This window comes from Oncorhynchus mykiss, chromosome 4 (genome assembly GCF_057628025.1).
Source record: "Oncorhynchus mykiss isolate SJ-2025 chromosome 4, ASM5762802v1, whole genome shotgun sequence".
NCBI classification, from domain to species: domain Eukaryota; kingdom Metazoa; phylum Chordata; class Actinopteri; order Salmoniformes; family Salmonidae; genus Oncorhynchus; species Oncorhynchus mykiss.
In genome coordinates, this window is record NC_143025.1 from 44,934,229 (window position 1) to 45,006,149 (window position 71,921).

Here is a 71,921-nt window from a genome sequence, read left to right on the forward strand (position 1 = left end):
AATAGGTTGTTCAAATGAGCCTATCCACACTCCTGCATCAATCTTCATTGGACCAATAGAAATTGATAATGGTTTGGTCTGTTTCACATATATCTCCCCCCCCCAGATATGTTTTGCATAAGATATGGGCAATACAGTGACTTCAGCACCCATATTTCCAAAATAATAGTTGTTAACCATCATGTTCACATATATTCCATCCAATTTCATATGTACACCAGCTGAGATGGGACGTAAAAGAGGAGTTCTATTACTTTCCCTCCACAGCATCCAGCAAACTCTGCTGCTGAGCCGGAGAGAACATTCTGCATCAGCATTGTTTCGTTGGGGCTGGTCTCCCGTTTAAATTTCCCTTAGACAGACCCTGCTTCTCCTGGCCATTCCTCATACGAACACGTTTTCTTATCCAACATTCTCATTGCCATTGACCAGAAATCCCGCAATAATGACATTCACCAGGTTTCTCTTGTGCTGAACGAACAATGTTGTGTTTCACTCGGAACCTGCACAACTCTGATAACAGCCGGTTAATTATGTTGATTGATGTCTCTGTCCGGTCGTGACAACCTGTTGATGATGTCGCCGTAGTTTTGTCTCTCCCAGTCATTACTGGTGGAAACAAACGTTTTTCGCAAATGTAATGGATTGCATCAGCTGATGAGTGATTGCCACATTTTTGGAGGAATTGAGTGCACCTTCATCTTCCGTGTCAGGTAACCCACCTCTGCTCTAAACCTTTCTTCAAATTCAACAAACAGTTATTTCGGTTTTTGAACACATTTGGTTCTCTCTCCCAGTTGGTGGTTGCATTGGTCAAACCCTTAAGGAAAACATGTATGGCTCTCCATCACCCACAAAGCTCTATAAACCTTTTCTTCAAGTACACCATGTTCACGGTTGTTCAAAACAAAGGCTATTAACTTTAACCCATCATACGGATGGAGATTGTAGAGTTTCTTATAATGCTTCAAATGATCCCATGTTACCATACTCACTTCTCGCGGATGTTTCACTGTTTTTGACTATTCATCCAACTGTTTTGGAGATGCCGATTTGTGTGTGATTACTATCAGAAGAGGTTTGTCTTTACTACCTTTTACAGCCTGTGTTCTGGTTGGCCTAAGACATTGTTCGTCACCGCATTCAGTTTCTGTTGACTCAAAGTCATGCAATGCTGACCAGATGCTTGAAACCTGATCTTCCTTGCGCAAATCAGTGTGAGGATATATTGTTCCCTCAAAGTGTCTACTTGTTGGAGCCAAGTCTGTTTTTATGACCCTTGCCTGTAATTGTTGAATTTCTTCTTTCAAGGTTTTAATCTGTTCACCAAGAGCTTTCAAACTATCATTACCTCTCTGCAATGTCCTGTCATGATTCTTCAGAAATAATTTCTCATCCTGTTTTCTTACTTCAGCTAAAACAGTTAAAGATCATTGTGTCTTTGTCTAGGAATTAGACATTCTGTATTTTTCTCCAAGCTTTTTGTACAGTAAAGGAATAACGTATTTGATCCCCTGCTGATTTTGTACATTTTCCCACTGACAAAGAAATTATCAGTCTGTAATTTTAATGGTAGGTTTATTTGAACAGTGAGCAACAGAATAACAACAAAAATATCCAGGAAAACGCATGTCAAAAATGTTATAAATTTATTTGCATTTTAAAGAGGGAAATAAGTATTTGACCCCCTGTCAATCAGAAAGATTTCTGGCTCCCAGGTGTCTTTTATAGAAACACAAAATAACTGTCAATCTCCCTCGGCCTGGGGCTCCATGCAAGATCTCACCTCGTGGAGTTGCAATGATCATGAGAACGGTGAGGAATCAGCCCAGAACTACACTGGAGGATCTTGTCAATGATCTCAAGGCAAGCTGGGACCATAGTCACCAAGAAAACAATTGGTAACACACTACGCCGTGAAGGACTGAAATCCTGCAGCACCCGCAAGGTCCCCCTGCTCAAGAACGCACATATACATGCCCGTCTGAAGTTTGCCAATGAACATATGAACGATTCAGAGGACAACTGGGTGAAAGTGTTGTGGTCAGATGAGACCAAAATGCAGCTCTTTGGCATCAACTCAACTCGCCGTGTTTGGAGGAGGAGGAATGCTGCCTATGACCTCAAGAACACCATCCCCACCATCAAACATGGAGGTGGAAACATTATGCTTTGGGCGTGTTTCTCTGCTAAGGGGACAGGACAACTTCCCCACATCAAAGGGACGATGGACGGGGTCATGTACCGTCAAATCTTGGGTGAGAACCTCCTTCCCTCAGACAGGGCATTGAAAATGGGTCGTGGATGGGTATTCCAGCATGACAATGACCCAAAACACAAGGACAAGGCAACAAATGAGTGGCTCAAGAAGGAGCACATTAAGGTCCTGGAGTGGCCTAGCCAGTCTCCAGACCTTAATCCCATAGAAAATCTGTGGAGGGAGCTGAAAGTTCGAGTTGCCAAACGTCACCCTCGAAACCTTAATGACTTGGAGAAGATCTGCAAAGAGGAGTGGGACAAAATTCCTCCTGAGATGTGTGCAAACCTGGTGCCCAACTACAAGAAACGTCTGACCTCTGTGATTGCCAACAAGGGTTTTGCCACCAAGTACTAAGTCAAGTTTTGCAGACGGGTCAAATACTTACTTCCCTCATTAAAATGCAAATTAATTTAACATTTTTGGACATGTTTTTCTGGATTTTTTTGTTGTTATTCTGTCTCTCACTGTTCGAATAAACCTACCATTAACATTATAGACGGATCATTGCTTTGTCAGCGGGCAAACGTACAAAATCAGCAGGGGATCAAATACTTTTTCCCCCTCACTGTATATCAGACAGATTCCATCTTTGTCAACAATGACGGAATATTTCTTCATCTCTTGCCTACACTTCTCTACTTAGAATTGGTTCCTCATATCACTAGACAATGAATTTAAAACCACCCTTTTCCAGAGTGGTTCTCACTTAAAAGTTGTATAATAGCTCTGTTTATATACTTATTTAACCACAAAATATATCCCCCTTTGAGGACTCAAACCTCTTCTAGAACACAAATAATTTCTGTAGTTGGTTACCCATAAAACATGTTGAAGGCTTACATTAACCACACGTGTAAAAATTGCTACTCACTTAGCATCTCACTTCTTTGCAACAAGATGGTTTCACAAAAAGAAAAACAGAGGCCTTAAACCTTTTAATAGAGGTCTTGAACCCCTATAATAGAGATTTAACAAACCTGTAACAGAGGACTCAAACCTCTAACCGAGCAAACAAAGGACGAAACTCGGTAACAGAACAAAGGACTTGAACCCTTATACATAGCAGATACGTATCACTCATTGCATGCACTAATCTTAACCTGATCTGGTCTTTTAAAATGATATTGGTCTAGACTCACCCAGCAATTATGCCATCAGTCAGGAGATTAAGAGTTGACTCTCCCAAAGTGGGTTGTTCTCAGCCTTCTCTCTTTCTTCTGGATCAGCACACAGTTGATAAGTTTTTCTTGTTGTTCAGACCAATTCATCCGGGTCACAGCACCACATTTTAGCAGTTGATGTTATTCTTTAATAACACAGACCCCAGAACAAATCAAGGGGAGAAAAATAGGTTAATTCAAAGAGGATAAACCGTGCGAGGAGGTAGATGGTAATCTATACAGAAATGGTTTGTGGAGATCGGTGTGGAAGAACTTGACTGGCCTGCACAGAGCCTTGACCTCAACCCCATCGAACACCTGTGGGAAGAATTGGATAGCCGACTGCGAGCCAGGCCTAATTGCCCAACATCAGTGCCCGACCTCACTAACGCTCATGGCTGAATGGAAGCAAGACCTCACAGCAATGTTCCAACATCTAGCGAAAAGCCTTCCCAGAAGAGTGTTGGCTGTTATAGCAGCAAAGAGGGGACCAACTCCATATTAATGCCCATGATTTTGGAATGAGATGTTCGACTAGCAGGTGTCCACATACAGCCTGGATGACCAAAAGTATCACATCCGGCCGTGATTGGGAGTCCCATTGGGCAGCGCACAATTGGCCCAGCGTCGTCCGGATTTGGCCAGGGTAGGCCGTCATCGTAAATAAGAATTTTTCTTAACAGACTTGCCTAGTTAAAAAAAGGTTTAATAATAAATGTAGTGTATGTGACCAACAGATGCATATTGTTATTCCCAGTCATGTGAAATCCATAGATTAGGGCCTAATGAATGTATTTCAATTGACTGAAATTGTTGCATGTTGCATTTATATATTTTTTGTTCAGTGTAGCCATCTCAGTCTCCGAACACCTTCGTGTAACGGAAGAAGGCCGCCACAAACGTGTTGTCACTGAAAAACACTGTCGGCTGCAACGGTTAAACCGTTTTCAACAGCGTATAGTAAGTGTGTATTTTGCATTTGCAAAATTATTTTGATGTGACATGAAAAAAGGGATTTGTTTCTAGAACTGTAACGCAATTGAGAGTCGATTCATGTTTAGATGGAGTATTTGGCTTCCAGAGTCAATTCGACTTTTAAACATAACATGTTTGGTCATTGGACGATAGGTTCCTTAAGTCCAATATTGGGCTAGGTCTTTCTCCACACACTCTTTCACCTTGAATCAACCAAGATGGTGGTATTAAAGTTATAACTCTTACATCGGAATTATACCACCATCTTTCACCCATTCCTAGGAGGTAAAAATCCTTGAAATGCAATATTCTTGACTTGCAAGAAACAGGTTTACGTTTGACTGGGAAAAAAGACAGCTTTTGCAACATGCTAACATTTGCTTAGGCCAAGATGTACTCTTAAAAGGAGCCTACCGTTACTCTTTATTTGTATAAACAGACCGTTAACATGGTTACAACGTGATAGCAGTCTGAAAGAAGTCGCTGTAAAAAAGACAAATAGTCTCTAGAAGCCAAAATGTTGAATACAGTGATATTTAAACATACTTTATCGGTTATCCATGCTGTTGGTCCTTTTGGCGGTAGGAAGTGGAGATAGGTTCACTGCGAGAATGTGTTGTTTACCTGACTTTTTGCAGAGCCTGTAGGTTCTGTTGCTTGTATTTTCCATCTCCTGACGCATTTCACTTGATGCACAAACAAAAGCCAAATGTAACATAACGTTGTCAACCAAAGCACGTTCCCTCGCGATCAGCTGGAAGTACTTGTAAAATATGCCAGCTGATTGTGTGGGACAGCGTTTGGTCAGCGTTTGGTCTGTGCTTAGCTTAAACTCAGACAGTTTAAGTCTTGAATTCTGTCAGTGTTGAAAATACAAACCAACATACAGACCAGCGTACTGAAATTCGGGTTAATTGCACTACTCTGTGGATAGTTTGTCACAGATTACCTCCTACATAAGGACAACATCAGCAGACAGCAGGTAAAGTATGTTCAAGTTAAGTTTATTCAACAATCTTACTTGTGATGGGACTGTTCACAAAAAGTGGCCCTACATGTTAGAGACGAGGAGTCATCCACACTCGTAGTGGCTAGGTTTGTAGAGGCTAGGATCTTGTTATTTTCAGAGGTAGAATGGCTCTGGCAGCCAACAGCCAAATACTCCTTTAAGACGTGAATTAATTCTCAATTTGCGATACAGTTCTAAAAATATAAGCACTTTACTTTCATGCCACATACATTTGTGAATTATTTTTAAAACAACACACAGTACATTTGTTTTAAAACTGCATTACCACAGTTTCAGCCAACAGTATTTTTCAGTGACAACACATGACAGCCTTTTTCCTTTTCAAATGACAAATCAACACTGCAGAGTTCTCCCTGTCCTCTGCCATGCCTTGATTGTATTACTGTCGATGATAACTGGAAATGTGCATGTACACCCTGGCCCATCTACTTGTTGCTAGCCCCAATTCTGACTTGTGCTCCGATATCCGTTTCACTGATTTCTGCTCTCGTAAAAGCCTGGGTTTTCTGCACATTAACACTAGAAGCTTATTACCTAAATTGGATCAATTGAAAGTGTGGGTTCACAGCTCCAATGCAGATGTGTTGGTCATTACTGAGACGTGGTTAAGAAAGAGTATTTTGAATACCTTTCTGGTTATAACCTTTTTCTTTAGGGAAAGACAGATCTTCCAAAAGCGGTGTAGTGGCAATCTTTACCAAGGATCACCTTCAGTGCTCGGTTGTCTCCACTGAGTCTGTCCCCCAAAAATTTGATTTGCTGGTTTTAAACTTTCAAATTGCTCTTCGTTGGGGGTACAGCACTAGCATGTACCCTACCTGCCCTAAGCTCTCTCCTGGCCCCTTACACTAAGTCTGAATTCATCCTACAAGGTGACCTAAACTGGGACATGCTTGAACCACCTGACCAAGTTCTAAAGCAACGGGACCCTCTAAATCTTTCTCAGATTATTACCAATCCCACAAGATGACTCCAAACATAGAAAAGGCTACTCTCCTCAACATTTCTCACAAATAATCCTGATCGGTATCAGTCGTGTTTTCTGTAATGACCTTCGTGATCACTGTTTTACAGCCTGTGTTCCCAATGCCTGCTCAGTGAAACGACCGGTCCTGATTTGTCATAGACGCTTGCAATTTTTTTTTTTAAATGAGCAAGCCTTCCTTCATGACCTGGCCTCTTTAAATTGGTATAGAATCAGCTTGAGCCCCTCTGTCGAAGACGCTTGGTCCCTATTTTAAAATTTTCTCTTGCAGTTACTCCATCTCAAGAATGGCGTTTGGCGAAAGGCTCGACCCGCGCATACTCAGGCTGACTGGCTCTCGTTCTGGCAAATGAGAAATAAGTGCACTCTGGCTATCCGGAAGGCCAAAGTTAGTTACTTTAAGGAGCCGTTCTTAAAGTTGTGGTTATTACTGACAAGAAGCAAATGGCTGAGCTTTTCAATTAAGTCAGGATTTGTATTTCACTCAGTCAATCCTCCTTGCCTGTCCAACATATCCTCATCTCCCACTCCTTCTAATGCGACTAGCACCAATGTTCCTCCCTCTTTTTTTCTCTGCCCCGCCCTGCAGGCGGTCACTGAGTCCGAAGTGCTAAAGGAGTTCCTTAAACTTGACCCTCAAAAAACATCTGGGTCAGATGGTTTAGACACTTTCTTCTTTAATGTTGCTGTCCCTATAAAAAAGTCACCAAGCCTCTCTCTGACCTTTTTAACCGGTCTCTCCTCTCTGGGGAGGTTCCCATTGCTTGGAAAGCAGCCACGGTTCTTTGTTTATTTAAAAGGGGGAGATCAAGCTGATCCTAACTGTTATAGGCTCATTTCTATTTTGCCCTGTTTATCAAAAGTGTTGGAAAAACTTGTCAATAATCAACTGACTGGCTTTCTTGACTATAGTATTCTCTCTGGTATGCAATCTGGTTTCCGCTCAGATTATGGATGTGTCCCTTTCAACCTCAAAGGGCCTCAATGATGTCACCATTGCCCTTGATTGTAAGCAATGTTGTGCTGCTATTTTTATTGACTCGGCCAAAGCTTTTGATACAGTAGCCCATTCCATTCTTGTGGGCCGGCTAAGGACTATTGGTGTCTCTGAAGGGTCTTTGGCCTGGTTTGCTAACTACCTCTCTCAAAGAGTGCAGTGTATAAAGTCAGAACATCTGCTGTCTCAGCCACTGCCTGTCACCAAGGGTGTACCCCAAGGCTTGATGGCTTGATCCTAGGCCCCACACTCTTCTCAGCTTCCCATTACAGTGCAGGCTTTATCTGTACTACGACGGTGGATATTGCTTATCAGCCTGCCTCTAACTCTAGCAGACTTGTAACTGCGTGTGCAGGTCGCACATGGCTAGTCGAACACCATACTCTTCATTGAGACAATTCTGAAACATCAATCCATGGGCAAGTCAGTGAGTCAAGTGATCCTTGACTAGTCTCTCAAAGCACTTCATGATGACAAAAGTGAGTGCTAAGGGGCGATAGTCAGTTACCTTTGCCTTCTTGGGAACAGGAACAATGGTGGCCATCTTGAAGCATGTGGGGATAGGGAGAGATTGAATATGTCTGTAAACACACCAGTCTGGTGTCGTGGTCAGATTTGCCGATCAAAGGGCAGGGGAGGGCCTTGAATGCGTCGCAGAAGTTAGAGTAGCAGTGATCCAGTGTTTTGCCAGCCCGGTTGCTATAATCAATATGCTTGTAGAAATTAGGAGAGCTCAAATTGTTCTCAAATTTCCTTTGTTAAAATCCCCAGCTACAATAAATGCAGCCTCAGGATGTATGGTTTCCAGTTTGCATATAGTCCAGTGAAGTTCCTTGATGGCCATCTCGGTGGCTGCTTGAGGGGGAATGTACACAGCTGTGATTATAACTGGTGAGAATTATCTTGGTAGGTAAAAATGGCCAGCATTTGATTGTAAGGAATTCTAAGTCGGGTGAGCAGGACGACTTGAGTTCCTGTATGTTATGATTACACCATGAGTCGTTAATCATGATGCATAACCCCGCCCTTCCTCTTCCCAGATAGGTGTTTCTCTGTCGGCGCGATGCATGGAGAAGCCCAATGGCTGAACTGATTCCAACAACATATCCCGAGAGAGCCATGTTTCCGTGAAACAGAGAATGTTACAATCTCCGATGTTTCTCGAAGGCAACCCTCGCTCAAATTTAATCTACCATGTCAAGAGAATGAACATTGGCTAGTAGAATACTCGGAAGCGGTGGGCAATGTGCAGGTCAACGGAGCTTGACCAGGCGGCCGCATCTCCCCCTCTTGCTGGGGTAACACTAAGAAATAATACATAAAACAACTAAATACTGCATAGTTTCCTAAGAACTCGAAGCGAGGCGATCATCTCTGTCAGCGCCATCTTAAGGTGGGGACACTGGGGAGCAAGGCCTATGCCCGTGCCAAGATCCAGTGGCCCATTGTCGTAAAATGTATCCGCCTCCATCACCTCATATATCAGCATGTTAATGCACGGCCCCATATTGCAAGGATCGGTACACAATTCCTGGAAGCTGGAAATGTCCCAGTTCTTCCATGGCCTGCATACTCAGACATGTCACCCATTGGGCCTGTTTGTGATGCTCTGGCTTGACATGTACGGCAGCGTGTTCCAGTTCCCAACAATATCCAGCAACTTTGCACAGCCATTGAAGAGGAGTGGGGCAACATTCCACAACCCACAATCAACTATACAAAGGAGATGTGTCATACTGCATGAGGCAAATGGGGGGGGGGGGGGGGGGGGTCACCCCATATACTGACTGGTTCTGATCCACACCCTCTATCTTTTTTTTAAAAAAGGTATCTGTGACCAACAGCAGCACCATTAAGGGCTTCCACCATTTTAAAGTAGTCAACTGGGTAGGAATTCCTATGGGTTGTAGCCTTAATGTTGCTGCCCATACTGTCACAGAAGCTATAATGGTACAGAGAGATAGGACTCATCATTATCTGGCCACACCCCCTCTTGAAATGCCATGCCAATTGGCCACATGGTGGCGCTACATAAAGCGATTGAAGATGCACATTTTGAAAAGGTCACATCCCCGTGTGACCAAGTCATGAAATTTGGTACATAGGTCCTTTTCATATGGAACACATTTGCCTCAAGGAGCCATAAGGTCCGCGATGATGGATATTCTGCCATTTAGAATTTTGTGAAACACTTAAAACGCTAGTCCTCTGGCACCAAATGACCAATCTGCACAAACCTGATATATGGCATCTATGGACCAAGGTCTGTAAACACACTATATTCCAGGCTAGTACGGCAAACAATACAATGACCAATAAGCATTCACGTGGGCGTGGTCTGTCACAAATGCATATAAAATAAAATAAGTCAAGGATATTCGTATTGTAACCAAATTTGGTACTCATGTTGCAAACAGTCACCACTCAACATATGCAAGCAGTTTCATGTCGACCACGCGGTGGCGCTATAAAGCACACTATTATATCTTGAGCTATTTGTCTCAGTTATTCAATTTGGCACACAGCTAACATATAAAGTATGGTTGAGTTTGGCCACATTGTGCAAGCTCAGATGCCATATTGTTTCAGCTCGTCTTGGAAAATATTGCATTTAAAGGTGTGTGTATATAGATGCTATATATCAAATTTGGTGCTGATCGGTCCAGCAGTTCTGGGGAAGACGTTTTAAAGTATTCAAGATTAGTGAAATTGATCCAATATACATCAAAAGCATATTTTATAGCACAATCAGTTTGATTTCAGTTCTGATATTTCGAAAGCATGGTAAACAGTACAGAAGTAATTTTTCCAGATGGTGGCACAGTGGGCCTATAGCTGAACCACAGCATTGCGGCTTGCAGCTATATTTGTATATGAATGTCTACAATTTATAGATGGTTTGAGGTTAAGTCATTGAAATTTAGAGCTATTGGAATTTTTACATATTGCCACAATTACATTTTGTAATTTGCCAATGGTCCCTATAGCACCATAGGGATATCCAAAGTGAACCCAAATTTACCTCAGGCATTACGATTGGGTCACGTGCAGCGGCACTCCAAATTAATGATTACTTGTGTGCGGCCAGCAGTGAGCAGGATTGAAACAAACCCAACCTTCATTTAGATGGTGACACAGTCACGACCACAAGTATCACAAACTCAAGTTTTGAACAAGACTGACTTAGACCAAAATTATCCTATTTACACTGTAGTCAATGTTGACAGTAGCATCAAATGTTTGACTCGTATCAATGCCACACAGGCTGTTCTCTAAATGAAGTCATTTTTTGGGGGATAATTGCTTTTAGAAAAGACCATGCCTAACATGCTATCAGATTGAATAACAGCCTGAGTATCATGGAATCACCACCCATAGGCTTATCTGTCAGAGAAACAGTTTCGTTACACTTCAAGTAACTTTACAAACCACCCCATCACCTCCCATAAGTTGATCATTAAACATCCTCACATGGGACACTGTTTGCTAAAGCAGTTAACATTAACAGAGATATTCATCCAGTCACCGATATGCTGAGTTGACAAAGTTCACAGTGCCAAGGTCCCAATAGTAGTACTACTTTCTTTACAGAATAAAACACAAAATGATAAGGCCTTCGGTCCAGATGGCTATCCTACAAACCAGGTTTGAGGAGTTAGCGGGGTAACTTGTCAACTCCTGATAACTAGTTAGAAGAATGTGGCTCACCTTTCAGTCAGGTACATTTCTATGGCAACAAATCCTTCAAAACTAACTTGCTCCAGGGCAGGCAAACTCCATTTATTCTGAATGAAGTGTCTGAGCAGCGAGTTGAGGACCAGTGAAATCAAATTCCCTCCCACGCGCAAAGATTGCATCATCCCCTTCATTTGCGAAAGACTGATTAAATATTTTATTAATCCATTTTTTTTGTTAAAAATAGTAACATTTTAAAATACCCATCAAATTATTTTGTATTTACAGAATGCATTTGAAACTATAAACAGTAAAAGTTTAGTATGATAAATAAAATTTATACAATTATTTTAGCAATAGGAGTGGGAAGGAAAAAGGTGCTTATGCATTGATAAGCACACCAAAGACAGCATTAACAATACAATTAAGCCAGCACTTCTAAAAAGCCTTTTTCACACCATTGGGATTGAGGCTATAGCTTGCTGAATTTGCAAGAATACATTTTGGCACAAATGAAAACGTGGCACGGACTGAACCATGAATTGATGTTTCAGTGTCTCAATGAAGAGTTCGGCATTCGACTAGCCCGCAGTTAGAAGCCTGCTAGAGTTAGTGGCAGGCGGACAAGCAATATCCACCGTCCTAATACAGAAAAAGCCAGACCTGGAATGTGAAGCTAACACAAGCTGGTTAGCTTTAGAAAACCCTGAGTAGATCTAGCTTGTGTCATAGGATACCCCTCTGTTCGGTGTGGCTGGGCCTCTGGGTTGTTGCATCCTCCTGATGCAACAACTCAGAGTAATCTCTCAAACATGAATTAAAACCAATGTAGAGAAAATGAATGCCTGAGTCATACAAGCTACATCATGGTGTTTGTATGAATGTATTCAGGAGTCAACTTAGAAAGGAAACTGTGCCACCGTTTATGATGAGACGCATACATTGGGAACTTCCATTAACATTAAATTTTGAGGACAGTTTTCACATCTAGAGAATCCCAATTTAACCCCTCTGGGTATCTATTTGTAAGTATAACCCTGTATTACATCAATAAATTGCAATACAATATTTCAGGTTCTACCACAGCAGCTTAAATCAAGAACAATATGAAATAAAAACCAGAAAGTCTCTCTCAACGAAGATTAAACAGATTTAACCCTAGTACAGAGAATGCTGTGAACATGATCTCTAATGGAACCTAGTGTTCTGGAATGAAATGGATGACAGTATAAATGGATTCATTCAGCATGTTCGACAGCAGCGTTTCCCCAACTACACCCAGTCTGTGGACCAGCTCCTCTGATGGGTAACTGACACCAACTGAGTCAGCTCAAGTGCTTGGTGGTCCTCCAAGGAGAACCATAGCTCGCCAGCCCCTCATACAAAAAAAAGGCATTACTTCTTCCTCAGTACACTATGTCAAGATATGCTGTTCAAAAACAATACAGTACAGTACAGTATTTGACAGAAGTAGAAAGAGCAGTGTTTATGAAGCCATTTTCAGTGGAGTAGCATGGCCAATTGTAACTAAATATCTCTCACTTAACTCCTGAAAGATCAATGTAATGGCGCAATGTAAATGTAATTTCTGATTGAGCCGACACGTGTAATATTTACCGAACGCGGAAACATTGAAATGTAAAAAAGGCAGTCTCCCTATAGTTCGGATCTTCCACATTGAATCTAAGCTCAACTGTCTCAACTGCTGTTTGATGCGAAGGAGTTTCACAAGAACTAAGAGCTGAATTCAATCCCTAGCGGGAAAGATCCACGTTATAGCTCGATTTACATTTCAAGACAATGTTCCCGCGTTCGCAGAGACTGCATTCACGTAAATGCTGCATGTCAGCGCAATTGGAAATTACCTTTAAATTTGTCAAATGTGGATCGTCCGTGATACAGATTGAATCTAGCCCAAGAGAGCGGAAGTAGTAACAAAACAGTACATTCAATTAAAAGCTAGCCTTTGAGTCTTATTACATGATATAAAACAAGAACCTTCAAATTTCACCCAATGTCCAAAAAATCTGCCATTTACAATTTCAAGAACTGAAGTTAGGAAACGGTATCAGCACATATAGGTCCGTCACTGGCATCTGAAACCTTATAGCAGCAGCTTTAGCTCCAGACCCAGGTCAGTCAGTCAACAATGGAAACTTTGTGGACGTCAACGCCCAAAGGAATTCAAAGTCTCAGGTCCCTCCCTCCCGTTAAAGATTATTTTTTTTAAATGGGGCCAGGATGTATCTCATGATGTTGTGCCCTCCTCTGAAGGAGAGAAAAGACTGTCACCAGCCAAATGTTGTGTCTCTACGGCAATTCCTTCAGTTTCTCCTTGGCTCCAGTAGTTAAAAAAAAAAAAAAAAAAGTGTTAAATGGCCCTTGTGCAATAACAGTTGTTAACCCACGGTTCACTGGAAAGGCAGGTGTACTTTCTCAGCTGTCAGTCACTCAGTTTACAGTCACAGAGCTCTTTGTAAATCCTCTTGCGGACTTTGGGCATGTCATCCTGTGTGAACTGCAGCGGTTCTTTTAAAGCCAGGCACTTGCAGTACTGTGAGAAGCAGAGAAAAAAATATATTTTAAAAAAAATCAATAAAAAGGCTCACCATAGCAGTGTGCGTGTGGGGAATTTGCAGTATGAGGGAAATTCCTCACTCACCTCCAATACAAAGACTCCACAGTCACTGTCGTTCTTCTGTTGAGGAATACTCTGAGGGTGAGAATCAGACAGTAGTCAAAAGAGCCAATTGGAAATTGTGAGAGAACAGTCACATGGTGCCATCTGAAAGAATACCTTGTTTATAATCATCTTCCAGCCATTCTGATAGGTAGCTTGTTTCTTCTCCTTCGCCTCGGCCAGGATGTATCTCATGATGTTCTGTCGGGCCGATAACAAGAGGAAAACAAGGGTTTAGTTCACAAAAAAAGGTTGAGTTACACACGGACTCCTTCGAGGTTCCCAAAATGTGGATTAGGTAGACCAGGAATGAGCAACTGATGGGGGCCACAAAAAAAAGGGAACTCATGAGGCCGCAGTGGCTGATGGGTCTGTACCCACAGCAATACAGCCCCCCACCACCACCTTCTGAGCAAAACATTTTTAGCAGCCAAGAGAAAAATACATGTTTTGTTAATTTCCTACAATTTTAAACATTTTGCCATGGGGCAGAGAGAAAATGTGTCGTTTTACAGCAAATATTATGCAATTCTACACAAATGCAGTTTTTTATGAACTCAGCAAAAAAAATCCTCACTCTCAACTGCATTTATTTTCAGCAAACTTAACATGTAAATATTTGTATGAACAAAAGATTCAACAGACAAACTGAACAAGTTCCACAGACATGTGACTAACAAAATCAAACATAAGTCAGTATCTAGTGTGGCCACCAGCTGCATTAAGTACTGCAGTGCATCTCCTCATGGACTGCACCAGATTAGTCAGTTCTTGCTGTGAAACGTTACCCCACTCTTCCACTGAGGTACCTGCAAGAGAATGCCCTAGCAATCGGATCCAACAGGTCCCAGGCGTGCTCAATGGGATTGAGATCCGGGCTCTTCGCTGGCCATGGCAGAACACTGACATTCCTGTCTTGCAGGGAATCATGCACAGAACGAGCCGTATGGCTGGTGGCATTGCCATGCTGGAGGGTCATGTCAGGATGAGCCTGCAGGAAGGGTACCACATGAGGGAGGAGGATGTCTTCCCTGTAACGCACAGCGTTGAGATTGTCTGCAATGACAACAAGCTCAGTCCTATGATGCTGTGACACACCGCCCCACACCATGACGGACCCTCCACCTCCAAATAAACGCAAATCCGACCAACCCTGGTGAGACAAAACTGCGACTCCTCAGTGAAGAGCACTTTCAGCCCTCAGTCCAGCCGCTCTCAGGCTATTGCGGACAGTCTTGTGCACTGGAGGGAGGGATTGTGCGTTCCTGGTGTAACTCGGGCAGTGGTTGTTGTCATCCTGTACCTGTCCCACAGATGTGATGTTTGGATGTCTGCCACTGCGAGGACAATCAGCTGTCCATCCTGTCTTAGGCGTCTCACGGTATGGACATTGCAATTTATTGCCCTGGCCACATCTGCACTCCTCATGCCTCATTGCAGCAGGGACCTTGGGCGTCTTTCTTTTGGTGTCAGTAGAAAGGCCTCTTTAGTGTCCTAAGTTTCCATAACTGTGACCTTAATTGCCTACTGTCTGTAAGTGGTTAGTGTCTTAACGACCGTTCCACAGGTCATTACTTGTTTGTTTCATTGAACAAGCATGAGAAACAGTGTTTAAACCCTTTACAAAGAAGATCTGAAGTTAATTGGATTTTTACTAATTTTCTTTGAAAGACAGGGTCCTGAAAAAGGGACTCTTTGTTTTGCTGAGTTTGTGTTAACTGATGATCAATTGGCCCCACCCTGGTTGTAATTCAACCATGCTTACCACAAGTTTATATCGCTGGCCACTAGACTAATTTACCAATCCCCCCCAAACAAAATTGGCTGTCATGGGCTAATTGATTGACATTGATGCACAACCAAATGTCTAAATTGTACTCAACAGTAAGTTGAGACCCCGACTGAGCCCCCCCCCCAAAAAAAAAGCAATCAGCGTCCTATGTAGACCAATGTTAATATTTTCCATGCTTATCAAATCAATGTTCCTCAAGTCTAGGATGAAACTCAGAGAAGCAAGAGTTTCATTGAGCAGCAGAGGACTGTAAAGTGTGTGTGTGAGATCGTACCTCTATGGTGTATTTGAAGACAATGCCCTGTGAGTCATAGTAGTGGATGTGGTGGTTGGCCATGTCTACTGTGATCAGGGACCAGTGGATCTCCAGGTGGATAGGAATCAGCAGCAGACTCTTGGAAAACAGATCCACCTGCCAAACGGAGAGAGAGACCCGAGTGGTATACTACAAAGCAAGCAAGATCTACGCAGGTTTTCTAAAAGCTAGCCAGTTTCAGTCAGCGTCACATTCTAGTTCAGGCTTTGTCCATACTGGATGGATACCATGGATATTGCTCCTCTGCCTGCCGCCAATTCTAGCAGGCTTGTAACTGTGCGTGCATGTCGCGTGTGGCTAGTCAAACTCTTCATTGCAACAATGCTGAAACAAATTAAATGGGCAGTCAGTGCCACATTTTCATTTGTGATGAAAACAAAATCAAAGAAAAGTTATTGCTAATTCAGCATACTCATGTGAAATAGGCTTTTAGAAGTGCCATCTTCATTTTATTTATCGGTATTTCAGTCTTTGGTGTGCTTATCTGATTCAGAGGGGTTGGGTTAAATGCAGAAGACACATTTCAGTTGTACTGCTGACAACGCACAAGCACCTTTCCCCCCCACTCCTATCGATAAAATAAGTGTACAGTAGCAACCCTGGTTCATAGATATTATATATATATATATTTTTTTTTTTACCCCCTTTTCATCCCAATTTCGTGGTATCCAATTGTTAGTAATTACTATTACTAATTACTAGCCTGGGCCCGAACCCAGAGTCTCTGGTGGCACAGCTAGCGCTGCGATGCAGTGTCCAAGACCACTGCGCCACCAGGGAGGCCCTATGACCCTGGTTTATAAACTACAGGGCTCAGATCAAAACACAATCACTTGTCTAACTTTATTCAGAGCTTTAATGCTTTTTGAAGTCAGTTCAGCTTCAGATACATCTATTTTTTTTAATCACGGTTTTCAGTTTCAATAATTATTTACAAATTAAATGATTATAATTTGTAATTATGAAATAATTACATAAAAATAATGAGCTTTTTAATGGAAATTCCAAAGCCAAAAATAGTAAACATTCAATTGCCAAAACATTGAAAATATTCTATAGTCTCCCTTAGGGATCAATAAAAACATGGGAAATGACTTAAGCAATAATACGAGAGGCCATGCATTTTGACATTTTTATCATGGCTTTTGACAGCCATTCCAGAAAGCACTTCAATACAAACCAACTGGGCAATGGTGTAGCTAGGGTTCTTCATTTCACTCCTTTTCTTTGTCCTCTATAGCAGCGCTAACATTACTGATTTCTGCATGTCTAACGTTAATGCTAGGCTCAGGTTGCTGATCCACTTGCTCTTCTTGTTGGCACCACTCATTAAACTTTAGTGGATAAAACAAATCAAAAAGTAACTTTAAAAGTAATCCATGACGAGTTACAGGTGTTAAGACTAGTGGTTGTAAAAGTAGTAGTGCGTTGCTAGGTAAAAACAAACAATGGCACTTTATATGAACGTGGCCATGTGTGTTGTCTCTATCATGGGCAGGAGAGGCTCTAACAATGGGAATTCCAAACCATCCGTTGTATAATATGAAATACAACATTTCAGTTGTGTATATCTGTTTTTATTTGAGTAAATGATTTCTCATTCCATAAAGTAATCATCTCTGCCCAGGCAGTAGCAGCCAGCCAATCCAACGTTCTGTGCTCCCCATACTGTACTGACTTTAGTCATTCTATTCAGCTAGTCTAGCCTGCCTAAGTATGCTGCAGAGCAGTCTTCTTCGAATGCATACATTCCTCACACAGTCTGTATCTAACCTAACGCAGCAAGTGCAACAAAAAAAAATGCATCTCTCCAGAGAGGAAGCGAAAAGTTTTACTCGCGGCAAAATCTGTCCAAAATAAGCCCAATGCGTTTCTATGGGCTTATTTTGGACCTAAGCTTGTCGCCTGCCTTCCCACCTTGGGGGCAATGGCTCCCATTGTTAGGGTGGAGACATGAGCATCGCTTCATTGCATAGACGTTGTTGTTTAGCAACAAAACTGGAGCGTGTGCAACTATGGGGCAAAACAGACTGGGTTGGCTTAGATGGTTGACAACATGTAAACTAGATTTAGTCACCAATTTGATTGAAAGCAAACATTTGCATACTTGTCTCAAATAATCCGTAACAGATGTTGGTTAGCAAGCGAGCAAAGTGTCGCCATAGAAAACACCTAAAAACAAGACATGGTATCAAGAACAAGATAAAACTAGCTGAAACGAGCCAACTATGATTCCTCACATGGCAGCTTCTTGTCATTGTTACTAGACATCTGGCCATCCAGAATCACAACACAGAAGCGTGTGCACCGTTTGTGACATTGTCAGTTAATTACTCTACATTATACTGATCTCTGTCCGAGGTAAAAACAGGCACCACGGATTATGGTCATTGTACAGTTGTGGCCAAAATCTTGAGAATGACACAAATATAACATTTTCAAAGTTTGCTGCCTCAGTTTGTATGATGGCAATTCGCATATACTCCAGAATGTTATGAAGAGTGATCAGATGAATTGCAATTAACTGCAGAGTCCCTCTTTGCCAAGCAAATGAACTGAAACCCCAAAAAACATTTCCACTGCATTTCAGTCCTGCCACAAAAGGACCAGCTGACATCATGTCAGTGATTCTCTCGTTAACACAGGTGCGAGTGTTGACGAGGCTGGAGATCACTCTGTCATGCTGATTGAGTTCAAATAACATACTGGAAGCTTCAAAAGGATGGTGGTGCTTGGAATCATTGTTCTTCCTCTGTCAACCATGGTTACCTACAAGGAAACACGTGCCATCATCATTGTTTTGCACAAAAAGGCAAGGATATTGCAGGCAAGGATATCGCTGCCAGTAAGCTTGCACCTGAATAAACCATTTATCGGATCATCAAGAACTTCAAGGAGAGTGGTTCAATTGTTGTGAAGGCTTCAGGGCATCCAAGAAAGTCCAGCAAGCGCCAGGACTGTCTCCTAAAGTTGATTCAGCTGCAGGATCAGGGCACCACCAATACAGAGCTTGCTCGGGAATGGCAGCAGGCAGGTGTGAGTGCATCTGTACGCAAAGACCAGGATGGCCTGGTGTCAAGAAGGGCAGCAAAGAAGCCACTTCTCTCCAGGAAAAACATCAGGGACAGACTGATATTCTGCAATAGGTACAGGGATTGGACTGCTGAGGACTGGGGTAAAGTCATTTTCTCTGATGAGTCCCCTTTCCGATTGCTTGGAGCATCTGGCATGATGGAGCACCTTGCCATAAGGCAAAAGTGATAACTAAGTGGCTCGGGGAACAAAATATCGATATTTTGGGTCCATAGCCAGGAACCTCCCCAGACGTTAATCCCATTGAGAACTTGTGGTCAATCCTCAAGAGGCGGGTGGACAAACAAAAACCCACAAATTCTGACAAACTCCAAGCATTGATTATGCAAGAATGGGCTGCCATCAGTGGCCCAGAAGTTAATTGACAGCATGCCAGGTTGGATTGCAGAGGTCTTGAAAAGAAGGGTCAACACTGCAAATATTGACTCTGCATCAACTTCATGTGATTGTCAATAAAAGCTTTTGACACTTATGAAATGCTTGTAATTATACTTCAGTATTCCATAGTAACATCTGACAAAAATATCTAAAGACACTGAAGCAGCAAACTTTGTGGAAATTCATATTTGTCACTCAAAACTTTTGGCCACGACAGTACACTGAACAAAAAATGAACACAACATGCAAAGTGTTTGTCCCATGTTTCATGAGCTGAAATAAAAGATGCTCCAAACGCACAAAAAGCTTATTTCTCTCCAAGTATGCACAAATTTGTTTACATCCATGTTAGTGAACATTTCTCCTTTGTCAAGATAATCCATCCACCTGACAGGTGTGGCATATAAATAAGCCGATTAAACAGCATGATCATTACACAGGTGCCCTTTGTGCTGGCCAAAAGGCCACTAACATGTGGAGTTGTCACAATGCCACATATGTCATAAGTTTTGTAGGGAGCATTGTGAACGGAGTGCCCCATGGTGGCGTTGGGGTTATGGTATGGGCAGGCATAAGCTACAAACAACGAATACAATTGCATTTTATCAATGGCAATTTGAATGCACAAAAATACTGTGACAAGATCCTGAGGCCCATGTATTATTATAATTTTTTTTAAGGCATCCGTAACCAACAGATGCATATCTGTATTCCCAGTCACGTGAAATCCTTAGATTAGAGTTTTTTAATTGACTGATTTTCTGTAACGCAGTAAAATATTTATATTTTTGTTAATTGCCACCTTTCTGCAATGAACTAGGTTGAAAATTTGCTTAATAAAACTAAAACTTGCTTCAGCCCAGAGTCCATCAGTTCTTGACTTCTCTCATTAATAATTTAATTTCTAGAGAAATGGAGTATTGGGCTCACAATTATAAACTAAATGAAAGTCAAGTAATTGATCTGACATCAGTCAATTAATTGTTTAATAACCACAAAAATAGAACATAATTTTGGTTAATCACTCAGCACTACAGAGCTTATGATCTGATCTCCCATCAGCTTACCTTTTTGGTCCATCTCTTAACCCCTTCATAGCCTTTGGCCACCAGCTGCCTGTGAAAGAAGCTGTTAAAGAAATGAACCTGCAGGAGAAAACAGAAGAAAATTCAGTAACCTTGGAAACGCAACATAAGACCGCCATCTTAACAACTCCCTTTTACCAATAACCCTTTGTTGAACATTCTGATCAAGGATCCAAAATGAATGCACTTAGGAATGTACTCCCACCTTGTGCTCTGTAGCCTCCATGATCAATTCGCCATACATGTTTATCACCTAGACACACAAGACAAAGAAATAGGAAAACCGTTTACTTAATCCTCTTCATTCTTGGTGGAACATAGGGCCTCTGCACTAAAGTTTTTGAATTTCAGGTTAGATAAAACAGTGAATCAGGTTTATAAGCAGCAAGCACCATTTTCTATGGGCCATAGCTACCTGGTCGTTGACCCAGTTTTGATCGTCCAGTGTGGACAGGTCCTCCAGGGTCAGAGTGTGCTTGTTGTAGTCCACTTTAAAGCAGTTCATAGGGATGGAGGCTAGACCCGCTTTGTACTTCAAAACTTCTAAATGGATGTTTAGCTTCCTGGTACAGAGGGATGAGACAGGTCAAACCAAGGGTCAAATGGAATAACAAGTAGACAAACGAACAGATGCAATCAGTATAACAATGGAAATCAGTGGTGAAAGTTAAACTGGTTTGTGGGGTGTCTCATGATTCATACTTGTCAATGAAGTCTGTGTTACACTTGTTCTTCAGGTGCTCCAAGACATCAGTCTCACTGAGGGGGATGAAACTCCCGTACGTCACATAGAAGAGCTCCAGAAACTCTGAGGGAGAGACAGACACCTTAACTAAAAAGGTCATATCCAGTCAAATTTGAAATCATAGTTACAATAAAAGTCTAGTACCATGGATGAGGTCTCTGATTCCTTCATGGATGCCATCTTCTGGTTTGGGTTGTAGCGGTGATGGCTGGGACTGCTGTGCTAGGTCTGTGGCACTTCCCTGCTCAGGTCTTTGAGCCCACACTCCTATCTTGCAGTAATCTCGGTGGTCCCACAGAGCAAATGTGTGTAGGGTGCTGCACAGAATAATGCCTGGGGAAACACAGGCTATGGCTGATGGTTCCACCTCCATAGGGGCGCTACAGTCTGTTGGTTCCTCTTTGGGGACAGCTGATGTACCGTTGGAAAGGAAGACAGCTGGGTCACCAGCTTGGGGCGGGGGCTGCTTTAGGACCTCCATCTTAGGGTCTATAACTGGCTGTTTGACTAAACCAGGGGCCTTTTCCCCCTCACACACAGCCCCTTCACAGGCTCTCTTCTGCTCTATTATTGAATCAGCAAAATGCTCAACCACTGATGTCGTTACCGGTTGAACCACAGACTTATTCACCAGTTTAACCATAGTGTATGTTAACTTCTGACCCATAGAGTTCAATAAGGGTTGACCAACAGAGTTGGTTACAGGTGAAGCCAAAGGGTTTGTTACCTGCTCCACGGCAGAGTCTTTCTCCAGCTCCTCTTGGATGGCTGTTACCTGCTCCTCTGTCATCAGGGTCTTCTTATAAGATGGGCGACCACCCTTTCTCTTAGGGGTCTCCCCCAGTGCCTGGCCCTTGCTCTTCCCAGGCTGGGCCCTGCGTTGTCGGGACTTGCGACCCGGATTCTTCCCATGTGGGGCCTTCCCATCATGGAGCTTAGAGTTGAGCCCACAGCAGTCACATGCTTTCGGTGTCCTCTTCCTCTCAGAAGAGCGGCCATTGGTGCCCACCTGTGCTGGCGGCGTGTGGGGGGCTGAGCCGTCATGAACCATGGCTCTGTCCTCAGCCCCTACCCCATCTCGTCACGGCTGCCTCTGGCCCTCAGTGCTGGTCCCAGCCCTTCAGGGGCCCTGTACCATGGAGCTCCCCAGTGGATGGACTCTCTAGATGAGTCACACCAGTCTCTCAGATGGTGGAGAATGTAGATTCTCAGGGATGAGGCCTTGCTGCTCCTCCTATGCTTCCCTAAGCAGTACTCCGGATTGGCGGGTTTGTGAACATACACTGTACCAACATGCGTTCAGTTCCGTGGGTAGTCTTCTTACAACCTGCTCCAACAACTCTTCTTAGGAGCCAAGGAAGAAGCTGCATTCAAGTAAAGAGCAGTGTTAGGCTAAATGTGTAAAATTAACATACTACTCTGTGCAATTTGATGACAACAGTACTGTGTAGATAGATAGCTAGGCATATTAGAAGAAAGCGGTATGACCTGTGTTGTCAAATGTTGCTCCATCACATCACAGATATCTAATAATTTCCTAGCTCAAGAGTACATTCTTAAGGAGTGTAGGAGAGCCTACAGTTACTTCTTAAGGTCCAAGGATATAGGTTATTTTCAGAGGTAGACTGGTTCTGGCAGCCAAAAACTGCATCTAAACATGAATCGATTCTCAATTGAAAAACAGTTAGAAGCATAAAGCCCTTTACTTTCATATCACGTCAAAATATTTTCACAAATGGAAAATACACTTTCTGTACACGGTTTTAACCGGCTTTATCACAGCCGCGCTGCATCCGATAATGTGTTTTGTGTAACGGCCTTCTTCCGCTACCCAAGTGTTGAGCATACTACGTAGCTAGTTAGCACAGGTGCCGCCTCAGTCTTCCGTAAACACCCGCTGTAACGTGGAGATATGGCCGTGTGGGAACAGTAACACTAAAAAGGTGTGTAGTAATTTAAAAAGATGCACTATGGAGAAAAATCGCTCCACCATTTCTTGGTTGCTAAAAATCTAATAGATTGTAATTTTAGTTTGTGACCACAAACAAGCAAGTTTAGTGTTCAATTATTCTCTACCATGTGAAATCTTTTCCATAACCAAAAATATTGTATTTTCAGCTGGTGTTCAACACCTAAAGTAAGATGCAAAAAAATAAACTTAATGGGAAGCATAGAAATAGCACACATAGAACAGATCTACCGCTTCTTAGGACTTGCTTTCAATGACAAATCTATACACACACACATTTAGTTCAATTTGGGTCGGGTCGCCCAAAAGTCACATATTACAGCTTTAACATTATGTTCTGAAAATGATTTATTGCTAATATGAAAAGGAACTTGTTTCCAAAACCGTACCGCAAGTGATGCGTGTTCACGTTCAGAATGAGCATCGGGGAAATTCTAAACAAAAGTCCCCCAGGAAAAAAGATTATTCAATAGGCACTAGTTACATGCTGACCACACCGGACGCATTGCATGCGCTGCAAAATAAATGCACACATACATGTTATTCAATCATTTCAAGCAAGCGTCTATATCCAGCCACTAAAATATAACTTGGGCTGTATTTTGTTCTCTCATCATTGGTTTTTAGGAGAATATACCCATGTGGGTAATTGAAAGGTGAGAGGTTCAGACTCCAGTCAGTTGCAGTAATGCACCTTAAAGTTAGTTGCCAACCAGTAGTGGAGGCTGGTGGGAAGAGCTATAGGAGGACGAGCTCATTGTAACGGCTGGAATGGAATATCTTTAACTAGGCAAGTCAGTTAAGAACAAGTTTTATTTACAATGACAGCCTACCAAAAGGCCTCCACATCACAACAAGAGACAACATAAAGAGAGACCTAAGACAACATAGCATGGTAGCAGCACAACACATGGTACAAACAGCACAAGTGGCACGCTGCAGAGAAGTGAAAGGATGAGTGACCCAGGGATGTCTGTGCTTTGGGGACATTTAACAGAATGTGACTGGCAGAACAGGTGTTGCATGTGGAGGATGAGGGCTGCAGTAGATATGAGGCCTAAGACAGTTTTATAAATAATCATCAACCAGTGGCTCTTGCGACAGGTGTACAGAGATGACCAGAAGAGTATAGGAGTGCAGTGATGTGTCCTAGAAGGAGCATTGGTGCAAAATATGATGGCCGAATGGTAATGAACATCTAGCCGCTAGAAAGCACCCTTACCTGCCAATCTATAAATTACGTCCCCGTAATCTAGCATGGATAAGATGGTCATCTGAATCAGAGTTAGTTTGGCAGGTGGGGTGAAAGAGGAATGATTACGATAGAAGAAACCAAGTATAGATTTAACTTTAGCCTGCAGCTTTGGCATGTGCTGAGAGAAGGACAGTGTACCGCCTAGCCATACTCCCAAGTACTTGTATGAGGTGACTCAAGAGGTAGTAATCACACCTGTGGGGAGAGGGGCATTCTTCTTAACAAACCAAATGACCTTTGTTTAGGAGGTTTTGAGAACAAGGTTAAGGGGAGAGAAATCTTGTTGGACACTAAGAAATAAATGTTGTAGAGCGTTTAACACAAAATCCAGGGAGGGGCCAGCTGAGTATAAGACTATCATCTGCAAATAAATGGATGAGAGAGCTTCCTACTGCCGGAGCTATGTTGTTGATGTAAATTGAGAAGAGTGTGGGGCCTAGGATCAACCCTTGGAGTACACCCTTGGTGACAGGCAGTGGCTGAGACAGCAGATGTTCTCTCTTTATACACTGCACTCAGAGGTAGTAAGAAAAACAGAGCAAAGACCCCTCAGAGATACCAATACTCCTTAGCCGGCCCACAAGAATGGAATGGTCTACCGTATCAAAAGCTTTGGCCAAGTCAATAAAAATAGCAGCACGACATTGCTTAGAATCAAGGGAAATGGTGACATCATTGAGGCCCTTTAAAGGTTGAAAGGGACATCCATAACATGAGCCGAACCAGAGAGAATAATATAGACATCAAGAAAGCCAGTCGATTATTGACAAGTTTTTCCAACACTTTTGATAAACAGGGCAAAATAGAAATAGGCCTATAACAGTTAGAATCCATTTTCCAATAACTTTTTGGAGTTAGACCCACAGCGTGAACTGCTCCTTAAAGTAACTTTGGCCTTCCGGATAGCCTAAGTGCATTTATTTCTCATTTGCCTGAACAAGAGCCAATCAGCTTGAGTATGTGTGTGCAGAGCCTTTTGCCAAATGCAATTGAGGTGGAGTAACTCTGCAAGATAACGGTCGAACCAAGGGCTTAAACTGTTTTAAATGCTAATTTCTCTTTATGGGGCCGTGTTTGTTAACAATATCACTAAAATTATCAAAAAATAAAAGGACTAAGCATCTTCAGAGGGGATCAAGCTAATTCTATACCAATTTTAAAAAAGGCCAGGTCATGAAGGTTTGCGCATTAACATTTTTTAGCAAGTGTCTGACAAATCAGGACACGTCGTTTCACTGAGCAGCCATTAGGAACACAGGCTGTAAAACAGTGATCACTAAGGTCATTACAGAAAACACCAGACTGATACCTATTGGGATTATTTGTGAGGATAACATCAAGGAGAGTAGCCTTTTCTGGGTGTTTGGAGTCATACCTTGTGGGATTGGTAATCTGAGAAAGATTTAGGGAGTCCCATTGCTTTAGGACTTGGTCAGGTGGTTTAAGCATGTCCCAGTTTAGGTCACCTGGCAGGACGAATTCAGACTTAGTGTAAGGGACCAGGAGAGCGCTTAGGGCAGGTAGGGTACAGGCCGGTGCTGATGGAGGATGATAACACCCAGCAACAGTCAAAGAGCTATTTGAAAGTGTAATGCTTAAAATAAGCAAATCAAATTGTTTGGGGACAGACTTGGTGGAAACTGAGCACTGAAGGTGATTCTTGGTAAAGATTGCCACTCCAACTTTGGAAGATCTGTCTTGCCAAAAAAGGTTATAACCAGAAAGGGTTAACATCGGTATTCAAAACACTCTTTCTTAAACACGTCTCAGTAATGATCAACACCTGGATTGGAGCTGTGAACCCACACTTTCAATTGATCGATTTTTAGGTAATAAACTTCTAATGTTAATGTGCAGAATACCCAGGCTTTTACAAGAGTAGAAATCAGTGAAACAGATATCAGAGCACAATAATTGGGGCTAGCAACAGTAGATAGGGTGTACATGCACATTTCCAGATATCATCAACAGTAATAAAATCAAGGCACGGTAGAGGACAGGGAGAGCTCTGCAGTGTTGATTTATTACATTTGAATATGCATCAGATGGCAACAAGATCATATTACACAGCAATTTCATCCGGTAACATGAATACAAAGCCGGCGAGAGGTGGTTAGAATAGGATGGGAGGCCAAGAGTCCGTGTAACCAATAGAGAGTCAGAGTCCCGAGTATGGGAACAAACAGTCTGTCCCACGGTTGGGTAAACAAGAAAGTTCAGTGAACAAAGCATGCAGGAATCATGAGACAAATAGCAAAAATGCACAAGAAAAAAATAACAACTTGGGACTAGCCATTATAAGGTCAGAGTCACTCGCCCCAACAGTGTCTGTGAGCTGGAGGCGAGCGAAAGCTCGGGGGGGTGGTACCTGTACCAGGGGGAGACAACCAGGACAGACGGTAAACAGATCGCCAGGTGGAATCCAAGCAGCAGTGCAGCAGGCAATGGAAGTAGGTGTCACACCCACTTGGAAGAAGCTTTTTTTCTGGAGGCAGATCTATTGTAGAAAATGCACAGTAGATGGTTTCTGAACAGCAGGAGGGGGCTTCAAGGCCTCTGGATTTGGGTGGGGTAGCCTGCCATTTGTTGGGCTCAAAGGCTTTGACACCTCACACGTCAGTGCTAATTGAAGTTTTATCTGGTCTGTCTCAGTTCCAGGTTGGATAGTAGCATTAATCCTTCCAGGTCCTTTAGTCCAAAATTAGGTTGTAGGTTTGGATTTTTGATCTGGAGTGAAGGTTATGCTGTGGAGGGTAGCATCCTGTATATGTCTCGAATTTCCCGTCTGCATGGGGCAAAAAAATATATACAAAACCGAAGCATGGAGAACAAGAAAAATGTAAATTGACTCCATGTTTCTCATTCTTGATCCATGACACACATGCGGTAGTTAACAATCTATGGTTTTGTTTTATGAAAGGAGAGACGGAATCAGGGAGAGAGATGGAGGTTGGTAGGTAGGGTGAGGATGCAGGGCGAGTCAGGCAGCTACATTGTTCTCAGCTCCAGCAGTGAAATACATGGAACAGAATTTAAAAAAAAAGTTGTTTCCGTGTGTGTGATATCGTTCCATTAATTCCATTCCAACGAACCTGTCCTGTAGCCCCCCCACAAGACTGAACTAGGAGAGATTACTAGAAACTATTTAGGTTTCCCCTTTATCTGTGGACTCCTTGTCAGAGTAGAGAGAACACAATTTTATGTGACTAAAAATTGGTCGATATTCTACAAAGATCCATCAAAAAAGAGACCTTGTACATTTCAAGTAAAATAACAAACCAATGTTTATATTCCAGGACAAGTTGCTAGCAACAGCAAGCTGGCTAGATAAATGTTTCAAGCTGTCCCCAAATGAATATAGTTGGTTCAGAGTTCATTTTGATATTTCAACCTGCTTGTCCTGATCATGTCTGGTGGGATAGACAAACTCAACATGCACACGCGCGGAGCCATTTTGGTCATCATGTTAGGTCTGAGGTAATCTTTTCTTTGCTTCCACCACAACTAGGATACTGATGTGACATTTATATTTATGATTCTGACATTTACTGTCTATCATTACGTAAATAAAGACAATATCCAAATGTAAATTATTAATATTATTGGCATACTATTTATAGGGCTAATGTGTTTCTAAAATGACATGTATTACAGCTAATAATGGTTGTCTAACAAATAAAACATCTCCCTGACAAGTTCAGTTGCTGTCGGACTAGTAACCAACCATGTGAAATTAGCCACAATAAGGATTAGCCACAACTGAAATTTGCTGGTGGCTTTCAAAATATAAAGCCCCACCATTTAAAAGTGATCTAAACAGCTACAAAGTGGAATCATGCCATATTTGGACAAAGTAATGCTAAACAAGGTTGGAGAGTTGTATATAAATTCAACAAAAGACAACAGTTAATTTGACAAAAAAACTTTAAAAAAATTGAAATCGCACTGTGGGTGTACTACACTTCAGACTTGGATTGGGGGCATACTTATATGCACTATCCAGCCTTACCTTGGGTCCGGGACATGGGGTATATAGAGAGCAATAATAATGGCATCTTTTTGTAGGCACTAACTCCGTCATGGTTCGTTGGACAAAGCTTTTCATGGACAATATCGTATACGTTTTGATCTAAGAGATCCTCAATCAGCTAACGTCACTTTGTTAAGCACTTTGTTAAGCATTTATGTAATACAAAAGTACATAAAGCACATATGGCTTAATAATTCACGATTATGTTAACTGAATTCTCATAGAACAAAACGTATACGTTCTCCTAAACCTGTGTTAACTTAAACCTCAGACCTTATTTTCGGCGTTCATCCCAAAACCGTATTATTTCCCATTTGAATGACAGAGGTACCTCATTTCCGGTTTTTAGGACGACAAACTGGCAAACTATTTTGTTTCTAGTTTCACATAAGTCTTTTTTTTTTGCAGACGGTCTTATCCAGAGCGACTACATGAGCAACTGGGGTTAAGTTACTTGCTTAAGGAAAGATTAGGCACATAGTCGGCTTGGCAATTCGAACTGGCGACCTTTCGGTTACCCAACGTTCTTAACCGCTAGGCTACCTGCCGCCCCAGTTACCTAGCTAATATGTGAAGGGAAAGAGGGGGATAACTAGTCAGCTGTACAACTGGATGCATTCAACTGAAATGTGTATTTCGTATTTAACCGAGGTGCCATAATCGACATCCACGTCTTCGGCGCTCAGCCATGTATACAATATAACTTGGAACCACTTAGCTGGTTGGATAAGGCAAGGCTATTTCTCTGTTTGCTGTCATGTGTGTGAATGTTTATATCAAAACACAGAAGAGCCACGATAACGTAGGAGGGGTGAACAAGCTTGCTAGCATAGCAAGCCGACTAGCTACCAACACAAATGGTTATTCCTGTTATTTCCATGTCTGGAAAAAAAGCGATCGGTCTGCACAGAAACTAGTTTTTTCCAGTAACGATAACTCGCCAATAGAAACACATAAAAGCACATACATTACCACATTTCTGCAATAGTGAAACAAGTTGCACCGCTACTACAATGATATCAAACAAATCACTTGTCAAACAATCGGTCTCATTAGTTTGCTGTCGCTTACTGATTGCGTCACATTTAAGCGCAAACACTATACCATAGAGAAATATAGAGGACTGGAGTGGCCAAAAGGTCGTCTTAGCGTGGGAAGCACAATTGAGAGCGTCCACCATTCTAATGTAGTCAACTGGGTGGACTTCCAACTTCATTGGCTGATCCCTCCTGGTGACCCGGTTGGAGTCATGTACAACTGGGTCATCAGGAGGGATCAACCAATCGTGAAAAAGAAATATGACCTCTTAAATATAGAGATAGCCTCAATGGCGCTGCCTACACTGTCACATTTGTTATAGTGGCACAGATAGAAAGTTGTTGCCTGGCTACCCAAACTCCTTGCTCTGGCCAAACGCTACACTACGCCCACAGACATTATTTTCTTCTCCACAATGAGTATGGATCTGAGTACTTCCCAACAATTTCTAGAATGGAAATCCATTCTATCAATATGAGTCTGGCATCAATATGAGTCTGAAACATTTACTCTAGTGTCAAAAGTGACTACAGAGTGTAAATAGAATCATTTTTGTCTGTCTCGTTTAAAACAGTTTGGAACTTCAGTGTTTCACAAAAAGTGAAGGTTTGGTTTGGATTACAATTGAATTCTACAGACGAAGAACCATATATGTGACAATTTTTCCATTTTAAGATAATCAGTTCTTTTTATATTATTAATTGTGTGTACCACATTAGGTGTTTTATGGTTGACAAATAATTCACCATACCCATATCTTCCAACAACTAATGATACTTTTTTTGTTATTTCAAAAAATACTTTTTTTTATTGCTGTTTTAATTTTTAGAATGTGGAAGAACAGTATATCTCCAGTGATGATTTCAGTTTGTGGAAGAACAGTATATGTGACGTTTTCCATGACTCTTGTAAGATGTCCTTTTTTAACACCTGATATGTTTTAAGTACTTTCAAGTACAGATGCCCTTCATGTAAATAACTTGAACGCAATATGTAGTTAATTCATTTGTATGGAGGTTCATTTAAAGATGGTCTATCAACTTTAACACTGATTACTTTTCTTAAAAGTTGAGTCATGAAATCTTAGTCTCATTTAAAATTAAGTCCTCAATGTGAACATACCATAGAATAACTACAAAAATAGAATATAATTAAATTAATTCAATCAAAACCAGCACAACTTGTACATTTCAAATATGGATCAATGTGATGTGCCAATATGCATGTCCATTATGCAGGTCCCTAAGGTCAATATTACAAAACGTTCAGAAAATCATTCTCTTTGCGTTTAACACTATGATCAGCAATTAAGTTTTGAATTGCGTTATACCCATGCTAAAGGCAAGAAATGTCCTTCTGCACTGAGGTGACAGCAGTAAATAAGTATTAACTGCTTAGAGTTCATGCTAAATGTGGTGACAGAGAGACATACTGTATATTGTAATTAATTTTAAAAAAGGAATCAAGATCAAATGAATACTCACACTGTATGTGATGACTTATTTGTTTTTAATTCAGATTAAAAAAAGGTTCAAATGATCACACACAAAATAATTCTCAACAGAACACATTGTACATAACATTTTCTACACTAGGAACATCTTAAAATTAAATTAATTCAATATACTGTGCTGGTTCAAATCATATACAAATTGATTCACATAGAAAACACCTACTATACATTTAATTTCCTAATAGGGGTGACATGTCTTCTGAAATGTATTCAGATTCAACATACTATACAGGTTCAGGGGATCATAAACTCACAGAAAAAAACAGTTAATTATGTAGATTAGTTTAACAACAAATTATTCACTCTGCAGTGATTTATAAAAAGAGCGTGCAGCAGCTGGCAAGTAGTTGAGCATGCTCATCAGATCTTGGTACATGTTTTTTTTGATGGGCAGAGGACTCTCATATGTTCTAGGGTAGTGGCTTGCAAAATAGGGAGGTTGAGGTGTAGCTCCTTGTTGTGGTTTGGAGATCAGCCACGATTTCCATCCCTCAAATAGACTGTGGCTCTGTCTGGCGTACAGATTCCAAGGATCCTCAACTGAAATTAGAACAGTAACATTTTAAGTTCCTGACATCAATAAACAACTTTCACAGTCAAGCATTAGGATATTTTATTGTTGGAACAACATGTTGCATGTTGATGGGATGTTAGTAAACTATTCTCTGTGGCAATACCTGTGACTTTTAACCACCTCACTGAGGTGATCTGTAGTCCAGCTGGTCGCTTGAGGACAGAATCTGGGAGGTGCCTGAAGTCTTCACATTGCATCCTCCTCACCTTGAATGGTTTTGCTGGTTGTGCTTCAAGTATCATCTTTGAAACATCATCAGGTGTATGAAGGACTGACACCTTGCGCCTCTTCTCGATGGTGGCAAAATATCAATCACAAGGAAGAAAAGAAATGACCAGAGACCATGAACTTCTGCTCAACTTGGGTAAAGTAACCCATAGAGACGAGAATCGACATCAGATTGAGCATCCGCCAGTTGTTATTCTGCCCACAGCATCTGTCACTGAATATGATCAACTTGCGCACCTCTGGTTTGGTGAGTGGCGTGAATTTTGTCTTCACCCACTTCAATATGCAGCTTGCCACCTCAATGCTCCCTCGGTGTGCAATCCTTGCAGGATACAGTGTAACGTTACATATAACTAGCTAGCTACTGTAGCCATGTCGAATCATCCGGTGGATGGAGAAAAAGTAGCTAGCTATGTTTCTTCTCTAATCTAGCAATAACATTTGTAACGATAATGCACAAGTTAGTAGCCAACAAACTTTAGCTAATAAGTTTATAACTATAAGTCTATAGTTACAAATTAGACAACCCAGAACATACATGTTAGTTACTGTACTCTATAGCTAGCTAGCTTGATTGTTTGATATACGGTTCCTCCATATACCTATTTTGGACAGCTTTTCACAGTTTTTTCTTGACCCTTACGATTTGTATAGGGGTTTCCAGCATCCCGTAAGATCTTCCTTCGCCTGTCTTTCCATTCTATTAGTTTTGTTTTACGTTTCTTTCCCACATTTTGGCGATTTTCATCAGCAACAGAAAAGTTGTGTGCTTGTCCGTCCATTCTGAGTGGTGCACATAAACGGTTATTCCACGAGAGCCTATCTTTAAATTTAAAATGATTGTTAAATAGCGTGTGGAAAGCTTGTGAAACCGGTTCACTATAGAACAAGGGTGTCCAATAATGATTTTTCATGTATATCTCTTTTTTTGTATTTTTTTATGTCACATATATGGTTCTTCATTGTAAACAAATCAAATTTTGCCTAGCTCCACGTGGAAATTGACCAACCTCCTACTTCGTTTCCCTTCATAGAGGGGACTCGATTAATCTGGCATTCGTTTTGGAACCCCTCCTGCCTCCCAGGCGTAAACCAGGTACCCCGTTCATAGTCAATGGCGAAATCGGTAAAAAAAAAAAGCGACCTAATTAGAACTTGGAGTAATGAGCAGGATTCTGTGTTTCCTATGGAACACCGTTTGGGTCCTAAAGCACGTGGTCAAATCGCAATATTTAAGCAGGTGCAAGCGCTAAATTAACGCCTACACGCATCAAAAAAGCGCGTGCAAATCTGCTAAATAAACGGCTGCAAGCGGTCCTGCACACGTCAAATTAACGCCTAATAGCTGCCTAATAAACACCTACACTCGCTAACTTAACGTGTTCTTTAATATGCTAATTTTACCAGCCAATTTCCCTAGCTCCTCCTTCATTAAATCAGTTTGATGCAACAACACCACGTTTGAAGATGGGGAGAAGGAACTTCCATATCCGCTGCAAACAGACCCTAAATAGCTGCACTTGGCTTCTGCTCTCCGATAATCCTGGACCACGTTAACAAGGTTGATTCTTTTTAAATACTATTATTACTTAATCATAAAGTTGATCTGCTAGCTAACACAGAGGACGGATCTGTGTATGGCTATGCAGTTATGTTGGAGGCTAAGAGACTGAGACAGCAGTGCAAGTAACTTAGGCCTATGTGTCACTAATAATTGTAAATCTGATTAGACCAAGGGAGTATTTTATATTTAGCTACTATATGTAGAATATATATACACTGCTCAAAAAAACAACACAATGTAACTCCAAGTCAATCACACTTCTGTGAAATCAAACTGTCCACTTAGGAAGCAACACTGATTGACAATAAATTTCACATGCTGTTGTGCAAATGGAATAGACAACAGGTGGAAATTATAGGCAATTAGCAAGACACCCCCAATAAAGGAGTGGTTCTGCAGGTGATAAACACAGACCACTTCTCAGTTCCTATGCGTCCTTGCTGATGTTTTGGTCACCTTTGAATGCTGGCGGTGCTTTCACTCTAGTGGTAGCATGAGATGGAGTCTACAACCCACACAAGTGGCTCAGGTAGTGCAGCTCATCCAGGATGGCACATCAATGCGAGCTGTGGCAAGGAGGTTTGCTGTGTCTGTCAGCGTAGTGTCCAGAGCATGGAGGCGCTACCAGGAGACAGGCCAGTACATCAGGAGACGTGGAGGAGGCCGTAGGAGGGCAACAACCCAGCAGCAGGACTGCTACCTCCGCCTTTGTGCAAGGAGGAGCACTGCCAGAGCCCTGCAGGTTAACACTGAGCACATGTGACAGACGTGACAGTCTGGAGACGCCGTGGAGAACGTTCTGCTGCCTGCAACATCCTCCAGCATGACCGGTTTGGCAGTGGGTCAGTCATGGTGTGGGGTGGCATTTCTTTGGGGGGCCGCACAGCCCCCCATGTGCTTGCCAGAGGTAGCCTGACTGCCATTAGGTACCGAGATGAGATCCTCAGACCCCTTGTGAGACCATATGCTGGTGCGGTTGGCCCTGGGTTCCTCCTAATGAAAGACAATGCTAGACCCCATGTGGCTGGAGTGTGTCAGCAGTTCCTGCAAGAGGAAGGCATTGATGCTATGGACTGGCCCACCCGTTCCCCAGACCTGAATCCAATTGAGCACATCTGGGACATCATGTCTTTCTCCATCCACCAACGCCACGTTGCACCACAGACTGTCCAGGAGTTGGCGGATGCTTTAGTCCAGGTCTGGGAGGAGATCCCTCAGGAGACCATCCGCCACCTCATCAGGAGCATGCCCAGGCGTTGTAGGGGGGTCATACAGGCACGTGGAGGCCACACACACTACTGAGCCTCATTTTGACTTGTTTTAAGGACATTACATCAAAGTTGAATCAGCCTGTAGTGTGGTTTTCCACTTTAATTTTGAGTGTGACTCCAAATCCAGACCTCCATGGGTTGATAAATTTGATTTCCATTGATCATATTTATGTAATTTTGTTGTCAGCACATTCAACTATGTAAAGAAAAAAGTATTTAATAAGAATATTTCATTCATTCAGATCTAGGATGTGTTTATTTTAGTGTTCCCTTTATTTTTTTGAGCAGTGTATTTTGTTGTAATGAATGCTGGTATTTAAATGGAAGGATTGCTAAATTAGTTACTAGTTCGCTTGATAACGTTCCTTAGCCGCACACTCCGGCCATAGTCACAGTGAACGGCGCTGTCTTGTAATATTTTTACAGCCCTGCTAGTTACATAAAGGTGACTTATCAAGGAGTACTGACGTCAAATGTTTTTAGGCAAAACAACAACTGAAGGTATAAAGCTTCAGGCAGGCTGGCTGGCTAGCTATAATTTCAATGCTACCTAGCCCTAGCAGCGCTAGCTCGCAATTAGCATGAAAACATTTACAAAGCTCACAAAGCTCATTTGACCGAGGACAACCCTGTAAAAAACGTTGCTAATATCTACAATATATCAGCTTTCCAACAGCACAGATAATACTTTTGAATACCCTTTGAAATATGAATATTTCATCTCAGCCTACGATGTAGGAAGTAACAACTTCAGACATAAACCAGGAACGTTAACGTTAGTACTATGGCACTGTTTGAACAGGAATCGCAGTCCCATCTATGGTCTCTATTCTCTTGCAGAATGGAAACCATGCAGAGGAGCCTTGAGTGGGCTAGGGGTGGGGGGGGAGGCTTATAAATGTTCGGTGTGGTTGGGCATACTGTTGTTTTTTTCACTCTTCGTTCTCCTGCTGCCCATTCTATTCGTTCTTGGTCAATATTTCTATTTATGTCTTGGCTTTAAAATCCAATATAATAATAACATTACTTGGCCACAATTTGTGACCGTTACTATAATTTAAGTGTTTTTGGAATGAGGGGGGTGGGCTGTGTCACAATACATTATGTAGCCTAAACACAGTGTATTATTGTTACAGCCAGTTCCAGTTACCGGGCTCCTCGGACTTGGAGAGGAGCACCTTGTTATGCCATCACTCAAGAGCAACTGAGGTGTCTGATGTCCTGTGCTTTCAGTGTGTCTCAGATGGCAGATCTTCTACATGTGTCTCGATTGACAGTCAAATGTCGTCTAAGGTCAGTTGTTCTTGAGAGTAATGCTATAAACTACAGACTTTAGATGCATGGTTTCCAGTTTCTTACCAATCAAACAATTTAGTTTGATTGACTACAATCAAGACAGCACTTTAAAATGACTATGATGATATGCATTACCTCATCCCTGCCCATTGTTACTCTTTTTTCCAGACACTTCAATCTGTCACATGCACCGTTATGTCAGACTTGCCTCTGAATGAAAAGATTAAGGACTTGGTGGCTGGGAACGACAAACGTGGACCGGAGGCTGTTCAATCACAATTAAGGGCTCTGGGTGCAGAGACGCAGAGTGAGGGACAGCATGCTTCGTGTTAACCCGAGGGCGGCTGCCCTCAGAGCCATGTCGCAGAGGCTGCATAGAAGGTCATACTGTGTTGCTGGACCAAACTCGTTAAGGCACCTTGATGGAAACCACAAACTGTATCTTTGTGATAGACACAATGGTCTGTATCACTGGTGAGAAGTTGTACATTGTAACATCTCAAATTGTTCATCAACAACTTGTTCTTCAACAACTAACAGTTCAGTAAGCAATGGCCCTTGATACCATATGTCACTCATGTGGATAATAATTGTTGGTTTTCGTTGCTTGGTATTTTTTTTTTGTTCAATACAAATTTAACTAGATTGGGTCTGCTGTATGGTCGGGGTTTCTCCCTAAGGGTTAGCCCTCCAACTACCTGACCCCATAACTCTGAGTTGTGGTCACCAGTATGATAAGGGAGTATAAGCCAATTTGGAAATGGTGTCAACAGTGTGTTGGTATGCTCTTTGACATTTGTCTGAGGAATTTTGTAAAAATAAAATTGTGAAGATAATATTTTGTCATACGGTAAATAGTTGTTTGGATTTTCTGAGTCAGAAATGCCTTAAACTGTTGTTTTTGTCTGTCCTCTCTCAAAGTTATGGCGATAGTGACTACTGACGGTATCTACATATATGCATGGAAAGAATAATATGACATGAATAGTGTGAGCTTCACCCTCCTAACCAACTGAAGTAATGGTGTTCACTACAGCCCTGTCCTGCACCACTTCTACTGAGGCCTGAGTCCGAGCCAGCAACCTGCGTACGAGCGGCAGGAGTGTTGCATGAGTCCTGACACCGTGCATGTGGAGTGAGCATGGTGAGAGATCACGTCAAAACGTCTCCCATGCTGCTGGTGCACTGGCGGAAAACTGGACCAGACAGAATGGACTGTACAGAATGGTGGTGGCGGTTCAGGTGAGAGATTCATGTGCTTGGGAGAATTGGATTATTCCCCAGATATTCAAATCAAGACATTATCAAGGGCCATCAACTGTGACAGGCATGCGTTACATAAAATCAGCAACAAAAAAAAAGAAATGTCCCCTTTTCAGGACCCTGTCTTTCAAAGATAATTCGTGAAAATCCAAATAACTCCATTGGAAAGGGTTTAAACACCGTTTCCCATGCTTGTTTAATGAACCATAAACGATTAACAGCTTACAAACGGTAGGCAATTAAAGTCACAGTTATGAAAACTTAGTAGAAAGGCCTCTTTGGTGTCCTGACTCTGAAAAACACCAAAAGAAAGATGCCCAGGGTCCTTGCTCATCTGCATGAACGTGCCTTAGGCATGCTGCAAGGAGGCATGAGGACTACAGATGTGGCCAGGGCAATAAATTGCAATGTCCGTACTATGAGATGCCTAAGACAGCGCTACAGGGAGACAGGCCAGACAGCTGATCGTCCATGCAGTGGCAGACCACGTGTAACAACACCTGCACAGGATTGGTACATCTGAACATCACACCTGCGGGACAGGTGCAGGATGGCAACAAAAACTGCCCAAGTTACACCAGGAACGCACAATCCCTCCATCAGTGCTCAGACTGTCTACAATAGGCTGAGAGAGGCTGGACTGAGGGTTTGTAGGACTGTTGTAAGGAAGGTCCTCACCAGACATCACCAGCAACAATGTCGCCTATGGGCACAAACCCACCATCGCTGGACCAGACAGGACTGGCAAAAAGTGCTCTTCACTGACGAGTCTGGGTTTTGGTCTCAACAGGGGTGATGGTCGGATTCGCGTTTATCGTCGAAGGAATGAGCGTTACACCGAGGCCTGTACTCTGGAGCGGGATCGATGTGGAGGGTCCGTCATGGTGTGGGGCGGTGTGTCACAGCATCATCGGACTGAGCTTTTTGTCATTGCAGACAATCTCAACGCTGTGCGTTACAGGGAAGACATCCTCCTCCCTCATGTGGTACCCTTCCTGCAGGCTCATCCAGACATGACCATCCAGCATGACAATGCCACCAGCCATACTGCTCGTTCTTTTCTGCAAGACAGGAATGTCAGTGTTCTGCCATGGCCAGCGAAGAGCCCGGATCTCAATCCCATTGAGCACGTCTGGGAACTGTTGGATCGGAGGGTGAGGGCTAGGGCCATTCCTCCCAGAATTGTCCGGGAACTTGCACGTGCCTTGTTGGAAGAGTGGGGTAACATCTCACAGCAAGAACTGGCAAATCTGGTGCAGTCCATGAAGAGGAGATGCACTGCAGTACCTAATGCAGCTGGTGGACACACCAGATACTGACTGTTACTTTTGATTTTGACCCCCCCTCTGTTCAGGGACACATTTTAGTCACATCTGTGGAACTTCAGTTTATGTCTCAGTTGTTGAATCTTATGTTCATACAAATATTTACACATGTTAAGTTTGCTGAAAATAAACGCAGTTGACAGGGAGAGGACGTTTCTTTTTTTTGCTGAGTTTAAGTGCCGTTTGGAAGATGAACTATAATGCTATCTGAAGAAGAAAATTAAGATACGCCAGAAGATGAGTGCCAGGAAGGAGGGGGGTGGTCAGCTGTGCTCGCAATTTGATTTAGGGTTGCCCTAAACTGTTTATTTGGGGTATAAGGGGATTTTGGAGCTCTACACACTGGGAAGTTTGCACCTGAGGATTAAGGAGAATGGCATGGAGACTAGCATCCCATTGGCATAGAACAGAACTGATGGACGGTTCTTGTCCCAATTTAGTTGTACGACGAGAGATGGAAATAAGAGTGTGAATAGTGTGATATTATCAGAGGCCTCATAGGTGTAAATAGACAAGTAATTGTTCCTGCCTAGCAACAGATGTACAGTGCCTTGCGAAAGTATTCGGCCCCCTTGAACTTTGCGACCTTTAGCCACATTTCAGACTTCAAACATAAAGATATAAAACTGTATTTTTTTGTGAAGAATCAACAACAAGTGGGACACAATCATGAAGTGGAACGACATTTATTGGATATTTCAAACTTTTTTAACAAATCAAAAACTGAAAAATTGGGCGTGCAAAATTATTCAGCCCCCTTAAGTTAATACTTTGTAGCGCCACCTTTTGCTGCGATTACAGCTGTAAGTCGCTTGGGGTATGTCTCTATCAGTTTTGCACATCGAGAGACTGAAATGTTTTCCCATTCCTCCTTGCAAAACAGCTCGAGCTCAGTGAGGTTGGATGGAGAGCATTTGTGAACAGCAGTTTTCAGTTCTTTCCACAGATTCTCGATTGGATTCAGGTCTGGACTTTGACTTGGCCATTCTAACACCTGGATATGTTTATTTTTGAACCATTCCATTGTAGATTTTGCTTTATGTTTTGGATGATTGTCTTGTTGGAAGACAAATCTCCGTCCCAGTCTCAGGTCTTTTGCAGACTCCATCAGGTTTTCTTCCAGAATGGTCCTGTATTTGGCTCCATCCATCTTCCCATCAATTTTAACCATCTTCCCTGTCCCTGCTGAAGAAAAGCAGGCCCAAACCATGATGCTGCCACCACCATGTTTGACAGTGGGGATGGTGTGTTCAGAGGGATGAGATGTGTTGCTTTCACGCCAAACATAACGTTTTGCATTGTTGCCAAAAAGTTCAATTCTGATTTCATCTGACCAGAGCACCTTCTTCCACATGTTTGGTGTGTCTCCCAGGTGGCTTGTGGCAAACTTTAAACAACACTTTTTATGGATATCTTTAAGAAATGGCTTTCTTCTTGCCACTCTTCCATAAAGGCCAGATTTGTGCAATATACGACTGATTGTTGTCCTATGGACAGAGTCTCCCACCTCAGCTGTAGATCTCTGCAGTTCATCCAGAGTGATCATGGGCCTCTTGGCTGCATCTCTGATCAGTCTTCTCCTTGTATGAGCTGAAAGTTTAGAGGGACGGCCAGGTCTTGGTAGATTTGCAGTGGTCTGATACTCCTTCCATTTCAATATTATCGCTTGCACAGTGCTCCTTGGGATGTTTAAAGCTTGGGAAATCTTTTTGTATCCAAATCCGGCTTTAAACTTCTTCACAACAGTATCTCGGACCTGCCTGGTGTGTTCCTTGTTCTTCATGATGCTCTCTGCGCTTTTAACGGACCTCTGAGACTATCACAGTGCAGGTGCATTTATACGGAGACTTGATTACACACAGGTGGATTGTATTTATCATCATTAGTCATTTAGGTCAACATTGGATCATTCAGAGATCCTCACTGAACTTCTGGAGAGAGTTTGCTGCACTGAAAGTAAAGGGGCTGAATAATTTTGCACGCCCAATTTTTCAGTTTTTGATTTGTTAAAAAAGTTTGAAATATCCAATAAATGTCGTTCCACTTCATGATTGTGTCCCACTTGTTTTGACCCAGTGGGTGAATCAACTTGGTTTGAGCTTTGACTAGTTGTCCGTTAGTTTTACTCTGTTTATTTAGAACCTAACAATAGGCTGCTACATTATGCTACAACTGATGTAATATCACCTTGATATGAAACCGTTACAGAGCGGAATTACACGTCACATTTGGTAGAGATGCTCTTTGGGATCTATTAATTGATATTAGAATGGGTGCCCAACAATTGGCTCCCCTATTATTTGTAACATATTTAATCCAATATGGCTGCCAATACTGAATCAGATTTTGGAAAGGTGATAATACTGTTGAATTTTGTTGCCATTTATAATAAGAAAGCTTGTGTATTTGTGATTAGTGGACCCGTCTTCAACAATGTGCCATTATATTTCATAAGTAATCTGCCCAAAGTGGTAGAAATGGCCTGGAAACACTAGAAATATACCTGTAAACCACTCAAATTTTGTTGAAGTACTACATGAATCACCTTAACAAATGGCTTTAAAAATATATTGTTACGGGATTCTTCCTGGGAAGGAGAGGCTGACTCCGGCCGCAAAACCTGAACCTATTGGGGAGGGTCTGGTTGGGCATCTGTCCGCGGTGACGGCTCTGGTGCTGGACGTGGCCCCCACTTCACCATAGTCTTAGTCCGCCCCATTGTCTGCTTCCGTGGCCTCCTAACCACGGCGACCCTTCTAAATGAACCCACTGGACAGAGGGGCAGCTCGGGACAGAGGGGCAGCTCGGGACAGAGGGGCAGCTCGGGACAGAGGGGCAGCTCGGGACAGAAGGGCAGCTCGGGTGAGAGGGGCAGCTCGGGACAGAGGGGCAACTCCGTACTGGCTGACGACTCTGGCAGATCCTGGCTGACTGGCGGCTCTGGCAGATCCTGGCTGACTGGCGGATCCTGGCTGCTCCATGCAGACTGGCGGATCCTGGCTGCTCCATGCAGACTGGCGGATCCTGGCTGCTCCATGCAGACTGGCGGATCCTGGCTGCTCCATGCAGACTGGCGGCTCTGGCTGCTCCATGCAGACTGGCGGCTCTGGCTGCTCCATGCAGACTGGCTGCTCCATGCAGACTGGCGGCTCCATGCAGACTGGCGGCTCCTTGCAGACTGGCGGCTCTGGCGGCTCCTTGCAGACTGGCGGCTCTGGCGGCTTCTTGCGGGGCGGGAGACTCCGGCAGCGCTGGACAGGCGGGAGACTCCGGCAGCGCTGGACAGGAGGGAGACTCCGGCAGCACTGGAGAGGCGAAGCGCACTGTAGGCCTGGTGCTGGCACTGGTGGTACTGGGCCGAGGACACGCACAGGAAGCCTTGTGCGGGGAGCTGCCACCGGAGGGCTGGTGCATGGAGGTGGTACTGGATAGACCGGACCGTGGAGGCGCACTGGAGCTCTTGAGCACCAAGCCTGCCCAACCTTACCTGGTTGAATGCTCCCGGTCGCCCTGCCAGTGCGGCGGGGTGGAATAGCCCGCACTGGGCTATGCAGGCGAACCGGGGACACCGTGCGTAAGGCTGGTGACACTTGGCTCGATGCCCACTCTAGCCCGGCCGATTCGCGGAGCTGGTATGTACCGCACCGGGCTATGCACCCGCACTGGGGACACCGTGCGCTCCACAGCATAACACGGTGCCTGCCCGGTCTCTCTAGCCCCCCGGTAAGCACAGGAAGTTGGCCCAGGTCTCCTACCTGGCTTCGCCATACTCCCTGTGTGCCCCCTCCCAATACATTTTTGGGGTTGACTCTCGGGCTTCCATCCACGCCACCGTGTTCATCTCTCCAACTCCATTCTCCTATAACCCTCCTCGCACTGCTCCAGCGAATCCCAGGCGGGCTCCGGCACTCTCCCTGGGTCGACCACCCACCTGTCTATTTCCTCCCAAGTCGTATAGTCCATACTTCGCTGCTCCTGCTGCCGCTGCCTGTCACCACGCCGCTTGGTCCTGTTGTGGTGGGTGATTCTGTTACGGGATTCTTCCTGGGAAGGAGAGGCAGACCAAAACGCAGCGTGGTTACTTTTATACATCTTTAGTAAAGATGATAAATGAACAATATACAAAAACAATAAATGTGACAAAACCAAAACAACCCTATCTGGTGCAACAAACACAAAGACAGGAACAATCACCCACAAAACCCAACACCAAACAGGCTACCTAAATATGGTTCCCAATCAGAGACAATGACTAACATCTGCCTCTGATTGAGAACCATATCAGGCCAAACACAGAAACAGACAAACAAGACATCCAACATAGAATGCCCACTCAGATCACACCCTGACCAAACAAAACATAGAACATACAAAGCAAACTATGGTCAGGGTGTGACATATATACAGTGCCTTCAGATAGTATTCACACCCCTTGACTTTTTCCACATTTTGTATTTTCCATTTTTTCCACATTTGTCACAGCCTGAATTTAAAATGTAGATTTTTTTGGTCACTGGCCTACACAATACCCCTATAATGTCAAAGTGGAATTATGTTTTTTTTCCCCACAAATGTATTAAAAATGAAAAGCTGAAATATTTTTAGTCAATGCCTAAAGTTCAGGAGTAAAAATGTGCTTAACAAGTCTCATAATAAGTTGCATGGATTCACTCTGTGTGCAATAATCGTGTTAAACATCTTTGTACCCCACACAATTATCTGTAAGGTCCCTCAGTCGACCAGTGAATTTCAAACACAGATTCAACCACAAAGACCAGGGAAGATTTCCAAGGCTTTGCAAAGAAGGGCACCTATTGGTAGATGGGTAAAAATAAAATAAAAGCAGACATTGAATATCCCTTTGAGCATGGTGAAGTTATTAATGACACTTTTAATGGTGTATCAATACACCCAGTCACTACAAAGATACAGGTGTCCTTCCTTATTTAGTAGCCGGAAAGGAAGGAAAATGCTCAGGGATTTCACCATGAGGCCAATGATGACTTTAAAACAGTTACAGAGTGTTAGGAGAAAACTGAGGATGGATCAACAACATTGTAGTTACTCCACAATACTAACCTAATTGACAGAGGGAAAAGAAAGAAGCCTGTAGAAGCCTACAGAATAAAACTATTCTAAAGCATGCATTCTTTTTGCAACAAGGCACTAAAGTAATAATGTAAAGCAATTGACTTTTTATCCTGAATACAAACTGTTATGTTTGGGTACAATCCAATATAATACATTACTGAGTTTCACTCTCCATAGTTACAAGCATAGTGGTGGCTGCATCATGTTATGGGTATGCTTGTAATCATTAAGGATTAGTGTGTTTTCAGGATAAAAAATAAACTGAATGGAGCTAAGCACGGGCAAAATACTAGAGGAAAAATTGGAACAGTCTGCTTTCCACCAGACACTCGGAGATGAATTCCCCTTTCAGCAGGACAATAACCTAAAACACAATGTTACGGTGCGTGAATGAGGACCCAAAAGCGACTTAACGTAAACAGAGCTTCTTTAATAACAAAACAAACGTAGGCTCAGATGGACCGGCAGATTCCGACAGGACAGGACAAGGTTGCAGCAAACATGACGATAGTCTGGTTCAGGCATGAACAACACAAACAAGAATCCGACAAAGACAGAAACAAAAACAGAGAGAGATATAGAGGACTAATCAGAGGGAAAAAGGGAACAGGTGGGAAAAGGGGTGACGAGTTAGTTAGGAGGAGACAAGGAACAGCTGGGGGAAAGAGGGGGAGAAAAGGTAACCTAATAACGACCAGCAGAGGGAGACAGGGTGAAGGGAAAGGACAGAAACAAGACACAACATGACAATACATGACAGTACATGACAGACCGAGCGCCTCCTGGCGCACTCGAGGAGGAAACCTGGCGGCAACGGAGGAAATCCTTGATCAGCGCACGGTCCAGCACGTCCCGAGAGGGAACCCAACTCCTCTCCTCAGGACCGTACCCCTCCCAATCTACTAGGTACTGATGACCACGGCCCAGGGAATCCTACGGACCCTGTAGATGGGTGCGCCCTCGACAAGGATGGGGGGGGGGGGGGGGAAGACGAGCGGGGGCGCGAAGAACGGGCTTGATACAGGAGACATGGAAGACCGGGTGGACGCGACGAAGATATCGCGGAAGAAGAAGTCGAACTGCGACAGGATTAATGATCTGAGAAATACGGAACGGACCAATGAACCGCGGGGTCAACTGGCGAGAAGCGGTCTTAAGGGGAAGGTTCTGAGTGGAGAGCCAAACTCTCTGACCGCGACAATATCTAGGACTCTTAGTTCTACGCTTATTAGCAGCTCTCACAGTCTGCGCCCTATAACGGCAAAGTGCAGACCTGACCCTCTTCCAGGTGCGCTCGCAACGTTGGACAAAAGCCTGAGCGGAGGGGACGCTGGACTCGGCGAACTGAGATGAGAACAGCGGAGGCTGGTACCCGAGGCTACTCTGAAAAGGAGATAGCCCGGTCGCAGACGAAGGAAGCGAGTTGTGGGCGTATTCTGCCCAGGGGAGCTGTTCTGACCAAGACGCAGGGTTGCGAAAAGAAAGACTGCGTAAGATGCGACCAATAGTCTGATTGGCCCGTTCTGCTTGACCGTTAGACTGGGGGTGAAAGCCGGAAGAGAGACTGACGGAAGCCCCAATCAAACGGCAAAACTCCCTCCAAAATTGAGACGTGAATTGCGGACCTCTGTCCGAAACGACGTCTGACGGAAGGCCATGAATTCTGAAAACATTCTCGATGATGATTTGTGCCGTCTCTTTAGCAGAAGGAAGCTTAGCAAGGGGAATAAAATGAGCCGCCTTAGAGAACCTGTCGACAACCGTAAGAATAACAGTCTTCCCCGCTGACGAAGGCAGTCCGGTGACAAAATCTAAGGCGATGTGAGACCACGGTCGAGAGGGAATGGGAAGCGGCCTGAGACGGCCGGCAGGAGGGGAGTTACCGGACTTAGTCTGCGCGCAGACCGAACAAGCAGCCACGAAGCGACGCGTGTCATGCTCCCGGGTGGGCCACCAAAAACGCTGGCGAATGGAAGCAAGCGTACCCCGAACGCCAGGGTGGCCGGCTAACTTGGCAGAGTGAGCCCACTGAAGAACGGCCAGACGAGTAGGAACGGGAACGAAAAGAAGGTTCCTAGGACAAGCGCGCGGCGACGGAGTTTGAGTGAGTGCTTGCTTTACCTGCCTCTCAATTCCCCAGACAGTCAACCCGACAACACGCCCCTCAGGGAGAATCCCCTCGGGGTCAGTGGAGGCTACTGAAGAACTGAAGAGACGAGATAAAGCATCAGGCTTGGTGTTCTTAGAGCCCGGACGATAAGAAATCACGAACTCGAAACGAGCGAAAAACAGCGCCCAGCGCGCCTGACGCGCATTAAGTCGTTTGGCAGAACGGATGTACTCAAGGTTCCTATGGTCAGTCCAAACGACAAAAGGAACGGTCGCCCCCTCCAACCACTGTCGCCATTCGCCTAGGGCTAAGCGGATGGCGAGCAGTTCGCGGTTTCCCACATCATAGTTACGTTCCGACTGCGACAGGCGATGAGAAAAATACGCGCAAGGGTGGACCTTGTCGTCAGAGAGGGAGCGCTGAGAAAGAATGGCTCCCACGCCCACCTCTGACGCGTCAACCTCGACAACGAACTGTCTAGTGACGTCAGGTGTAACAAGGATAGGTGCGGATGTAAAACGATTCTTGAGGAGATCAAAAGCTCCCTGGGCGGAAACGGACCACTTAAAGCACGTCTTGACAGAAGTAAGGGCTGTGAGAGGGGCTGCCACCTGACCGAAATTACGGATGAAACGACGATAGAAGTTCGCGAAGCCGAGAAAGCGCTGCAGCTCGACGCGTGACCTAGGGACGGGCCAATCAATGACAGCTTGGACCTTAGCGGGATCCATCTTAATGCCTTCAGCGGAAATAACAGAACCGAGAAATGTGACGGAGGAGGCATGAAAAGAGCACTTCTCAGCCTTCACAAAAAGACAATTCTCTAAAAGGCGCTGGAGGACACGTCGAACGTGCTGAACATGAATCTGGAGTGACGGTGAAAAAATCATGATATCGTCAAGGTAAACGAAAACAAAGATGTTCAGCATGTCTCTCAGGACATCATTGACTAATGCCTGAAAGACAGCTGGAGCGTTAGCGAGGCCGAAAGGAAGAACCCGGTATTCAAAGTGCCCTAACGGAGTGTTAAACGCCGTCTTCCACTCGTCCCCCTCCCTGATGCGCACGAGATGGTAAGCGTTACGAAGGTCCAACTTAGTGAAAAACCTGGCTCCCTGCAGGATCTCGAAGGCTGAAGACATAAGAGGAAGCGGATAACGATTCTTCACTGTTATGTCATTCAGCCCTCGATAATCTATGCAGGGGCGCAGGGACCCGTCCTTCTTCTTAACAAAAAAAAACCCCGCTCCGGCGGGAGAGGAGGAGGGGACTATGGTACCGGCGGCAAGAGCTACAGACAAATAATCTTCGAGAGCCTTACGTTCGGGAGCCGACAGAGAGTATAGTCTACCCCGGGGGGGAGTGGTTCCCGGAAGGAGATCAATACTACAATCATACGACCGGTGTGGAGGAAGAGAGGTGGCCCTGGACCGACTGAACACCGTGCGCAGATCGTGATATTCCTCCGGCACCCCTGTCAAATCACCAGGCTCCTCCTGTGAAGAAGAGACAGAGGAAACAGGAGGGATAGCAGACATTAAACATTTCACATGACAAGAGACGTTCCAGGAGAGGATAGAATTACTAGACCAATTAATGGAAGGATTATGACAAACTAGCCAGGGATGGCCCAAAACAACAGGTGTAAAAGGTGAACGAAAAATTAAAAAAGAAATGGTTTCGCTATGATTACCAGAAACAGTGAGGGTTAAATGTAGCGTCTCACGCTGAATCCTGGGGAGAGGACTACCATCCAGGGCGAACAAGGCCGTGGACTCCCTTAACTGTCTGAGAGGAATGTCATGTTCCCGAGCCCAGGTCTCGTCCATAAAACAGCCCTCCGCCCCAGAGTCTATTAAGGCACTGCAGGAAGCTGACGAACCGGTCCAGCGTAGATGGACCGACAAGGTAGTGCAGGATCTTGAAGGAGAGACAGGAGTAGTAGCGCTCACCAGTAGCCCTCCGCTTACTGATGAGCTCTGGCTTTTACTGGACATGAAGTGACAAAATGACCAGCAGAACCGCAATAGAGACAGAGGCGGTTGGTGATTCTCCGTTCCCTCTCCTTAGTCGAGATGCGGATACCTCCCAGCTGCATAGGCTCAGCACCCGAGCCGGCAGAGGAAGATGGTAGTGATGCGGAGAGGGGGGCAACGGAGAACGCGAGCTCCTTTCCACGAGCTCGGTGACGAAGATCAACCCGTCGCTCAATGCGAATAGCGAGTTCAATCAAGGAATCCACGCTGGAAGGAACCTCCCGGGAGAGAATCTCATCCTTTACCTCTGCGCGGAGACCCTCCAGAAAACGAGCGAGCAAAGCCGGCTCGTTCCAGCCACTGGAGGCAGCAAGAGTGCGAAACTCAATAGAGTAGTCTGTTATGGATCGATTACCTTGACATAGGGAGGACAGGACCCTGGAAGCCTCCTCCCCAAAAACAGATCGTTAAAAAACCCGTATCATCTCCTCCTTAAAGTCCTGATACTGGTTAGTACACTCAGCCCTTGCCTCCCAGATTGCCGTGCCCCACTCACGAGCCCGTCCAATAAGGAGAGATATGACGTAGGCGACACGAGCAGTGCTCCTGGAGTAAGTGTTGGGCTGGAGAGAAAACACAATATCACACTGGGTGAGGAACGAGCGGCATTCAGTGGGCTCCCCAGAGTAACACGGCGGGTTATTGATTCTGGGCTCCGGAGATTCGAAAGCCCTGGAAGTGGCCGGTGGATCGAGGCGGAGATGGTGAACCTGTTCTGTGAGGTTGGAGACTTGGGTGGCCAGGGTCTCAACGGCATGTCGAGCAGCAGACAATTCCTGCTCGTGTCTGCCTAGCATCGCTCCCTGGATCTCGACGGCTGAGTGGAGAGGATCCGAAGTCGCTGGGTCCATTCTTGGTCGGATTCTTCTGTTACGGTGCGTGAATGAGGACCCAAAAGCGACTTAACGTAAACAGAGCTTCTTTAATAACAAAACAAACGTAGGCTCAGATGGACCGGCAGATTCCGACAGGACAGGACAAGGTTGCAGCAAACATGACGATAGTCTGGTTCAGGCATGAACAACACAAACAAGAATCCGACAAAGACAGAAACAAAAACAGAGAGAGATATAGAGGACTAATCAGAGGGAAAAAGGGAACAGGTGGGAAAAGGGGTGACGAGGTAGTTAGGAGGAGACAAGGAACAGCTGGGGGAAAGAGGGGGAGAAAAGGTAACCTAATAACGACCAGCAGAGGGAGACAGGGTGAAGGGAAAGGACAGAAACAAGACACAACATGACAATACATGACACACAAGGCCACATCTACACTGGAGTTGCTTACCAAGAAGACAGTGAATGTTCCCTGAGTGGCCGAGTTACAGTTTTGACTAAAATCTACTTCAAAATCTATGACAAGACCTGAATATGGTTGTCTAGCAATGATCAACAACCAATTGAATAGAGCTTGAAGAATTCTGAAAAAAATTATGACCAAATGCTGCACAATCCAGGTGTGGAAAGCTCTTCAAGACTTACCCAGAAAGACTCACAGTTGTAATCGCTGCCAGAAGTGCTTCTACAAAGTCATGACTCAGGGTTGTGAATACTTATGCAAATTAGATATTTATGTATTTAATTTTCAATAAATTAGCAAAAATGTCTAAAAATATGTTTTAGCTTTGTCATTATGTGGTATTATTTTTTTGTAGATGGGTGAGAAAATATTTAATCAATTTTGAATTCAGGCTGTAATGAATACTGTTATGAATACTTTCTGAAGACACTGTAGGATAGTACTGCTTTTATAGCCTAGAATAAGGCTTACCATGGCTACAGTATCTCGAATTGGGTTGGGGTGGTGCAAGCGTGTGCAGGTTGACTCATTATTTATTTTTTTAAACCATGACCAAGATACAAAGTTCAAGATACACAGTACTTTTCTGAAAATGCTGGGTAAACGCTGCCTCAGCTACTGCATGTGTATCTCCATAGACGCTATACTATAGGCCACCGTTTCCCAAACTCCGTCCTCGGGACTCTAAGGGCTGCACATTTTGGTTTTTGCCCTAACACAGCACAGCTGATTTCAAATTATCAAAGCTTGATGATTAATTGATTATTTGAATCAGCTATGTAGTTCTAGGGCAAATATCTAAATGGTGCAGCCTTTTGTCCAGATGGGATAGGGCAGTGTGCAGTGTGATGGCGATTGCGTCATTTGTGGACCTGTTGGGGCATATGCAAACTGAAGTGGGTCTAGGGGGGAGGTGATATGATCCTTGACTAGTCTCTCAAAGCACTTCATGATGACAGAAGTGAGTGCTACAAGGCGGTAGTCATTTAGTGCAGTTATCTTTGCCGCCTTGGGTACAGAAACAATGGTGGGGATGCATGTGGGGACAACAGACTGGGATAGGGAGCGATTGAATATATCCGTAAACACACCAGCCAGCTGGTCTGCGCATGCTCTGAGTAATTGACTCTGTCAGCCAGCAGACAGGGGTGAGGATAATCAACTACTGTATTGAACTGTTCTTTTCTTCCTGTTTCAAGGTTGTTGTTTTTTTCTAGTAATTTGGGTTCTTCGCTGATTGAGTGTAAGGGTCAATACAAGAGTTTTTATTTTCCTTTCTTTTGAGCACAAACTACAGAACAGATAGAGGAGAGTAAAGTCAACTACTCAGTGAGTAGTTGGATCATTTATGTTTTTACAAAGCACAACAGCATATCAGTAAAGGATTCTCTTGTGGAATTTCCCTCTCGTGACCAAGAGAGGTAAGTTTTGAAGTGTTGAGAAATCCTCCACTACCAGCCTACAGTAAATACGGACATTAGTCAATTATGAGTAAAGTCTTCCTAATTTAAGTCAAGTGAACAGGCAAAGCTGTCAAATTGCTATTGCATGCATATTTGGCTTTCTACCCATTTACTGGACTAACTCCCTCCCTACCTCCACCTCTTGCCCCAGGAAGGAGAGGTGATATTATTATTTTTTTTTTTGAATTTTACCCCTTTTTCCTCCCCAATTTCGTAGTATCCAATTGTTGTAGTAGCTACTATCTTGTCTCATCGCTACAACTCCCGTACGGGCTCGGGAGAGACGAAGGTTGAAAGTCATGCGTCCTCCGATACACAACCAACCAAGCCGCTGCTTCTTTAACACAGCGCACATCCAACCCGGAAGCCAGCCGCACCAATGCGCCGGAGGAAACACCGTGCACCTGGCCACCTTGGCTAGCGTACACTGCGCCCAGCCCGCCACAGGAGTCGCTGGTGCGCGATGAGACAAGGACACCCCTACCGACCAAGCCCTCCCTAACCCGGGCGACGCTAGGCCAATTGTGCGTCGCCCCACGGACCTCCCGGTCGCGGCCGGTTACGACAGAGCCTGGGCGCGAACCCAGGGCTCTGATGGCACAGCTGGCGCTGCAGTACAGCGCCCTTAACCACTGCGCCACCCGGGAGGCCCTGAGAGGTGATATTTAACCATAGATGTGCTGGAGACAAAATGTCAAGTGATCAGCAGGAAGCCATGGAAGAAATGTGAAGTGAAGGATGTAGCTGACATACCAGTAAGAAGTATAGCATGTAGGGGTCTCATAGACTAGACGTAATATAGTTAACAAAAATCCGGGACACTCAAATTAGTATCACAAATGTTATCTGTCACATGCAACAAATACAACAGGTGTCGTAGACTTTAGGTGTAGACAATAACAAGGCTTTATACAAGGGGTACCGTTACCGAGTCAATGTGTGGGGTTACAGGTTAGTCAAAGTAATTGCGGTAATATGTACGAGACCAGTCAAAAGTTTGGACACACTTACTCATTCAAGGGTTTTTCTTTATCTTTACTATTGTCTACATTGTAGAATAATAGTGAAGACATCAAAACTATGAAATAACACATATGGAATCATGTAGTAACCAAAAAGATGTTAAACAAATCAACATTTATTTTATATTTTAGATCCTTCAAAGTAGCCACCCTTTGCCTTTGACAGCTTTTCACACTCTTGGCATTCTCTCAACCAGCTTCACCTGGAATGCTTTTCCAACTGTTTGAAGGAGTTCCCACATATGATTGGCTGCTTTTTCTTCACTCTGTGGTCCAACTCATCCCAAACCATCTCAATTGGGTTGAGGTTCGGTGATTGTGGAGGCCAGATCATCTGATGCAGCACTCCATCACTCTCCTTCTCGGTCAAATAGCCCTTACACAGCCTGGAGGTGTGTTGGGTCATTGTCCTGTTGAAAAACAAATGACAGTCACACTAAGCACAAACCAGATGGAATGACGTATCGCTGCAGAATGCTGTGGTAGCCATGCTGGTTAAGTGCGCCTTGAATTTGGAATAAATCACAGACAGTGTCACCAGCAAAGAACCCCCACACCATCACACCTCCTCCTCCATGCTTCACGGTGGGAACCACACATGCAGAGATAATCTGTTCACCTACTCCGCATCTCGAAGACACGGTGGTTAGAACCAAAAATCTCAGATTTGGACAGATTTCCTCCAGTCTAATGTCCGATGCTCATCTCTTCTCGTCTCTTCTCGTCATCACGTCTCTTCTTCTTATTGGTGTCCTTTAGTAGTGGTTTCTTTGCAGCAATTCAACCGTGAAGGGCTGATTTATGCAGTCTCCTCTGAACACTTGATGTTGAGGTGTGTCTGTTACTTGAACTCTGTGAAGCATTTATTTGGGGCTGCAATCTGATGTGCAGTTAACTTTAATGAAGTTATCCTCTGCAGCAGTGGTAACTCTGGGTCTTCCTTTCCTGTGGTGTTCTGAATGAGAGCCAGTTTCATCATAACGCTTGATGGTCTTTGCAACTGCACTTGAAGAAACGTTCAAAGTTCTTGACATTTTCCAAATTGACTGACCTTCAGGTCTTAAAGCAATGATGGACTGTCATTTCTCTTTGCTTATTTGAGCTGTTCTTGCCAAAATATGGACTTGGTCATTTACCAAATAGGGCTATATTCTGTATACCACTCCTACCTTGTCACAACACAACTGATTGGCTCAAACACATTAAGAAGGAAAGAAATTCCACCAATTAACTTTTAACAAGGCACACCTGTTAATTGAAATGCATTCCAGGTGACTACCTCATGAAGCTGGTTGAGAGATTGCCAAGAGTGTGAAAAGCTGTAATCAAGACAAAGGGTGGCTACTTGAAGAATCTCAAATATAAAATACATTTTGATTTGTTTAACACTTTTTTTGGTTACTACATGATTCCATATGTGTCATTTCATAGTTCTGATGTCTTCACTATTATTCTACAATGTAGAAAATAGTAAAAATAAAGAAAAACCTTCAGTAGTTGTGTCCAAACTTTTGACTGGTACTGTACATCTAGGTAGGGGTAAAGTGACTATGCATAGATAATAAACAGCGAGTAGCAGCAGCGTAAAAAAAGTGTGGGGGGGGGGGGCAATGCAAATAGTCCGGGTAGCCATTTGATTAGCTGTTGTGCAGTCTTATGGCTTGGGGGTAGAAGCTGTTAAGAAGCCTTTTGGATCTAGACTTGTAGAACTTTTTGAGGATATTTTCAGTCTCCTGGGGGGGAATAGGTGTTGTTGTGCCCTCTTCACGGCTGTGTTGGTGTGTTTGGACCATGATAGTATGTTGGTGATGTGGACACCAAGGAACTTGAAGCTCTCAAACTGCTCCACTACAGCCCCGTTGATGAGAATGGGGGCATGCTCACCCTCCTTTTCCTATAGCCCACGGTCATCTCCTTTGTCTTGATCATGTTGATGGAGAAGTTGTTGTCCTGGCACCACACTGCCAGGTCTCTGACCTCCCGTGTCATCGGCAAACGTAATAATGGTGCTGGAGTCGTGCTTACCCAAGCAGTAATTGGTGAACAGGGCTGTACAGGAGGGGACTAAACACGCACCCCTGATGAGCCCCCGTGTTGAGGATCATCGTGGCAGATGGGTTTTGTCATACCCTTACGACCTGGGGCCGGCCCATCGGGAAGACCAGGATCCAGTTGCAGAGGGAGGTGTTTAGTCCCAGGGTCAGCTTAGTGATGAGCTCTGAGGGCACTATGGTTTTGAACGCTGAGCTGTAGCCAACGAACAGCATTCTGACGTAGGTGTTCCTTTTGTCCAGGTGGGAAAGGACAGTGTGGAGTGCAATAGAGATTACATTATCTGTGGATCTGTTGGGGTGGTATGCGAATTGGAGAGGATCAAGGGTTTCTGGGATGATACTGTTGATGTGAGCCATGACCAAACTTTCAAAGCACTTCATGGCTACAGACGTGAGTGCTACGTGTCGGTAGTCATTTAGGTAGGTTACCTTTGTGTTCTTGGGCACAGGGACTATGATGTTCTGCTTGAAACATGTTGGTATTACAGACTCAGTCAGGTACAGGTTGAAAATGTCAGTGAAGACACTTGCCAGTTGTCAGCGCATGCTCGGAGTACACATCTTGGTAATCCGGTCTGGACCTTCGGCCTGTTTAAAGGTCTATAGAGAGCGTGATCACACAGTCGTCGGGAACAGCTGGTGCTCTCATGCATGCTTCAGTGTTTGCCTCGAAGCAAGTATATAAGTAATTTAGCTCATCTGGTATGCTCATGTCACTAGGCAGCTCACGGCTGGGCTTCCCTTTGTAGTCCATAATAGTTTGCAAGACCTGCCACATCCGACGAGCGTTGGAGCCAGTGTAGAGGATTCAATCTTAGTCCGGTATTGTCGCTTTGCCTGTTCTGATATGCAGATGTTATTTTCGGTCATAAGAGACAGTGGCAGAAACATTATATACAAAATAAGTTACAAACAACGTGAAAAAACACACAAAATAGCACAATTGGTTAGGAGCGTGTAAAACGGCAGCCATCTCCTCCGACCTATATGTTATGTTTGGTATGGTTAGACAGAGGTTACTTAAGGCTAAAACAAAAGGAGCGTGGTTGGTCGGGCAAACATCTAGCAACACAAAGGTTGCATGTTGGAGTCTCATCACGGACAACTTTAGCAACTACTTACTACTTTTTAGCTACTTAGCATGTTAGCTAACCCTTCCCCTAACCCTTAAACCTAACCTTGACTGTAACCTTGACCGTAACCTTAAGCCGAACCCTTAGCCTAGCTAACTTTAGACACCTAGCTAACGTTAGGCACCTAGCTAACGCTAGCCACAGCAAATGTAATTCGTAACCTATCATACAAAATGGATGATGGACATTCGCAAATTAAGAAATACCATACCAAATGTAACATATTTGAGTGTCCCGGATTTTTCATTTACTATGTTACGTCTACCCTAGAGTCCAGGTTGGCTTACAGGGTGTGGGGAGTATGATTTTGGAATGAAACTCTCTTACCACTAAACAGGTGTATGGGCAGTGTATGGCATCTATCTACTGTACGTTGGGAAAAGTGTGGAACTCCGCAGCAATAAAATGTACCATCCAGCAAGGTAGAGTCGGGCTAGTAGGGTTTCGTTCTTCCTGGTCAGGTCAATAGGTCAGGAAAAATATACCGTATGTACTGTAACCACAAAACCCCTTCAGCTGAATGACCTACTGGTGTATTGTTGCTTTAGTTTGATTAACCTGTAGTAATGACCTATAGTAGTGAGCCCATACCTTGTGTCCAGTGCCTGCCACGGTCATCATCGACACATGTCCAGACTGTCCAACAGTAGGGTGCCTGGATGACCCCATCATAGCGGAGACGGCCAATCTGTCCCTCCAGACATACAACAGAAAGAGTCGCCTTACCAACTACTACACTCTCCTCAACCTAACAGGAGCTAGCATGCAGGTCGGTGAGTTCATTCTATGTTGTATGGCAAATATGACAATTTTGCTATTGAAATAAAATGTTACTTTGCTATTGTCTTGGAGAGGAGTAGGAGGCACTTAACCAGCATGAGATGAGGTGCAACCAAAAATCATAAAAGCATTTTAAGGAAATAGATGTGACTCTTGCTCACAAAACTTGATGTTGTGACAACTATTTCAAGTTAAAATCACTTTGCTGTCATCTTCACAGTGGGTTGAGTGTCCGTCCTACTTTGTGGAGTTCACCATTCAAGAGACGGTCTCTGCTAAGGACAATCCTGACGTTGATCTGACCCAAAGTAAAATGATGGACTGTGAATTTTCAATGGAGTACTACACTACAGCTACACACTGTCTATCACATTCTGAAATAGGTAAAAAGGGAAAACCAACTGATGATTTGTATGTGACAAGCTGGCAACTATTCCGTGGAGGAAGGTAGCCTACTGTAGACCCACATCAGCATCACACCATTCTCAGTGATTTCACTATGTCATCATATCCTGTTTTTCTGTTTGACCAATAATATGCTGGGTTCTGTTCCCTAGCACAAGGGCTTGGCACAGGCTCTCACACCACTCTGGGTGATGGCATGTTTGAGATCAAACTTCCCATCGAGTTCAAGTGTGAAATCTTTGAACCAGAGGTTGGGAATTTCCACAACAGTGCCATCACTGCCATACCATGATGGAACCTCAGTAACATAGAGACAGCACAGCAGTAACCTCAGAAATTGGGCAGATGAGACCCCCACAATGCAGGAGTTTGTTCCAGTCCAGATCTGACTAAATTGTGATGTAAATTCAGGACCAAGACTGGGTCTAGGGGTAGGGGAAAGGAAGGGGTTGATCTCGGAGTGGGCATAATGTTCTGATTGTCCCATTTCATAAGCACTTAAAGTTATTATCATTTTTATGTCCATCTCTCAGGCTAGAGAAGAAGTGATGATGAGAACCATAAACATGCACACACACACTGCTTGCTGTGGGGTCGTGGTGGTCCTATCCCCCACCTCAAAGAGCCTCACCAGCAGCAAGCAACTGTCCAGGCAAGAGAAAAACCAACTTGGGACTGGACAGGTTTCAAATCTGATTGATAAACATCTTACGTTACTGCAATGACAGCTTATTAACATTTTTTATGAGATACAAAGCTATTTGGTAACGAGGGCACTATGACTCCAATACTTCCACTCTTTTGCCTTGGCTGGATGTTTCTTTTGCTATTTTGGATCACATATGTAAAGAATTCCACAACATTGTACTGTATGATAATATGAACTATGATGTGTGTGTATCAGAGCAATAAATTAATGGTTTACAATGAATATATTTTCAATGGTCATAATTTATTGTTCAACTGTATCCAATTCATATGGAGCCCTGGAGGTGACATTGACAAATGCTTTATACAATTAAACATGTTCTCATCTGACGTGAAGGGCAAAAGTGTGCGTTTCAAAACCCTGATTAATGTCAAACAAATGACTCACAAATATTTCGCAATCTGGCACTGTGGTTTTACAGTAGATGGAGTTGTGGTGCACAATAGCAAATGAAAGTCACAGCGCCTTAAATGACAGGGAAATCAACCAATCATCGCTGGAGATGGAGTTGTTGTTTCTGGTTTTCACTTTCACAATTAGCACCGCATGAATTCTTCAAACTGTGTTCCCTTTCAGATATAGTTAGCGTATACTTAGGATTTCTGTGTAGAAAAGAGCAAGTAGAGTAAACTTACCAGGGACTAGGTAAAAAAAAAAACTAATTTTCAAGATAAACGAATTCTGCCTGCTCATCACAAGACGGTGGGGGCATGTGATATGATCAAGTTATCTAGCTAGCTAGCCTCTGGGTGTAGCTGGCTGACCTCGACAGTGAAAACAAAGCCCCGTATTATCCGGACAGAAGCGATGTATCTACCTTGATGTACACATCGTGTTTCTCGACGTAAATTACGGGAAAAACAGTGAAGATGGTTCACGTATACAACTGCCATCCCTTCGCTTCCCAGCAAATCGTGCAAGCCGAACAGGAGCCTGGGTTAGTGTGTTGTGGCGGGGGTGTCTTGTTTGTGGAGTCCGCGGGAGGATGCAAGATCGAGGCATTTCAACTGGAAGCGGAGGGGTGTCCTCTTATCTGCCGCTTCGCCACCATGGGGACTGTGCAGAGCATCCTGCACAGCGAGATAGGTGTGTCACTTAATTCCACTTATCCTTTCTGTCTTTGCGCTGTTGTTTACTCACATTGTTTATAAACCCAGAGGCGCAGCAAACATGCCGGGGTTAGGGGTGTGAGAAGTCAATGAGTGAAACATTCTTCCTTTGTTGTTAGTTTTCTCGAAATCTAAAGGCACGACCTCGATTCGAGACAATTTCTTAAGTAGTTGAACATGTTATTACGGCGCACCCCCCTCATTTTCGTCAAAAACAACTTTTATATCGAAGGAGTGCCTTTGATTTGATGGCCTGCCCATGCGAAAAAAGATTGCAGCAGGGGCACAACTTTGGTTTTAGAAGTGGGGGGAACATTATTATTATTTCTTGTTTTTATCCAGTTGGATAAATACTCAAAACAGCCTACCCGGCTGCTCATAAGCGTCCGCGTGGTCCTAAAGCACAACGCCGCATCATTTATTATAAAACTGGTGGGGACAAAAAGGCAATTTCAGAATGTGGGGAGGGCATGGCCTCCCTGTCCCCAGTGAAAGTTGCGCACCTCGAATGCAGTATAACTGCAGTACACTGTAATATAACTTTAGTTAGGGTGCAGTATGACTGCAGTATGCTGCAATTACTGCGTCCAAAATACCACAGTCCGATGCAGTTACTGCATTTTACTGCAGTTTCAAAACGGCAATCTTTTTTTTGTATGGGTGCAAATGCACTGTTCGGATCGAGACGACCGTTAGAACCGAGTGTTTCTACCATGAGCTTTGCTAGCCAACGTTGCCAAGACATCACCTGAAAGTTTGATCAGGGATTTCTATTGGAGAAGCAGTTTAAGCCTATTTTCATACAGTACTTTGGTAAACTGCTGAGGGAGTGCGGTGCATCAGCATGTGTGTATAGCTAGAGTTTGTAAATTCAGTCAAAGAAAAAAAAAACAGTAGTCTAATTTAGATCCCTTGTAAAAAAAAGTGTCTTACATTGAAAATTCATCCAGGCTAATTTCCCACAGAATATAAATGAATTAATTTGGAATATAATAATGAAATAACTCTCCACTCATGACGATGTTCTCATCCGTGTTCTCAATCCTCTCTCCTCTGTCATCCCTTGTCTTGCCCTCCCACCCCAGGGGACTACCTGGTGACCATCGAGGAGAAGAACAATGTCACCTACCTCCGCACCTACACCAACTGGCGCTACCAGGTGGCCGAGAAGACACGTGTGGGTGTGCGTCTGCTGGGCCACTTCCTGCGTGGCTCATCCATGCGTGGGGCTCCCAAGGAGCAGATGGAGATCATTGAGATTCCGCTGTTTGAGCGCCCACTGTGTGTAGCGTGCTGTGGGGTGACAGGGGACCTGCTGGTGGGCTGTCCTAAGAGCCTGGTGCTGTTCAGTCTCAAGAGACAGGCCCTCAACGATAAGCTCTCCATCCTGGACTTTGAGCGTTGTCTGATCCTCCACCTCCCAGGACTGTCGCCCCAACAGGTAGGGGTTGGGATTTCGGTAATCTCATCTACCAGCCAGTTCTTTCTGTGGAGCCTGTTATATTTGGTAGCATTTAGCCTGGTGAGGACGAGGTTAGGGTTTGGGAAGTTAATTCTGTAATGCAAACTTTGCATACAAAATATTCTTTAATAGAGTATTTATTAACGTTGCCATCACTGCCTGCAGGTGGCGATCTGTGCGGGGTACATTGCCCTGCAGGCAGAGCTCGAAGTGCTGGTGGTCAAGCTGGAGAGACTTCCTGGCTCCGCCCCTACCCAGAAGTCAGCTGACAAGAAGTCCCAGGACCACTGTCTAGTCCCCAAGGATATGATCACTGGAGCAGAACACAACAATGAGATAGGTAACTCGATTAGCTCTACACAGTGTGTTTCATGATTAACTACTCATGGTGTGATGTGGTAATGTACAGGAACTCAAGTCCTTTTGTTCACCCGACCTAGAATACCTCACAATCAAATGCCGACGGCATTACCTCCTGAGAGAATTCTCTTCGGTTATCGTCACAGCCGTGTATATTCCCCATCAAGTCGATACTGACGGCTCTCAAGGAACTACACTGGACTTTGTGTAAATTGGAAACCGCATATCCTGAGGCTGCATTTATTGTAGCTGGGGACTTTAATAAGGCAACTCTAAAGAAAACATGACCAATGTTTTATCGACACATTTCCTGCACCACTTGTGCTTAAAAAACTCTCAACCATTACTAATCTCCCTTCCGGGACGGCTACAAGGCCCTCCCCCGCCCTCCCTTCAGCAAATCAGATCATGCCTCCATCCTGTCCTCCCTTCTGAAAGGCAGAAACTCAAACAGGAAGTACACGTAGTAAGGGCCGTTCAACACTGGTATGACCAATCGGAATCCATGCTTCAAGATTGTTTTGATCACGCTGACTGGGATATGATGGGTTGCCTCTGAGAATAACATTGACGTACGTATACACTAGAGGTTGGCCGATTTATGATTTTTCATAATCATAATACCAATTATTGGAGGACAAAAAAGCCGATACCGATTAATCGTCCAATTTAATTAATTAATGTATTATATATATTTGTAATACAGACAATTACAACAAAACAGAATGAACAATGAACACATATTTTAACTTAATATAATACATAAATAAAATCTATTTAGTCTCAAATAAGTAATAAAACATGCTCAATTTGGTTAAAATGCAAAAACACAGTGTTGGAGAAGAAAGTCAAAGTGCAATATGTGCCATCTAAAAAAGCTAACTTTTAAGTTCCTTTCTCAGAACATATGAAAGCTGGTGGTTCAATATTCCAAGTTCTTCAATATTCACAGTTAAGAAGTTTTAGGTTGTAGTTATTATAGGAAATATGACGCGTCAACTATTTCTCTCTATACCATTTGTATTTCATATACCTTTGACTATTGGATGTTCTAATAGGCACTTTAGTATTGCCAGCCTAATCTCAGGAGTTGATACCCTGATGAAGACAGCTTGGCTGTCGAAACGTTGGTAATTATATTTTTGCATCTGAGCTCCTAGAGTGTGCGGCTCTCTTTTATTTTCAAGGCTTCAAGTCATAAATAGTGCTGTGGTTCAAGCATTGCTAAGGGCTGCTGGCAAACGCAGTAAAGTTTGAATGAATGCTTACGAGCCTGCTGCTGCCTACCATCGCTCAGTCAGACTGCTCTATCAAATCATAGACTTAATTATAATATAATAAACACATTGAAATACGAGCCTTTGGTCATTAATATGGTCAAATCCGGAAACGATCATTTCAAAAACAAAACGTTTATTCTTTCAGTGAAATACGGAACCGTTCCGTATTTTATCGAACGGGTGGCAACCCTAAGTCTAAATATTGCAGCTACATTCCACAACCTTCAATGTTATGTCATAATTATGTAAAATTCTGGCAAATTAGTTCGCAACGAGCCAGGCGGCCCAAACTGTTGCATATACCCTGACTCTGTGTGCAGTGAAAGCAAGAGAGGTGACACAATTTCCTGAGTTAATGTTGCCTGCTAACATGAATTTCTTTAAACTAAATATGCAGTTTAAAAAATATATACTTCTGTGTATTGATTTTAAGAAAGGCATTGACGTTTATGGTTTGGTACATTCGTGCAACGATTGTGCTTTTTTTGCGAATACCTTATTTACATAAGTATTCCGACCCTTTGCTATGAGATTCAAAATAGAGCTCTGGTGCATCCTGTTTCCATTGATCATCCTTGGAATGTTTCTACAACTTGATTGGAGTCGACTTGTGGTAAATTCTATTGATTGGACATGATTTGGAAAGGCACACACCTGTCTATATAAGGTCCCACAGTTGACAGTGAATGTCAGAGCAAAAACCAAGCCATGAAGTCGAAGGAATTGTCCGGAGAGGACCGAGACAGGATTGTGTCGAGGCACAGATCTGGGAAGGGTACCAAAACATTTCTGCATTATTGAAGGTCCACAAGAACACATTGGTCTCCATTATTCGTACATTTAAGATGTTTGGAACCACCAAGACTCTTCCTAGAGCTGACCGCCCTGCCAAACTAAGCAATCGGGGGAGAAGGGCCTTGGTCAGGGAGGTGACCAAGAACCTGATGGTCACTCTGACAGAGCTCTAGATTTCCTCTGTGGAGATGGTTGTCTTTCTGGAAGCTTCTCCCATCTCTGCATCACTCCACCAATCAGGCCTTTATGGTACAGTGGCCAGACGGAAGCCACTCCTCAGTAAAAGGCACATGATAGATTGCTTGGAGTTTGCCAAAAGGCACCTAAAGACTCTCAGACCATGAGAAACAAGATTTTCTGGTCTAATAAAACCAAGATTGAACTCTTTGGCCTGAATGCCAAGCATCACATCTGGAGGAAACCTGGCACCATCCCTACGGTGGTAGAATAAGGCTGTAACGTATCAAAATGTGGGAAAAGTAAAGGGGTCTGAATACAGTGTACTACAAACTGCACCGTAAATGGTGTGGTTGTGTATTCTGTCTGATTGGGTTGTGTTTATCTTGTCTTTGTATTCCCCAGAGGTGAGGAAAGAGGGTCTTGCTGGTCACCTTGATCAGGATGACTTCTTCATATTCCCTAAGCACCAGGAGCTGCTGGGGGACAGGGCTAAGGACTGTGGGGTCAAGGTCTCTCTGGAGTGGACAGGCATGGAGAGTGAGGCCAGGGGTATCCTCGCTATCACCTATATCTTATACAGGTGTGTACGTGTGGGAGCTGTTGTCGTGTTTTTTTATTTTTATTTAACTAGGCAAGTCCGTTAAGAACAAATTATTATTTACAATGACTGCCTACCCCGGCCAAACCCTGACGATGCTGGACCAATTGAGCGCTGCCTTATGGGACTTTTAATCACAGCCGGATGTGATTCAGCCTGGATTCAAACCAGGGACTGAAATGACGCCTCTTGCACTGAGATGCAGTGCCTTAGACCGTTGCGCCACTGGGAGCCCTTGTCTGTCTGTCTCTGTCTGTCTGTCTGTCTGTGTACGTACGTACGTACGTACTAGGGGTTGGTCTCATCCTATTGGGTCTCCCCTCCTTGCACTGAGATGCAGTGCCTTAGACCGTTGCGCCACTGGGAGCCCTTGTCTGTCTGTCTCTGTGTGTCTGTCTACGTACGTACGTACTAGGGGTTGGTCTCATCCTATTGGGTCTCCCCTCCAGACGTTTTGCTCCAGACTTCTTCCAAGGCTGCAGTGTGGAGGATACCCGCCTGCACTCCCTGCAGTTCCACCCTGTATTCACCAGTGAGTCATACCTTCCTTATGCTCTCCCTGCCTATGGAACTAACATGTACTGTAAATCCATAGGTAAGTAGGAGGCACACATATTTTAAAGTAGGACCTATTTCTACATTCCCTCCTTCACTCCTCATCCCTTTCTTTTCTATTGGTCTTCTCTCCCTGACAACCAGGTAACCAGGAAGTGTGTGCTGAGGGGGGGAGAGGGGTGGAGCCGACGTGTGTATTCTGTTTCTTCTCGCTGCCCAACACGGGCTACGTGTACAGCGTGAGGGGTGGAGTGGAGATGGTCTCAGTCTATCAGTATCCAGAGAAAGCCCAGCAGGCCGTCCTCACTGACCTCTTCCTCCACATCATCACCAAGTAAGGACAGGAGAAAGAATACGAAGTTCAGGAGACAGATATTACTGATTGATTGATTATTTGAGACTGGTCTCATCTACCTCTTCTAAACGTAATAGTACCTGTGTGTTTGGCAGGAATGCTCTCCAGTGTTTCTCAGTGAGGTGTTCTGCAGTGGCAGCCAGAGCTGAGGACCCTTACATCGATACCACCATGAAGGTGAGGATCACTCCACTGCCCTTAGCTAATGGAAGACAGATCTCTATGCATTAGACCTCCTCATTATTGATCTGAAGGACGCTTTGACTGTGTCTTCCCTACTTGTGTGTGATTGGCTGTGCCTCGGTTGGCTGTGCTCTGATTGGCCCTGCTACACAATGAGACAGGAAGCCATTAAAGTGGATAAGAGCTCCTGCAGAACTACAGATGGATGGCTGCTTGGCTCAAGATCAGTGTGTTAGATTCACAAAGATGGAGGAGCTGGAAAGGGATCAAAATGACAACCACTTACACAGTTGCAGTTTGTGTTTATACATGTGTGCGTGCCAAACAGTTACACAGTGGAAACAGAGCAGCACACTCGCATATGCGCCTAAGAAATTGATGTGTGCGAACTGAAAAAGTAAAGTGTGAGTGCATGTGCAAAGAATTGCTGCTGCAGCTATTTTCAAAGTATTTCTGACGTTTTGTATCATAGCTGGTAGCGAATCACACAAAGAACTACGAAGAGTCCCATATATCCTACAGTTTCTCGCAGCAACTGTGCCTGGGGTGCTGTGCCCGCCGTGAGTGAAGTGCTGAAAGATTCATTGTTGGAAGCGCACAGGCATAGAAGTTGATCGAATTTACCCGAAAGGCTACTAAAGTGTGACTTTGTTTCTTGACTATTTACCCTGCCCTGTGACCCATATTCAAACAAAACCATTTAAGCCACCTTCGGTTTCCAGTGTAAGACCATAACATCTGCAAGAAACGGTTGGCATGTAGCAACATTCATGTGATTATTTTAATGAATCCCAAAGATGCAAAAGTGGTAATTACAATTTCACAGACTAAACGTAAACAACCACCAGGTAATACGTCGCTTAAGTGTAACTGGCTGTTGTGTTGTGCAGGCCTGTCCTCCCATCACCATGGAGGTGTGTGCTTTGCGGATCCAGCTGTTCATTGGTCTAAAGGCTCTGTGTCACGATCGCCACCACATCGTCCTGCTAACCGCTGCAGACGTGGAGACCAGGGAGGACCCAGAGAGGGAAGCTCGCAGGAACCTGTAGGTCACACACACACACACAGTCAGAGACTGTTGTCATAGCTAGAGCTGCACTTGATTAGAAAGGAAATATACCTGTGCAATTGACTCAAACCAAACTAAATACTTCTTCAAAATCTGACCAATTCAAATTATGAGAATGTTATAGATCTATGGTAAGACGTCTGATCTAGGGCTGGCCGATATCATATTTTAAGGTAAACCGGTATACATTTTTTCAATACCATCTAAAAAAAAGTAACGTCCTCTAACTGTCAACTGCGTTTATTTTCAGCAAGCTTAATATGTGTAAATATTTGTATGAACATAACAAGATTCTACAACTGAGACATGAACTGAACAAGTTCCACAGACATGCGACTAACAGAAATGGAATAATGTGTCCCTGAATAAAGGGGGGGGGGGTCAAAAGTAACAGTCAGTATCTGGTGTGGCCACCAGCTGCTTTAAGTACTGCAGTGCATCTCCTCCTGATGGACTGCACCAGATTTGTCAGTTCTTGCTGTGAGATGTTTCCCCAGTCTTCCACCAAGGCACCTGCAAGTTCCCGGACATTTCTAGGGGAATGGCCCTAGCCCTCACCCGCCGATCCAACAGGTCCCAGACGTGCTCAATGGGATTGAGATGCGGGCTCTTCGCTGTCCATGGCAGAACACTGACATTCCTGTCTTGCAGGAAATCACGCACAGAACGAGCAGTATGGCTGGTGGCATTGTCATGCTGGATGGTCATGTCAGGATGAGACTGCAAGAAGGGTACCACATGAGAGAGGAGGATGTCTTCCCTGTAATGCACAGCGTTGAGATTGCCTGCAATCAGAAAAAGCTCAGTTTGATGATGCTGTGACACATCGCCCCAGACCATGACGAATGATCGCGCTCCAGAGTACAGGCCTCGGTGTAACGCTCATTCCCTCGACGATAAACATGAATCCGACCATCACCACTGGTGAGACAAAAACGCGACTCGTCAGTGAAGAGCACTTTTTGCCAGTCCTGTCTGGTTCAGCGACGGTGGGTTAGTGCCCATAGGCAACGTTGTTGCCAGTGATGTCTGGTGAGAACCTGCCTTACAACAGGCCTACAAGCCCTTAGTCCAGCCTCTCTCAGCCTATTGCGGTCAGTCTGAGCACTGATGGAGGGATTGTGCGTTCCTGGTGTAACTCAGGTAGTTGTTGTTGCCATCCTGTACCTGTCCCACAGGTGTGATGTTCGGATGTACCGATCCTGTTCAGGTGTTTTACACGTGGTCTGCCACTGCGAGGTCAATCAGCTGTCCATCCTGTCTCCCTGTAGCTGTCTTAGGCGTCTCACAGTACGGACATTGCAATTTATTGCCCTGGCCACATCTGTAGTCCTCATGCCTCCTTGCAGCATGCCTAAGGCACGTTCACGCAGATGAGCAGGGACCTTGGGCATCTTTCTTTTGGTGTTTTTCAGATTCAGTAGAAAGGCCTCTTTAGTGTCCAAATTTTTCATAACTGTGACCTTAATTGCCTACCGTCTGTAAGTTGTTAGTGTCTTAACGACCGTTCCACAGGTGCATGTTCATTAATTGTTTATTGAACAAGCATGGGAAACAGTGTTTAAACTCTTTACAAAAGATCTGTGAAGTTATTTAGATTTTTACGAATGACATTTAAAAGACAGGGTCCTGAAAAGGGGACATTTTCTTTTTTTGCTGAGTTTATAATGGTATTTTGATACAGATAAATTAATTTAAAGTTACTTCACTGTCAGTTTTGACCTAGTTTGGTTGAGTATAAAACAATCCGTATGTAGAAAGCCTGTTAAAACCACTTAGAATTCATTTGTTGCCTTCCCAGGTGTCGTGCACTTTTCATAATACAAATTTAGAGGTTATATTATTCAGAAATATGAAATACTGTCAAAAATGTAAAAATATTGTGACATATTTTGGCCAAATCACCCAGACAAAATCTGATCATACCCATATAACAGCTTTCTGTGTAGTACAATTACAGAAACATTGTCACTACACACACCCATCATTTATGAAGCACTGAAACTACACTCTATTTCCTCACATTGGTATTCAAAAGAATGCATTGTAAGGATATGCAGAACCAGTCAAAAGTTTGGACACACCTACTCATCCCGGGGTTTTTCTTTATTTTTGCTATTTTCTACATTGTAGAATAATAGTGAAGACATCAAAAATGATGAAATAACACATATGGCATCATGTCGTAACCAAAAAATATATTTGAGATTCAAAGTAGCCACCGTTTGCCTAGATGACAGCTTTGCACACTCTTGGCATTCTCTCAACCAGCTTCATTAGGTAGTCACCTGGAATGCATTTCAGTTAACAGGTTTTGTTAAAAGTAAATTGTGGAATTTCATTTAAGCCAGTCAGTTGTGTTGTTACATGGTAGGGGTGGTATACAGACGATAGCCCTGTTTGGTAAAAGGCCACGTCCATATTATGGCAAGAACAGCTCAAATAAGCAAAGAGAAATTACAGTCCATCATTACTTTAAGACATAAAGGTCAGTCAATGCCTAGCGGGACACCTGTCGACAACTTCCGGTGAAATTGGAGGTAGCACAATTCAAATAAATAATCATAAAAATTATGGATATTAAACATTTAGGTACATACAAGTGTCTCATATCGGTTAAAAGCTTAAATTCTTATTCATCTAACTGCATTGTCAGATTTACAATATGCTTTACAGCGATAGCATGCCCTGCGATTGTTTGAGGACAGCGCCCCATATCAACATTTTTCCACCGGCACAGGCTTCATAAAATCACAAATAGTGAAGTAGTTTCTGACCTAGAAGCTATAATATCAGCCATCTGTGGCCCAGAATGACCGGTGTTACAGAAGTGACTGGCGTTATGGAGATGAGCTGACTGTACTTCTTGCTTCCCTGACCTCTGATCCCAGGAACAGGAAGTCATCCTCCACCAAGCCCCGGGATCCCATTGAGATGAGTCGCGGCTGGAATCTATACGTGGTCAACACCGTCCCCCCACTCCAACTCTACAATGAGATGGTACAGCACCTCAACACCAGAACAACATGTCAACCAAAGCCTTAATGTTTACGAGACATTACTCATTTTTACCATTCATTTTTCTTTGGCTCTGTTGTGCTGAATGATGTGTTTATGCTGTTTAACCTTGCATTCAACAATTAACCTTTTCTCTGGGCTAGGTGGAGTATAGTAAGAAGTATGAGGAGACCAACCCTCTGTCTCAGAGCTGTCTGCACCTGCTCAGTGAGGCCCACCTCCTCCTGAGAGCCACGCTCCTGGACCCCCGGGTGGGAAATCCAGTGGAGCAGCCTCAGAGCAGTGACCAGAACCTAGCCCAGTCCCTGGGATATACAACAACAGACAAAATAGGCAGCACCACTGACAGAACAATAGACAGACAGGAGCTACAGCAGGCCTTCCAGGAGAGCTGTGCACATTTAGGAGACTGCTTCAGTAGGTCAGTTGGTTCGGGGTCACATTAAAATCAAGGTAGATTGATATGTTATTTATTTATTTATTGATACAGTATGTTAGTTGATTAATATGCTAGTTTATTGAATAATATGTTAGCTAATTGATTGATTGATTTTGTTGTTTTGTTTTTGGACTGGTTTGCCCATTTGTCAACAACTATTTTTCAAATATGTTACTGGACACTTAATGTGAAGTGTGACTGTCTCTTCCACATACAGTGGGACAAAAAAGTACTTATGGCCACCAATTGTGCAAGTTCTCCCACTTAAAAAGATGAGAGAGGCCTGTAATTTTCATCATAGGTACACTATGACAGACAAAATTAGAAAAAAAATCCAGAAAATCACATTGTAGGATTTTTTATGAATGTATTTGCAAATTATGGTGGAAAATAAGTATTTGGTCAATAACAAAAGTTTATCTCAATACTTTGTTATATACCCTTTGTTGGCAATGACCGAGGTCAAACGTTTTCTGTAAGTCTTCACAAGGTTTTCACACACTGTTGCTGGTATTTTGGCCCATTCCTCCATGCAGATCTCCTCTAGAGCAGTGATGTTTTGGGGCTGTTGCTGGGCAACACAGACTTTCAACTCCCTCCAAAGATTTTCTATGGGGTTGAGATCTGGAGACTGGCTAGGCCACTCCAGGACCTTGAAATGCTTCTTACGAAGCCACTCCTTCGTTGCCCGGGCGGTGTGTTTGGGATCATTGTCATGCTGAAAGACCCAGCCACGTTTCATCTTCAATGCCCTTGCTGATGTAAGGAGGTTTTTACTCAAAATCTCACGATACATGGCCCCATTCATTCTTTCCTTTACACGGATCAGTCATCCTGGTCCCTTTGCAGAAAAACAGCCCCAAAGCATGATGTTTCCACCCCCATGCTTCACAGCAGGTATGGTGTTCTTTGGATGCAACTCAGCATTCTTTGTCCATACACAACGAGTTGAGTTTTTACCAAAAAGTTATATTTTGGTTTCATCTGACCATATGACATTCTCCCAATCTTCTTCTGGATCATCCAAATGCTCTCTAGCAAACTTCAGACGGGCCTGGACATGTACTGGCTTAAGCAGGGGGACATGTCTGGCACTGCAGGATTTGAGTCCCTGGCGGCGTAGTGTGTTACTGATGGTAGGCTTTGTTACTTTGGTCCCAGCTCTCTGCAGGTCATTCACTAGGTCCCCCCATGTGGTTCTGGGATTTTTGCTCACTGTTCTTGTGATCATTTAGACCCCACGGGGTGAGATCTTGCGTGGAGCCCCAGATCGAAGGAGATTATCAGTGGTCTTGTATGTCTTCCATTTCCTAATAATTGCTCCCACAGTTGATTTCTTCAAACCAAGCTGCTTACCTATTGCAGATTCAGTCTTCCCAGCCTGGTGCAGGTCTACAATTTTGTTTCTGGTGTCCTTTGACAGCTCTTTGATCTTGGCCATAGTGGAGTTTGGAGTGTGACTGTTTGAGGTTGTGAACAGGTGTCTTTTATACTGATAACAAGTTCAAACAGGTGCCATTAATACAGGTAACGAGTGGAGGACAGAGGAGCCTCTTAAAGAAGAAGTTACAGGTCTGTGAGAGCCAGAACTCTTGCTTGTTTGTAGGTGACCAAATATTTATTTTCCACCATAATTTGCAAATAAATTCATAAAAAATCCTACAATGTGATTTTCTGGATTTTTTTTCTAATTTTGTCTGTCATAGTTGAAGTGTACCTATGATGAAAATGGGCCTCTCTCATCTTTTTAAGTGGGAGAACTTGCACAATTGGTGGCTGACTAAATACTTTTTTGCCCAACTGTATGTGTAGGTTTGATAAGCGTGACTGCCACCTGGCCCTGCCCTACTATAAGATGTCAGGCCTGTCTGTGACAGAGGTGATCTCCAGGAACAGGTGTCTGTCCAGCAGCCCCTGTGGCTATGGGAAGGGGTTCCTCTTCTTCCTCAAACACTCACTCTATGAGGAGACCATGGAGGAGCTCACTGAGGTAGCTACACCAGTCCTTGGAGACCTCCAGCCATTCCACATTTTTGTTAAATTCCAACACAAGCGCATCTGATTCAATAGTGTTGAATGTTGCTAGTCAAGGGTTCTTGCCTGTGTGTGTAATGTAGGAGACAGCCAACAAGGTGCTGGATATCTTCGGTGTGGCTGAGCCGTCCCAGCTCCCCCATGTTATAGCCAGCCCCTCCATGGTCAGAGCCAGCCCTGACAGTGGCCTGGCCCACCTAGAGCGCCTGGAGTCCATCGGAGCCCCCTCTGTACCCCTCACTCTCTCCAAGGCTGCCCTGGCCCTCCGCATGGGAGACCTGCAGCTCTACAGACAACACATGGACAGACACACAGAGGTTCGTGTGTGTTGACTGTGTGTGTCTATTGAAATGTAGATTATATTGTACTGTGATGTTTCACTGTGGATCCAAATAAAGTGGTTTAGTATGTAGATGTGGTATACGTACTACTGCGTATTTCCATGATGTGTGTAATTTAAAGGCGCAATAGGCAGAAATCGCTCCGCCATTTCCTGGGTGCTGAAATTCTAATAGTTGAAATCAAATTTTATTTGTCACATGCGCCGAATACAACAGGTATAGAACATATAAATCAAATCAAATTTTATTTGTCACATACACATGGTTAGCAGATGTTAATGCGAGTGTAGCGAAATGCTTGTGCTTTTAGTTCCGACAATGCAGTAATAACCAACAAGTAATCTAACTAACAATTCCAAAACTACTGTCTTATACACAGTGTAAGGGGAGAAAGAATATATGAATGAGTGATGGTACAGAGCAGCATAGGCAAGATACAGTAGATGGTATCGAGTACAGTATATACATATGAGATGAGTATGTAAACAAAGTGGCATAGTTAAAGTGGCTAGTGATACATGTATTACATAAGGATACAGTCGATGATATAGAGTACAGTATATACGTATGCATATGAGATGAATAATGTAGGGTAAGTAACATTATATAAGGTAGCATTGTTTAAAGTGGCTAGTGATATATTTACATCATTTCCCATCAATTCCCATTATTAAAGTGGCTGGAGTTGAGTCAGTGTCAGTGTGTTGGCAGCAGCCACTCAATGTTAGTGGTGGCTGTTTAACAGTCTGATGGCCTTGAGATAGAAGCTGTTTTTCAGTCTCTCGGTCCCAGCTTTGATGCACCTGTACTGACCTCGCCTTCTGGATGATAGCGGGGTGAACAGGCAGTGGCTCGGGTGGTTGATGTCCTTGATGATCTTTATGGCCTTCCTGTGACATCGGGTGGTGTAGGTGTCCTGGAGGGCAGGTAGTTTGCCCCCGGTGATGCGTTGTGCAGTGTGGTTGAGATTGCATCGTCTGTGGACCTATTTGGGCGGTAAGCAAATTGGAGTGGGTCTAGGGTGTCAGGTAGGGTGGAGGTGATATGGTCCTTGACTAGTCTCTCAAAGCACTTCATGATGACGGAAGTGAGTGCTACAGGGCGGTAGTCGTTTAGCTCAGTTACCTTAGCTTTCTTGGGAACAGGAACAATGCTAGCCCTCTTGAAGCATGTGGGAACAGCAGACTGGTATAGGGATTGATTGAATATGTCCGTAAACACACCGGCCAGCTGGTCTGCGCATGCTCTGAGGGCGCGGCTGGGGATGCCGTCTGGGCCTGCAGCCTTGCGAGGGTTAACACGTTTAAATGTCTTACTCACCTCGGGTGCAGTGAAGGAGAGACCGCATGTTTTCGTTGCAGGCCGTGTCAGTGGCACTGTATTATCCTCAAAGCGGGCAAAAAAGTTATTTAGTCTGCCTGGGAGCAAGACATCCTGGTCCGTTACTCGGCTGGATTTCTTCCTGTAGTCCGTGATTGACTGTAGACCCTGCCACATGCCTCTTGTGTCTGAGCCGTTGAATTGAGATTCTACTTTGTCTCTGTACT

At 43.8% G+C, this 71,921-nt stretch overlaps 3 protein-coding genes and 1 long non-coding RNA gene across 7 annotated transcripts in view; 2 read left to right on the forward strand and 2 right to left on the reverse strand.

Moving 5' to 3' along the window:
* Positions 1-11,275: 11,275 nt before the first annotated feature.
* Positions 11,276-29,640, reverse strand: LOC110521848 (sentrin-specific protease 3). Of its 4 annotated transcripts, none has more exons than XM_021599775.3 (10): positions 29,530-29,640; positions 21,316-22,535; positions 21,129-21,234; positions 20,842-20,989; positions 20,632-20,679; positions 20,409-20,486; positions 15,829-15,966; positions 13,880-13,963; positions 13,745-13,795; positions 11,276-13,636 (listed from the first exon to the last, which is right to left on the reverse strand). In XM_021599775.3, the coding sequence occupies exons 2-10, from the start codon at positions 22,220-22,222 to the stop codon at positions 13,526-13,528; spliced, it is 1,671 nt and encodes a 556-aa protein (XP_021455450.3). In that variant the 5' UTR covers positions 22,223-22,535; positions 29,530-29,640; the 3' UTR covers positions 11,276-13,525. The 4 variants fall into 4 exon arrangements, with proteins under 4 accessions (XP_021455450.3, XP_021455447.3, XP_021455446.3 ...); XM_021599772.3 differs by having other exon boundaries at positions 29,393-29,577; XM_021599771.3 differs by lacking the exon at positions 29,530-29,640 and adding an exon at positions 29,398-29,518.
* Positions 29,641-30,955: 1,315 nt separating this feature from the next.
* Positions 30,956-32,985, reverse strand: LOC149984027 (uncharacterized). The gene is made up of 2 exons (XR_016495292.1): positions 31,654-32,985; positions 30,956-31,516 (listed from the first exon to the last, which is right to left on the reverse strand). It is a non-coding gene; the product is annotated as an uncharacterized LOC149984027 (long non-coding RNA).
* Positions 32,986-51,164: 18,179 nt separating this feature from the next.
* On the forward strand, positions 51,165-56,671 carry LOC110521006 (fetuin-B-like; the record flags this gene model as incomplete). The annotated part of the gene is made up of 6 exons (XM_090230781.1): positions 51,165-51,248; positions 55,040-55,124; positions 55,305-55,471; positions 55,703-55,919; positions 56,040-56,137; positions 56,464-56,671. Coding segments are annotated over 6 exons (771 nt in total), but the record flags the coding sequence as incomplete, so codon positions are not given.
* A 726-nt stretch (positions 56,672-57,397) lies between these two features.
* LOC110521849 (BLOC-2 complex member HPS3) overlaps positions 57,398-71,921 on the forward strand; it is a 21,398-nt gene continuing 6,874 nt past the window's right edge. The window contains exons 1-12 of the mRNA XM_021599777.3: positions 57,398-57,682; positions 58,791-59,146; positions 59,333-59,507; positions 62,185-62,362; positions 62,830-62,912; positions 63,080-63,269; positions 63,386-63,467; positions 64,364-64,518; positions 67,434-67,542; positions 67,704-67,981; positions 69,812-69,989; positions 70,117-70,350. Coding sequence (XP_021455452.3) covers positions 57,466-57,682; positions 58,791-59,146; positions 59,333-59,507; positions 62,185-62,362; positions 62,830-62,912; positions 63,080-63,269; positions 63,386-63,467; positions 64,364-64,518; positions 67,434-67,542; positions 67,704-67,981; positions 69,812-69,989; positions 70,117-70,350 — 2,235 coding nt within the window. The 5' untranslated portion in view covers positions 57,398-57,465. The remainder of the gene's footprint in view (positions 57,683-58,790; positions 59,147-59,332; positions 59,508-62,184; positions 62,363-62,829; positions 62,913-63,079; positions 63,270-63,385; positions 63,468-64,363; positions 64,519-67,433; positions 67,543-67,703; positions 67,982-69,811; positions 69,990-70,116; positions 70,351-71,921) is intronic.

What these genes read in the sequence shown, in the direction of transcription:
- LOC110521848 (XM_021599775.3), bottom strand. Translation starts at nt 22,222, where the DNA reads ATGGTTCATGACGGCTCAGCCCCCCACACGCCGCCAGCACAGGTGGGC. An exon ending in TCTTCAAATACACCATAGAG is followed by an intron (nt 13,964 to 15,828) that starts GTACGATCTCAC and finishes TCGGCCCGACAG; the next exon opens with AACATCATGAGATACATCCT. An exon ending in GGAAGATGATTATAAACAAG is followed by an intron (nt 13,796 to 13,879) that starts GTATTCTTTCAG and finishes TCTCACCCTCAG; the next exon opens with AGTATTCCTCAACAGAAGAA.